Genomic DNA, 71,881 nt, shown 5'->3' with positions numbered 1-71,881 from the left:
ACAGAAGCAAATGACCATTAACATTTTATGAGCTTGTATCTTTTCCCTATGCATTCCTTTTTATGTTCAGCCCAAGCTACTGCATGCCGGTCTGTGAGGGTGCGGGGAACAGCCAGCAAAATCCTCACAGCTGGGCTGCTGCACAAGTACACAAACACATGAGAACTCTGTAATACTTTAAGACATTTAAGAAAACCCCAAATCTATGGAAAATTTTTACATGGTACTTCTTAATTGCATGCTGGCCCCACTGTGCTTGCACGTGCTTGATAGTGTTAAGGCAGAACAACATGGAAAAATTTTAGCCTGGTTTACGAAGCTCTTGGGATGGTGTATTCACTGTCCTGCAGGTAAAAGCCTCTTGACTTTGCATCTCATAGTGATAGTTGTTGAAACTGTTGGCTTTGCCTGGCTGTTAAGGTGCTGATTTTCTTACTGCATCTTCGAAGAAAAAAGAAAACAGTGTATTCCAGCGAATGAAGACCAGATGTTTGTATCCTTACTCTGCTCATTGAGTGGGAAATGTGACTGAGAAAAAAGGGAAAAATTTCAGAACTGTAACATTTTGCTAGATGGTTTGAAACTTTACACCTGCTGCTGCATCTGCTACATCTGCAGTTTTAACAGGGCAGTGTGAGGCCTAAAATTCACATTGGCGTTGAGATGAAGTCTGTATATCACAAAATAAAGAGGTAAAATAAAGAAGACAGAGATTATTCTTGTGCATACAGGGGTATCCAGATAGAATTTCAAATGTCCAGTAATGGTATGAGAAACTGCAATGAGAGAATAGTTACAAAATATCTAACTTTCAACTGCTAATTGAAGATTTTCCTCTACAGAACAATTTATTACATACAATTTTTTTGTTTGATGGCTTTTAAAAAGACAAAGTTTGCCTAGTTCCTGGCCACCTCTGGCTAGAGGCATGGCTCCCAGCCAGCACATGCTAAGTATAGGAGAAGGAGGAGCCCTTCTCCAGATCAAGTTTTCATCTGAACCCATTATCACTGGCAAAGGATGAACTCCTTGAATGCTTTTACTGGTTCCTGCTTGGAAGCTGCTCTTGAATTTAATTCAAGGCCTCCACAGATGTCAATATGCTCCACCAGCAGATGACGTAAAAACATCAATTTGGGCATAAAGCCATCAATTTTGTCCTAAAGCAGCTTTTTAAAAGTTTGGGGACCTGGGAAAAAAGTTTAAAACATCTATGGATGCTCTTGAAGCTAGTGCCGCTATCATCACCATCAGTCTCAAATTTGTTTTGTTCTTCAGTAGTTATAATGCTGAACCAGATCTGGGAACTTACTTGTGTCAAAAATATCCTGACTTAAAACCCAGAGCAAAGTCATACTACCTGAGGCTTGTTCAAACACAAGTTTCTGACCAGTAAATGTCCTGGGACCGCTCAAGGAGTGGGGAAGTAGTGGAATTGAATAGCTGTGAAGGGTACAGGGGCTGATGGAGCTTCACATGAGCGCTGCCACTAAAGGAGATGTGCAGGGGCCATGGTCTGGGTGAATTGCAGATGTAATGTACGATGCAGAGGCAAGTAAAAAAAATAAATTCTTGGATTACCATTAATTAAGAGATGCAGTGATAGGGCTCAATCTTCTGCTACAGACCTGAGCAAATTATTCTGCTGGAGATTTTTCATTCTCCAAATTCCTCAAACACTCCAGTAGTTATATATAGCCAAAGGTTTTGGAAGGCTGCCATTTATGAGGAAAAAGACAGTATTTAGCACATACTGCTACTATGACTGGTACTCAGAGAAACTAATAATACACAAAGTTGAAGAGATGTTGTATTTATAGGTAACAAAATCTTTAATAAATCATCATTACCATTGTTCACTCAAAAGGATGAATATATGTTTATTTTGTCAGCAAAATAAGAAAAGCTGAACTTGATTTTTTCTGGTTTTGTGACTTGGCTACCCTCTCCAGCTATCTCAAACAAAATGAGAGGCATTGTTTATTTACTGGTTTGAAGCCAGCTTCTTGCACTGAACTTTCCTAAACCTTGTATTGTAAGCATCAGTACTTTGCAATGTGTATTTTAGCCTATTGATATGTATTTTAGATTGTTGTTTCAAAAACAAGGGTTTTAAGTAATCACAGTAATGACTGAGAAAGATTAAGAAGGTTCATCTCTTGCAAAATGTCATTCCCACTCTTTTTAGTTAGCCTTAGCCCTCAGCCAAGATTTGTGTCCAAGTTATATACCACACCCCAAAGAAATACGAAAGTTTTCATAAGAGGAAAAGAATGTTTTGGGATCGCCAGAATAAAAGCTTCCAAAAATATCTTGCCATTGAGTCATAAACAAAGACATTCTGTAATGGAGGGATAAAAGTCATTGGCATTAGTACCAGATCTTGCATGTTTGTAACTGTTAGGACTTCTCCAGTCCTGCAGGGGAGGTGAACAAATGCTCTAGATGTGAACCATGGGCATGCTGAATCCAGAAATGTCCAGGCTTAGCCTTGGCCCTGCTCCTTGTTGCTCTCTTCTGTCTGTCCAGGCTCTATAGCCAAATATGTCAGTTCCCTGAATTGACACCAAGACCTGAAAGGCCCTGCTGGCCTGTAAAATCTTCTGCCCTAAAATAGTGTCAGGATGAAGCAATATGGAAAAGGGATTGTTTATTAATGCTACAAGTTGCCAACAGAACTCACTGTTTCTCCACAGGATTTAGCATCTGAGTTATTTAAACAGCCTCTGGGTTGTCTACTGTGACCAGAGAGCTCTCCTTTGCATTGGATGAAGAAATTTGCAGTTCTCTTGCTCATTTCTTGACAATATATTGAGCCATTTATCTTCAGGTGGAAAGTCTAAAAATGAACACTGGAAATTCTTAAATAAAACCTGGCAATTTTAAACATTTGAGTGCACTGTCCCCCTGCCCTAAATCCTTCATCACTTTGAGTTGCAGATGGATGGTAGTCAAAAGCACACTCTTCTTGTGTTCATGTTTTTTCTTTAATAGATCTTTCTCTCTGCATTTTATTCCTTGGAAACTTTCCTGATGGATATGACAGAAATCTGAAAACTGTAGGTTTTAATTTATTTATTTACCTACTTACTTTGCCATTAAGCTCCAGGAATGATTATTTGCTTTCCTCTGAGAAGTTGTTCATTGTGTAACATTAATTACCCATGGTGGTAGAGACTGCAAACCCTCTAGTGGCACAGTGGCCCCTGTGGTAAATGGTGGAGAAGCCTCATTCTAATACACATTAGCAATATTTTAGTTAAGAACTTGTCAGCCTCCATTAAACCCCCCCATTATTCAGGATTTCTGAGCAACCTATAAATATTTGCTCTGGTACAAAAGAGCTCAGCTGAAGAGCTCCTATTTTTAGCTGGAGGTTAGGTTCAGTTGTTTGTTGTTTTGGTTTTCATCTCCTTTTAAATAGATGCTGTCAAGGTTAATGGAAATATAATTTGACCTCGCTCTATAATACTGTGCCTGTTTGCCATGTGTGTGTATTTCTGTATATGTGACCATTCCCCTGACAAATGTGTCACAACGTGTCACTGCAAAAGGTGGAGACAGGACTATAAAAATAATTGGCAGCTTGGACAAGACTGAATTCAGTAGTAGTCAGGCACAGCCTATCTTGTGTCACAAGGTTTTGAACTTTTGTTAAAAAAAAAAAGGTCCTGTAATTAATCCTCAATGCCTCTCTTAGGGCTCAATCATGCGGTGGGATGTGCCTACACTGCCCTAAATGCTCAGTGAATGGAGTCATCCTCTCCTGCCCTGACCCAGCGAGGCACTTCAGTATGGTGGATGGCTCTTGTGACACATAGCTCTGATGTCTCTTAGTAAACGGTGTAGAAGTTCTCCTAATGAGCACAGTGGTGGGGTTTTCTTCCTGCCTGTTCATAGTGCAGCAAGTCTCCTAATGGAAGCAGTCAGAATTACCATCAATCATGGTGAACCTAACTGAGCTCCGCTGGCCTTATGAGGGGATTGGTGCAATTTGGAGGACTTTGGAGGGCAAATCACGTCTCATAAAAGTCCTCTGGTGAAGCATACTGCACATTTTGATTGGTTTATTGATGTTCATCTGCATAGCTGGCATTGTATAGATACATAAAAGCACAACGAGGGGAATGTCTGTTTGGGCTTTGCTCATCTGTCTCTAAATTGGGAAAGAGAGTAAGGCGCAGGCTTTTAGCTATCAAGCTTTGCATTGTCCATGTTGCATTCTACAGTATTTTACAAATACCTACTTAATCTTGTATTGAAAAAAAATATTGCTAAGTTTTGCCCTTGGGATATGAGAATACTGTGAATTAAGGTCACAGTTCATTCTGAATTTGGCTCATTTGGGCAGATAGAGTAGAATAAAATCTTTGTTGACATTTACAATTTCAGTGCACATGACACACCAGGGACATGTCTGGGGTTCTGGGTTGCCCTCGGGGGGTTCCAGTTATCCCTGGCTCCCTCAGCAGAATTCTGGCTTGTCCTCAGGGGTTTGGTGCTTCCAATTGCCCATAAATGCTCCTAGAGGTGCTCCAAGAGTTCCCAGTTACCTACAGTTTTCTCTCTGAAAGGGTCCTTGGTTGCCCTTAGGGCTTTTCAGTTGCCCCCAGCAGAGTTCTGAGTTGTCACCATGCTGCAACATGGAAAATTCTGACTTTGTGTAAGGAAATTTTTCTACTGTGAAGGTGGACAAACTCTGGAATGTGTTCTTAGAGGAGCTGTACGCTCTCTACCCTTGGGGATCTTCAGACCACAGCTGCACAAGCCCCTGAGGAACTTGCTTTAACTACATCTGATTTGAGCAGGAGATTGGACTGGAGGACTCTGGAAGTCCTTTTCCAACTGGAATCACTGCATGCTGATTTTGAAGGAAAGAAATTCTTATGTTTATTTAATAGGACACCCTAGATCTTGTGATTGGAGTTAAAAATAGAGTTTGGAGTTTTCCCAGCCTCCAGTCGATCACATCTGTGTTTCCAACTTTGCTTGCACAATAGGAGAGCAGTTGCTCTCTTGGTAATATTTTAGATGGTACCTGGCTGTGAGAGGTAATTGCAGTGACATGTAGAAAACATTCAGTGATTCCAACTTAGGTCATAGCCAAATTTGACCTTAGAAAATCTTCTTTTAAGTTCTTCTACCCTTGTTATTTCAAAGGAGCCAGTTCATCACAGATTTGCTGGAGTTCTGCAACTCCACTGTTAACTGTGAAATTGTATCAGTGTATTTAACTGGAGCACAGGATAAGTGTAGCGAGCCCAGAAAATGCCAGACACTTGCAAAATAGCATGCTATTAAAACCATATGTATAGCAGCTTTTCAGTGACAATTTGATTTGACTTTGTAATTTTGTTAAAAGGACTTAGGCTGGGTTTGTATCACTTTATTAAACGTGCCTGGGAATGGTCCCAGCCAGTGAGGCCAGCTGGCATGGAACAGCCTGCATCTCCACTGGTGGACTGGCTTGGCCTGTGCTAGATGGCTGCAAGCAAATTGCTGCTTGGGTGTGGTTCCTGGCAGAATCCCACTACCAAAACAGGTCCAGAAGCTGCTTGGGAAAGTTGGAGTAGGCTACATTCATGGCAAGGAACTCTCTCACAGTTTATTAGCATAGGTAACAGTGTTGGAGCACATAGGCTCATCGTGGGCACGCTTGAATTTGCTTTGTACTCAAAGATGAGCTTTTGTGCTGCAAACTGTTTGTATATTTCAGATAGCTCCAAAGGAAAAGACCTAGAAACAAACATTTCTTGTTGCCATTGTCATAATAACCAAACTAAGCGTGACCCACAGACCTTAGGCTGAAAAGTACAAAAGTAAAACCCATGGATGTTGCTCATCTTTGCAGTCTGTGAGTAGGGCAGTAACATATGTGTGCATAAATCTAACCTACAAACTATGTGCAATGGGAATTAATCTGGTCCAGTGAGAACATGAACTATTCTTAAGGACTGCAGAGCAATCAGAAATGCTGAAGTGAAGCAATTGCTTGAGGTAGCCATGAGGCATTTTTCTGTTCTGAACTTTATTTTTGTTACAAATAGGGAAGAATTCCCTCTGTTTCTGATGGCTTCAAAAAACAGCTCACAGAGAAGATGTGGCCAATAGTCAGAGGATGTTGCTGACACTGTAGTGTTAAGGACAAAAATCAGATGACAGTGGAAATCTCTTGGCTTTCCCCTCCTCGAGCTTGGAGAATACATCCATGCAAAACAGAATGTCATCAGGAAATGATAAGCTTTTTTTCCTGGAAGGACTCCTAATATGGCAAGTTGATAGTATCTGCTGTGGTTGCATGGCCCTACCTTCAGAACTGAAAGAATCCTTCCTGGGGCTGTGGAAACAAAGTCACTGAAATGATTGCCAAGTTGAGCCATTTTACTCTTTGTTATGAGGTTATTTTTACATCTGGACTGACAAAATATGTCCATGGTCTTTCATGAACTGTCTTTGAGAGCTTCTGTGCATATCCAAGGACGCTCCGAGGGAAGGACTGCACAAACTTTGCTCCAGGGAAACACTCTGTGGCCAAAGGCTACAGAAAATAGTTTTGGCTGCTTGCAGGGGTTGCATCAGGGCTAATGTAGGATGCATCCTGGTCAGTGGCAGACACTGGGGCTGCAAGGATGCACAGCCTGATATTTGGCTGGCCACACACCATTCTCTGCTCCTGCCTGAAGAAGGGGACATTCTATGGACTAGCAAAAGTTCATTGGTTCTGAAACATGAAAATAACTCCTCTGGAGCTGGATTTCTGCCTGCTGAATTCAGTGCATAGGATTTCACCTGAGATCTCCATCTTTGCCTCAAGCCCTTTATCAATCCCAGGTTCAGGGACAGAAGCAATGTTACCACAACACAATGGAAATCACATGAACCTCACAATTTATTTTCTCTCAACCTCTTTTTGAGACTGGTATCAGGTTATGACACAGTTATACAAGACATAACTTGGACAGAAGAGCCACATAGTGCTGTTCTGAAAGTCTTTTTCCATAGACATAAAGAGTGACTTTAGTTACCATGTATGCTATAAATCTTCTCTACAAGTTTTAAGCTGCTCCTCAGAAGTTATTCTTTTTCTTTCTGTTTTGCAGTAGTTGATTTTAATTCCAACATCACATGTAGTTGTGACCGCTGTCTCTGCAGAAAGGTGAATTGAGGCTGGCAGATGCAGAAAAGGGTAGTGAGAAAGTTCAGCAGAACAGGGATCCTGCTTTACAGTAGGAACTTGAAGGGAATGATTTGTTTAACCTTGCAAAACAAAAGCAGAAATGGGATATGTTTGCTGTCTGGAAATGCATGAGGTGGGTAAATACCAGAGAGGAGAAAAGGATCCATGGATGCCTTAGAATACAAATGACCAGGAATAAATTTAAGCTAGAAATTACCAAATGGCTTTTAGTTATTTGAACAGTAGTTCCACAAGTAGGATTCATGACTGCTTTTAAGATGGATCTTGCTGAGGTGATGAATGGAAAAGGATGGTGTGGGCATGTGTATTACCACTGGCTTGGACTGAATGTCCTGGTAGGTGCCTGCTTTTTCTGTCTTCCTGCCTTTACTGTGCTGAAAAGTTGTCTTCGAGTGGCAGTGAGGTAGATATCCAGCAGATGTCTTCCTTCTTCATCTGGAGTTTCTCTTTCTAATTTTAAATTTTCTTTTGATATGGGTTGCAACACTTCCTGGTTTGAATGTTTGCCTTAGGGAAAATATCCTAATACTTCTAGAGATGGGCCTGATATGTTTTGAGCAGGTTCCACATACCTGCTCCAGGGCAAGAAAAGCAGCAAGAACAAGCTGGGAAGGATTTATTTTTTTGGCCCTGACCCAACTCAGTCATCCCAATGAAGTCAGATCCAGGACTTGCATCCCATAAAGATTTTTGGGGGAGAGAAAGCCACAAAACTTTTCAATTCATATTGCTTGGGTTAGATTTGCAGAAGCAGAGAATCTGCTCTTCCAAGATGGTGGGTCCAATTGTAAAGGAGACCAGATTTCTTCAGAATGTGAAGAATTCATGGATATTTGAACAGATATTCCTACCTGCTCTAATGCTGATATTTCCTTGCCAGGTTTTCAGCAAGCAGAATTGCTAGAGGCAGTGGCATCTTTGTGAGTGCAGCTCTTCTGTATACCTGAAGTCTTCTACCCAAGGAAAGTCTGAGATGGCTTTTTCCCCTCCTACTAAGCCATACTGGTGAATTTTCAACCTCATATGAGGCCAAGGCAGATTATTTTGTGTTGTGGAAGTAAAACAGAGCTGAAAGAGTAGGTTGACACGGGCTGAAAGAAATGAAAATAGAAGATATATAGTGCACTGGAGACTTAGGCTGCCCTGAAAGCCAGAAGAATGGGATCCAGTAAGTGACAGTCCAATCTCACTTGGTGTTCCCAAAAGCTGTGGGAAAAGCAGAGCCCCCAGAGCAGAGTCAAGGTTCATTGAAGTGGATGAGGAAATTGGCTCAATTGCACCCAGAGGGTGTCAGTGCCACAGCTTGGCAGGAAAATCTAACTTAAAAGAAGAAAAGGGTAGTGCCTTTCTGTAGAGAATGGAGCTGGTCTAACTCACTAGTAATGGCCAAGCCATGAGCAGCTGAGGCACTAGAGACCTGTATGACCGATCCCCTGAGCTATGGGGGCTGGAAGGGAAAAAGAAATGCCTTAGAACACTCAGGGGCAAAATTAATTAAAAAAGAGCCCTCAGTGGTAAATTAATCCAAATTGTAGAGAATTTTTACTTTGTTTTTCTTTCTTCTTTTTTATTTTGATATAAATTCCTTTTTTTCTTTTTACTACTCCAGTGAGAGCTCTTTGCTAGCAGACATGTATTAGAGACACTGACATCAATCCCATTTTGTTCCAGAACCTGTAGCAGTGGGCAACACAGCTGCAATCACGGATGAGTTAACAATCTCCAGGGTGACTTGAAGGTATTCAAAAGGAAATTTGCACCTCAGGCACAGCCCTCCACATGCAGAGCTGCTTTGCACATGCTCCCACTGTGACAATTCTGCTGTACAAATAAAGGCCTGCCAGTCTGGGAATTATTTTCTTGGTTGCACATATCATAAATGTGCTATGGATCAGCCAATCTAGTTTGGCAACATAGACACTAGTAAGAGAACAGAGATTCAGAAGAGGTTATGTGAGACATCCAGAGGTGAATTCTCCAGAAGATAGAATGATCAGATGAATCTGCAGTGCCCCAAGAAACCTGCACGTAACATCCTCAGTAAAACCTTCATGCTGTAAATGAATTGGAGGTGGTTTGTGGCATGGGACAGCTCAGAGCTCCCAGCTTGCCCCAAACATGTGGTAAATTCATATCTGTGCTCGTATCCACTCTGTCGATAGAGTCAGTCATGCAGAGTTGGAAATAGTCAGGCTAAATCTCTCACTCCAAATAATTCTTGGTTTGGAGTGCAGCTTCCTATGTGGTTGGTGAGGAACTTGGCTCTGAATTCCACTTCCTTCCTTCCTTGTTTGCTTCCTTGCAATATTATTCCCACACTTTTTAATAGTGTGTCAAAAGTCCATGATGCCTCTTCCTGCCCCTGGTGCTTAGATAACACAGTTTTGTGTGCAGTTCATCCAAACAAACTTACCTTTTCAGTTGACTATACATCATATGATAGATAAGGAAATGCAGCCCTTTCATTCTTCTCATGTTTTTAGTGCACACTTCTTGGCCATGTTGGCATTAATATCTTTGCCCTTGTCTTTTTGTCTTCTTTTTTAAAATAGAGAAAAAGTAGACAAAGTTTCTAGTTCACGTGATTTGGGATTGTTTGAAGGTTAATTAATTAATATTTGTTAAGTATTAATGGAAAGATGCATGGACATTATTCTGTTCTGAGTGGGGTATTTGAATCAATACCCACAGCAGCCCAACATGAAGCAATCAGAGGAACTTTATTCCCCTGGCTTGCATTCAGTCAAACCAGCTTAGAACCCTCTCACGCCAACTTCAGTGTAAGACTTTGAAGAATATATGAAACTGGTGACATAAGCTTGGCCCACTGCGGAAGCAAAGCATGCAGCGCCAACTCCTGCTAAATTAGGCAGATGACTTTTCTTTTTTCCTTTGTAAAGAGCAGATTCCCTTACGGAAAATTAAAAAAAGGACCAACAAAACACCAAGGTAACCAATCTCATTCCAGCACTTTCAGGTTCTGTTTTTATTGCTCTTGGGTCTTTCCTGCTTCCAATTATTTATGGAAGCTGTGAGTCACATGGTGGAGCTGGAATGATTCAGGAGTTTGTTAAGTGAGGAGAAACAGGAAAAGAAGGGCCTGGTGGTTCAGGCAAATTACATCAATGCTTCGGCATCTCGTCCCAGGCCTTGGAAAATGCCGTGTCTCCATGAGAAGGACTGCAGAGTGATGCTCAGAGGCAGCAGTGCCTTGGTTTCTTGACCAGTATGCACAATAACACTAGACATAGTTTCTTAAGATTTATGGGTAACAATAAGTCAAGTGGGACATATGGGTGTGTCAATTATAGAAGGAGAACACCTTATAGTAGTGAAGAAAAATTTCATCCAGAAGGGTGATTGTGCATCTTCAGAAAGTACAGAAACTGTGAGGAGTGTCTGATTTTCTTTACATTTCTTATTTGACTGCCAGTGCAGGTTTGCTTGGCTGGATTTTCTTTTTTTCCTTCTTAAGAATAGGAATTATACCTGTGTGATAATTCCTGTGAACTCTGCAAGCACAAAGCTAGCAAAGAATTTATCTGTTTCCTGGGATAAGGAAAAGGAAGCTGCCAGGCATTTATTGCAACCTGATATGCTTTAGCCATGGGTCCTTGAAACTGTGGCTTTGGTACCTAGTGAGAGATTAGCTGAAAAATCTTGAGATGCTAAGGCAGCACGTTTGCATTGACATATTTCCCTTTCAAAGTGGGGCTTTGGTTTAAGGACCACTCAGTGCAGAGCTGATAAGAGTCTCTGAAATCCAGCACATTGCTATAGCTATGAGACAGTGCCAGTCAATGGTTGTCCCTTCAGCTACTACAATATAAGAATAAAATAAAAAGCCAGTGGCAGTGCCTGGTGAGAAGCATGTCCCAATGTAAAAGTGATGGAAGTACACCAGTGAAGAAAAAAAATCAAGTATGTGCTGATTTCAAAATTGTTTTTTAAACTTGATTTGTACTGTTTTCCCTGTCCATTGTGTCCTCTTTTAAGTAATGTACGTAATGTTAGCAATGACATTTTACTGACATAATGATCTGGAAAGTGGCAAGCTGGTTAAAAAAAGATCTACATCAACAGCCTTGAAATGTAGAAAATCATTGACAGAATCATATTGATGCTGTTTGCTGCATGCTGGCCTTCCAGCTGAAAGGACTGAAAAAGCCCATCAGCTCATCTGGAGACAGGGAAGCCAAAGCACAGACCTTGTGCCAGTGCTGGGCAGAGGGGGTGTGCGCTCCCAGGGCTGCTGACACCACGCCTGCTGTAATGCCCGTCCCTCTTCCAGCCCCTCTATAACATGCTGGAGGAATGTGGTGTAGGAAAGCTACAGAAGAAGGAGGTGTAGGCAGTGAGACTGCTCCTCTGGCGTGTGATTTCTCCCTAACTGTGCCCATTCAATAGGCACAAGCAGTGCTGGAAGCGAAGCAGCAGCAGGGCCAGGCAGGTCAGTGCGCAACGTCACCGGCAGAGCCCTGGGGCTGAGCCAGGAGAAGGGTGAGAGAGTGGAAGCAGGCAGTTACAATCATGGCACAGGTGAAAAAAGCTCAGTAGCAGGAAGGTGCCAGCACCCCAGCCTGCCTGGGAGATGCATGTTTTGGGGCGAGGCTGTCGCAGCTGGCGGATGGCACGCAGCAGCCACAGTTTGCTAATGTGAGCATCCCTGGCAGCCGTGGTGGGCAGCAGGGCTCGGGTCACTGCCTGCAAAAGCTGCTTTAAGAAGCTGGTTGGTGCTGAGCCCCTTCTGCAGGTGCTGTCACAAAAGGAAACCCCAAAGGGGAAGTCACTGTTTCCCCCCTTTGCCTCCCACACTTCCCTCACAGACCAACACTGGTTTACAGAGGAGCTTTTTGCCAGGTAGCAACCTCTGTGGTGTATCCAAAGCCACAGCCAAGGGAGCCTCTCTGCTCATGCTGTTTTTCAAGAGAAAAAGTGGCACAAAGAGGATAATGAATGCCATCTTTTTTGGAGGAGAAGTGACAATCCCCATGAATCCCTTTCCTGCTAGCCACTCCAGTGGCACTGCAGCAGGCATGGCTGGAAAAGGAATGAAAATAAACTCATGAAGCACTGGGAGGAATTCTCAGGAATGCAAGTTTTAAAGTGTTTTAAACCAGCTTAGTTAAGGCTTTATCTTCTGGTACTACAGACACATGTTCAGTTACAAGAGTACTGTTAGTGCAAGTCTGAGGCTGAGGAGGGAAATGTTGCAACAGTGGAGGGCTTTATGCAGGGGTGGGAAGTTGTGTTTTCCCTTGGGAGTCCAGGGAGTTAACGCTGGGAACTAGTGAGCACTGTTATTGCAGCAGCAGCCAGTCAGAAACCACCAGACCTTATGTGGGTTAGTCATGTCAAGTCACAAGATGTGACATTGACTGGTGACTCTGGAACACACTGCAAATTGCTTATTTTCATATGCTAAAAGCACAACTAGGAGCAATTATTTTCCCTTTTTCTTGGTAAAATAAACTGAGGGGAAAAAAACTGTTTTGATTGAATAAAATATTTTGGCAGCAAACAAGTTTTATTAAGGCATTTACATTTCTTCAAAACTCACTTAATTCCTAGTTTAAATTATATTCAGACAATTTTAAAAATACAAAAAAAAAAAGAGGGACATTTGAGGATATAAATATAATTGTTTTGGCTACCGTAGTTTTCCCCCCTGTTGGTTTTAACTTAAACTGTCCTATGATTTGTTCCAAATTTGTAGGCCACTTACCCCTCCCACAAAAGTTCATTTTTCAGTGAAGTTTTATAGTATATTATATTACATTTATTAACTTAATCTACTTTGGCTATTTGACCCCTGAAGCATGCCCAGATCCAGTGTGACCAAGCAGCATTGTTATTCCCCTACTTTAGTCACTCATTACCAAATAGGAATTCAGATTCCTATACATGCCTTTCTGCATAATTTGTCTTTACCAAAATCACCCACTCAGAAGTTCTCAGGAACACCTGTCTTGCTTATTAATTTTTAAAGTTTGACACTTTGCCTACAAGTGCCCACAGTCCCAGGCCTTTTTTTCTTCTTCATGAAGCAAAGTAAATAAAGCTATTTCTAATGAAGTTTGTGAGCTGGCACTGATGCCAAATTTGGATCTGTGTGTAAAATCTGTTTCAATGGAAGAGCCTCAAAAGCAAAGTGATGGTAATTATTGCTACTATAAAATTCATGTGAATGATTTGTTCTTACCTGAACTGAAGGTCCCCCCTGTATTTAAGACCAGGGGATGATGTAGATTCTGGACATTTTGAGTGGTGTTATTACATGTTACAGCTTTAAGGGTTTTGTCTAACAGCACTTTGTAGGGACAGCCATAACTACAGGGGAAAAAAGAAAAGCAAATAGTTATTTTGCATTTGAATCCTGATATCCAAAGGGAACTGAATTGTGCCTTGAATTGCATACATTATTGGAGGAAGCCTGCTCTGAGTTACAAAAATAAAATGTGTTATGAAAACTGAAGAATATGTAGAAGTTTCTTTTATACCAGTGTGAAAGGGAAGGATGGAAAATTAATAGTTCCTGTGTTTTCATCCAGTGTCCTAATAGCTCAGAAAATAAATGGCTGATCTAGTGAAGGTGAAGTTGGTTGCATTGGGAGAATAATTGCAATTACCAGTCAGATACAGAGTTTTCACACAAGGCTAATTAGAGATGTCTGATAGCACCACAGCTATTTTTAATTAGCCATGTATGTGGGAGAGATAAAAAAATTCTTCCATTTAGGTACACTGTCTGGCAGGAAAAATTCAAGAAGCAATAGCTACATGGCCTCTAAGCCAGATGAGTAGTTTTGATCCTTTCCCTCAGACAGCAGTAGGCTGTAATGAATTTCCTCTGGTCTGGGTTTTCATTCTGTAAAGGCATTCTTCGATTTTTTTTCTTGGTGTTAGCTATTGGTAGCTTCATTTTTATCCCACCACATCCACATCCTTAAGACATCCTCTGTGTTCTTAAAAAGCCCATATTTGCTTCTGATGGATGATGTGCAGAATCTGATTGAACCTGGAGGGTGAACAACCAGCTCAGAAGACCCCAAACACAAGATTCTTCTCTCTAATGAAAATGCCCACACAAAAACCTGGCGACATTTTGTATGGGCAATCACTCAGAGGTTTTTTTCTTTCTCATTTCATTGGCTTATGCTACTTCTCCAATCTGTTCCCAGGAATATTCAGAGGGCAATTTTACTGCTTTGTATGCCTATGCTGTAATGCTGTCAAAAGACACAATCAGGGTCATGAATTAAAATCATAGAGTAATATGGGTGCCTAAATGGCTTTGCCTGGAACAGTGGCCATTTAATGGTCTAGATGAAGATCTGTCCACAGCCTTTCATCTTTCTTGACCAGCTTGAATTTATGTATGCATTCATTTTGAACAGCTACATGCATGAATATAGAGAAACAGTCGTTAAGAGTGTTTGAAGTCTTGTTATAGGACAATCCCCAAGAAGTGAAAAGATGAATGCAATAAAATAATACTCCAACCATTCTACTCTCAAAGTATTTCATAAACACTAGCTTCTTCTCCAAACACTTTGCTCAATTAGAGAAACTTCATCCGCAGTTTACAAAAGAGGTATTTGAAAAGCAATGAGCTGGAAATTTCAATGAAGCTCCCACACACTTTCCTTGGCTCAATGCAATTTAATTTCCTTCCAGACACCAAAATGTTTGGTGTTTCCTATAAGAACTACACTGTAGGCCTTTTGAGCCCATAAAACTGGTGTCCCCAATGCAACCTTGACTATTGAAACAATACTTTTATCAGCCTGGCAGCTGCTTAAGAAATTATTCTTCCCCAGGTGGTGGTGCTTAATAGGCTCTCTGCAAAGAAGGAATCTTTGCCATGTTGAAGATTCCCCCAGAATCTTTTTGCCAGATGCAGAAATAACCTCCACATGGGCAGAGGTTTCCTAGGTTGGCCACCTCCATCCCTTCTTGCTCAGCAGTGTGTTGCTCACAATTCCCACCACAGATCTTACTTTCCCTTGCATGCACTGGTACCCTTCAGCCTGTCACCATAAGCCTCTTGTTAAGTGAAAATGCATTTGCTTCAAGTTACTGACATGGTTGGAGTTGGATTCATGCTGTGAGTCAGCTTTATCTGACCCCTAGAAATGTGTGGGTTTTGCAAATGAACCCAAGTGCATGTGGTAGGCACATATGGGAAAGTAGACACCCAGATTAATTTTGCCAGATCTGTTCAGGACCAGACAAGTTATGTGACTGCTTATTTTCGTTCATCTGGCCCATGTGCATTTGGAAAATAGCTGCTGTGGGTCTGGGAAAATACCTGGAACTTTCTAAACATTCGTTGAAAGTCCATTTTCCAGAGAAATAAAATATATTCTGGCAGCTTCAGATTTTATGGATATTGTTTGGTTTTTGTTATCAATTTCCTGATAAAATTACTCCTTTCCAAGGCATACAGGACCTTTCTCGTGTCACTGCCATTAGCAGAGTCTGCATCCTTGCCCCAGGTGGCCTTCATTCAGAGATTCAGGCATGTGCTTAAAGCAGCAGGGTGCTTTGAAAAGGACCTGAGCCTTTATACTTGAAACCAAAGCCAAATCATATTGCTTGGCTCTTGTGCTTCCCTGCAGTCCTGCACCACGTGTGTCCCCACCTACAGCTCCATCCCATTCCCTGTTGCATTCCCTAGATTGGGGTGCTCCTCTTCAGCAACAGCCTGCATATCTCTGGGACTGACCTTTTGCAAAGGATCTCTTTCTAGCAGGGGTTTCATACAAAAGACTCTCAGGGAGTCTGGCCTTGCTTCCACTGGAAAACTGTGTGCAGTTCTCCAGCATTTCATAGCATTGTTGGGAATCTTGAGGAATTTTGGGGAATCACTTCATCTTACTTCTACTGCACCTTATACATGATCCAGAGTAGAAAACTCGTGAAACTCTTTTGAAAGCAGTGCCTCTGAAAATCAGGACCAAATACTTCCACAAAAGTAGCAAGTTTTCTGTAGTCTGAGGTTTTCAATGAGATTCTTTTTCAAAACAGTTTTAAGATTCTTTTACTACATATCTCGTGTTACAGTCATATTTTGATGTTCCTATGACTATTTTTTAATCTACAATCACTTTGTTAAAAGAGTCATGCTTTATGCTGCAGAGCTCTCCTAACATTGCTGAGGAGTTCATGTTCTATTGAATAACCTTATTGCATGAGTGACTGCGTTGTTTCTCAGGCACCCCGTTTTTCCTTTGATCCAGACACATACAGGCGTGCTCTCCAAGGGACCTTGGGAGATGCCAGGGATATTTGAAGATACTTAAAGGATATAGAAAAAGAAATTGCATTTCCTCCCAAATAGTTTCAGCTCCAAGGTAAATACTTTGTATCATTACCAGCTGGCTCACTCTTTGAAAAGGCCACTCTGCCTTTGTGTATTGAAACAAACTAGACTTGGTGGATCATCGGGCAATTAGCAACAGTTTGTCTGAAGTACTGTCTGTACCCTCCTGCACTTAATCAGCTCTTTTCTCCCTCAGCTTTGGAAGATTAAAGGGGTGAATCCCTTGGAAAGAACAATAAAATCCGGATTGCTAAATTTAGTAGCGCTGACATTGAACAGGTTATATGTGTGTCCTTTCACTTTTTGCGTATCCTGTGTGTTATGGAGGTCTAAAATTCACCTCAGGCTGTGACTTAACTGAAATCCCCTTACACATCATCGACACTGCTTCACAGACCTAAGTTACTTATGGAAATTACTTTTACTGCTCTCAGTGCCATGGAAATATCATGTAACTACCTTTAAAAATTTTAGCTGTAATGCTTTTCTCTGCTTTGTGCTCAGCCCTCCCTCCTGTAACTGGATCCACTAGAACTTAATTAAGTTCTCTGTGTAAGTTATGAAGCTACCTCAAAGTTTGTATTAGGCTTACAAATAGCAGCTGGAGTAGGTAATATTTACTGATGACTCCTTTCTGCCAGAGGGAAAGATGTGTTTACTACACTCTGGGAAGGCAGCTGAAGCCCCTCCAGGAGGTAATGTCACTCAGCACTGCTCACCAAACTTGGCTCTCCTGCCTCTCCCAAGCAATTCCTGTGGTTACCTGCTCAGGCTCTCTCACTGTGTGCTTGCTTTGATGATAAAGAGACAGTGATAATTGCAGCATTATGAAACACTCAAAAGATTGGCTTGGCTGAAGGATATAAATCTGGGAGAGGAAATGCTGGGATGATGAATGAATTCACAGACCAAAGGATTCCCATGTTGACGTGGTAGCAATAGAACTTCTTAACTCCAAGCCCTGCAATCTCAAGTGAAAAGAAACCCTGGCAGTCTTCCATGAATGACGTGTTCAGACCTTGTTGTTTTCCCTTTGCTTTGTGATCAGTGCTGAGGATGGAGACGGGGACTAACTCTTTTTCACATGAGTCAAAGCAAGAGCTTGCGTGGTGGCCAAACCAGTGAGATCACAGAAGGGCACAGGAGAAGCTCGCGGTTATTATTTCACCCAGCTGGCAGAAGCCATAAAGATCACACGATAGAATTATCTCAGCCTCCAGGAAAGAAGCAGAAACTTTGACTCCCTGCTCTTGACTGTGTAGAATTAACACTAGAGACAGTCTTCTCTAATTTCTTTTTTTTTTTTATTCCTAAGAATTATGGTGTGAGTTCAGCATCCTGATGAAAATTCTGGACTAATTATTTCACACTGAGTTGCTAGAGTCAATTGAAAACAGTGGGCAGAGAAAAATACTTCGAGAACAGAAGATGTTCTTCTCAACCTGAGAGCTGCTTCCCAAAGTAGAGCAGCATGGTCATGAGGTTTTCTGCTCACCTGCAAGCCTCAACTGGGGCTTGAGGTTCTTTGAAACTTGCATGAACTGCTGATGAGAGACAAAGCAAGCCCCCCTAAAAAAATCACTGAGAAGATTTTAAGTGAGCAGGTTAAAAATGTTGGCTATGCATCATGTGGGTTTCCAGCAGCTGTTAGCAGTGTAGCTGACTTCATAGAATCATAGAATGGTTTGGAAGGGACCTCAAAGATCATCCAGTTCCATCCCCTCTGCCATGGGCAGAGACACCTTCCACTAGACCAAGTTGGTCAGGCCCCACCCAACCTGGCTTTGAACACTTCCACAGATGGGGCATCCCCAGCTTCTCTGGGCAACCTGTTCCAGTGCCTCACCACCCTCACAGTAAAGAATTTCTTTCTAATACCTAATCTAAACTCACCCCCTTTCAAGGTAAAAAATCATCACCCCTTGTCCTATCACTACACATCCGTGTAAAAAGTCTGTCTCCATCTCTCTTGTGGGCTCCCTTTAGGTATTTCTGGGTAATGTGTAGAGAAGTTAAATCCAAATACACCCCAAAATTCTTCCTGGAGTGTATTCTGAAGTCCTTATAAGGTGGAAAAGTTCAGCTTAGGTAATCCAGGAATCTGTGCTGCCAGTTTTTATTATTGTTGTCCCTGGTGACTCTTTCAATTACAGCATTGCTTTTGCTACTCTAGCATTGTATTTATCACCATCGTAGGGTGCTCTGTAGACATTGCATTAAATAATGGCAGCCAACAAACACCTTTCCCCAGAGGGTTAGTGGTTTTGAACAAACAAACAAATTAACTAAAGTGGGAAAAAACCCAGCATATATAAAGATTTATCCAAGGCAACAGTCCCAAACATAGACCTTTCTCACCCTTTGTATAGTGCAAACAAACTATTCACATGTTTTCAGAGAAGATGCAGGGTACGGGTAATCATATATTTTGTGTACGAGATAACAATTCCTATTAATAAACCATTCAAAGGAAGTGGCTGTGTACCTGATTTAGGAAGCTGTGGGTGGCAGAATGAGAGGCTTCTTTTAGGTTTCACTCAATTTGAGAAAAGTTTTGGATGCTTTTTGTTCCTGGTACCCTTAAGTAGTAGTCGAAGTATGAATATAGATGATTATCTTCCTTCCCTACAGAAATACTGACTGATCTGTGTTGGAAAAGCAATGTTCAGGCTCTTGCAAACTATTTGGGAGCAGGGAGTTGCTGTTAGTTTTCCTATGAAGGAAGTGTGGGATTTTTTGCTTGAACCTGGAGCTGCACAGGAAGGGTCCTCAGAAGTTAAAAATGTTAGAAGTGGAGAAACAATAAAAGTTGGGGGCTGCCACACCTCACTTTTCCCCTGTGCAGATCACTCACTACAGGGAGCACAGTTCAGTGTGGCTGTATGGAGCTGTGACTCTGTCAGACGTCATTGCCAGCCCTACCCTGTGGGTTCACTTTGGGCTGAGTCACTACTGAAATTACAGTGGCCTCTGGACTGCCGGAGGAAGCACCTGCCTCCCACAGCCCAGGCTGGCTCTGCAAAACAGAAAACAGGCTGGAGGGCAGGAGTCAAGGGTGAGAATAGTTCCATGAAATAAGAAAGAGTTTTGAAATCACACAAATCAGGTGAGAAAGCAGAGAATAATACAAGGGAAGAAAAAATGAAATCAAGGTTTCCCCAGAGTTTAGTTCTCAAGTATCTATTTCTTGATTTTTTTTATTTTGAAATGTCATGTGAACTTCTTTACACAAGTTGGTGTTGCCTGAATGTTAACTGTATTGATTTGAATGTGCTTATATAAATCATGAAGATATCAGCAGGCTGGTGTCTGGCTCTCATGGAGGTGTCCGCAAGAGAAGAGCCACCTCAGCAGGCTGTCACAATCTGCTAGTACAAGCAGGGATCGTGATGGTTCATTAACTGAACTCTGAGTGCAAAAAACAACACAGAGGGAACTTCAGTATTAATCAAAACTAATTCACCTTTATTGAGTGCCCACAGCAAATGCAACAGAAGGATTTAGAAAGGAGATGAAGGAGAGAGAGAGAGAGAGAGAGAGAGAGAGAGAGAGGGGAGGTATATAGCTACCAATGGAGAGATGAAATCTTCGTGGTCCAACAGGACCACGTCAGGGAGAATCTCAAAGTCTTGGTTAACTCAGGGGTCTTTTATAGTCCTCTACTGAGGGGGGAACAGGTAAAAGACAATGGATTGAAACCGCCGAGGGGGAAGCAGGTAAAGGACAATGAAGAGTAAAGGTATTGAAAATGGGTACAGACAGTCCATGTTCTCAGCACTGAGCGAGACCCATTGCTTTCTTGGTCCAGTGAACACATCTGCAGGCAACACTTGGCAGACACCTCGCTTCAGTCCAGGCAGTGCCCCTGTATCAGAATTATTAGGGTCTTAGTCCTTGGGAAGGAGCTTCAATCTCCGTCCCTCGTGCTGATCATGAGGCAGATGAGGGATTTTCCGTGAGGGATCACCAAAGTTACCCCAGAAAGTTCATTTGGCCAAGAGGTGGGGAAATTCATGGGCTATTGTGATGAGCGGGTATCAAGCCGCCTTTGCCAGGCCCTGCTGGAAGGAGTGTACCCTGCTGGAAGGAGTGTACCCTGCTGGAAGGAGTCTACTCTGCTGGAAGGAGTGTACCATGGTGGAAGCAGTCTACCCTGCTGGAAGGAGTGTACCCTGCTGGAAGCAGTGTACCATGGTGGCACTGCAAACACAGCTGCTAGCAATCACTTGGTGAGCATCCACCTCAAACAGGCCAGAACTCCAGTCAGGTCTTCAGGGTCTTGGTCTTTGCAACAGTCATGAGGCAAATGAGGCAAACTTCAGACTGCCTCACAAAGACCCAGAGCAAACAATCTGAGAAGGGTGTAATCTTGACTGCCTGATCAGAGGTTCAAGACAGAGGGTGTATGCCAAAGGCTGTTGGTGGCAAGACTGTGTGATGAATGTATTTCTTGGCTTTCCCTGTGGAACTTGATGAAGAGACACGTTGTAGCTCTTGATCCAAGAGTTGATAATAGTGAAATTATCCACTCAACTGGCTGCAAAGCAGAGGAGGAAGGGAAAGGAAAAGATCCTGTGATAATGTAAAGCCCTGTCTTGGTTTTGGCCGGAATAGAGTTAATTTTCTTCCTACTGGAGAGTACAGTGATGTGGCTTGGATTTAGCATGAGAATAGTGATAATAACACACTGATTTTTAGTTGTTGGTGAGTAGAATACTCTAAGTCAAGGACTCTTCATTCAGCTTCTCAGCTGACTCACACTGGCCAAAGAGATATTCCACATTATACTGAGTTGTGCTTGGTATATAAGAACAGAGAAAAACTGGTACAACACAGACAACAAATGCTGTTTCAGTGGCTTCAAACTAAGACTTCAAATTATTGTGGAAGTTTGTCTTTCCTTTTCTGTCTCTGTACAGGAAAGCTCCAGGAGAGCTATGCAAGAAATGTTTTTCTGATGGTGGTTTATTCAAGAGATTACATTGCCTGGGGTGGGATGAAAGACTCGTAAAATCAAGATATTTTAGACCATGGATGACCAAAGTGAAATTGACTCCAGAGACAGAGGGAAGGCTTCTTGTGGACTTTACAGGTTGTCTTGAAAGACAGGCCTTTTGGGTTGGAGATACAAAGACATAGGAAAGAAACGGGGTACCTGCTGTGGGTGAGAAGGCACAGCAGCAAAGAGAGTTTCAGAAGGGCAGTGGGACTATACCAGTGGATGCTGCTGCCTTTTCTGTAAGATTCCTTCCTGCAGTATCATGAATTAGACATAAGAGATGTTTAGAAATCAAACTTCAGCAGATACCTGAGATTTCCAGGTAATACATTGCAGCAGAAACAATCTCTGTGTGGGGCTGCCGGCACAAGCGAGACATTCACTGAGGTTATCAAGCCAAAGTTTACCCTGGTGTGCACACTGTTCCAGCAGATGCAGGGGAAGGCTGTGATTTACCCTGGCACATGCAAAGTCCTCATTGTGCCCTATTCAGTAAACTTAAAATGTCTCAGGGGAGAGGAAAGAAAGGAAATTCCACACTTTGCAGGTCAAAGAAATTACCATAGCTTGCCCTAAAGAAACTTGCAGCAAAGGCTTGGCTCCACTGAAATTAGTGGCAAAACTCACATGATTTTGTGCTGCTTCTGATGTTTTTTTCTTGGCAATTAACCTCTCTGACTTCTGTCACACCTTGAATCTTGCTCATGACTGCCTGCCTATTGCCTCCAAACTGGAAAGTGCTTTTCATGGCCCAATACATTTCTTGCAATCACCTCCTTCCTCTTTCTTACTTATTCTTCTTGCCTCCTGTTACTTGCCTTTTCCCAGAGAGAAATTATAGTTGCACATTGTGCTGTTCCCCATTTGCAAATATGCATGTATTTTCCAGATGTCAATCCTCAGGTGCACATGGTAATTCTAGGTGGGATCTGAAACTCTAAGAAGGTGATCTACCTCTTCTTGGAGTTGGGGCCTGACCTAAAAGAAGCTTTGAGACAGCTCTGGGAGCCATTGTACAGTGGCTGTTGCTGTCATGGAAGAATTTTCTGGAAGTTTTTGTGAAAGATGATCTAGAGCCATGTTCAGATTTACTCCTTAGTTTCCAGCTCTACAGCTCTGTGGCCTTTGTGAGAAGGGATGGGGAGTAAAGGCTCACCCTAAAAGCCTGCTAATCTAAACCTCATCTGAAACAAATGCATTCTTTTGAAAAGGCTTGTCATTTTATATCCAGTCACTGGTGCTGGCTCTTCCTTTGCACACAACTGTCTCATCTTGTTATGCATGCCTATGTACATTTAAGAGGTCACCTACTAAGAACTGGCATCATTTGGTTTTGCATTTGACCTGCGAGGTTACACTCTTTGTTGCTCCCATAGGCTGTATTTCCTGGGATTTGGGAGGAATTTTGCAATAAAGTACTTACTGCAACTACAAACTTTCTGTGTGTCTTGCCATCCTCCTTTCCCAAGTGCCTGTCCCGCAGCTGCCTGGCAGGTGCTGCCCTTTGCCCTGCAGCACTTTTCTCTCTGCCCTCACTCAAGGGGAATGTGTGTCTCACTGCTCCTTTTCTCCCATCCCTCTTCCATTTTCCCAGGGGGGTCTGATGTGTCCCAAACTGTCCGGTTCTCCCCTGTCCTAGTCGGCTTTTCGGGGCACTTTTAAGGCTTGCCAGGAGAGAAGCAGAACTCAGGTAAGTAGGGAGGGGAGATGTGGCACGCTGGAGTATTAAGGCTTGCAGTGTGATCTGTGCAACTGCAGAAGTGTCCCAGGCTGCCAAAAAAAGGTGCTGGCCATTCTTAATCTCACTGTCTTGTCAGGAGAGGACATCCAACCCACTCCAACTCACATCAATAGCTGCCTCTGGCTTTTCTTACTGTGTTTGAACTCATCACACTCAGCAGTGATGGAAGTTACAGAGTGCCCAAGAACATCATCTTGATCATGGGAGAATTGCTTCTGTGAGGCCTTCTGCCTCAATAGCTCTCAGTCAGTCTCCATTACTTAAGGTACCCAGGGCCTTCCCAGACACCCTTTTAGTTTTAAAGCAGCAGTAAGAACTTAATGTGTATGGATGATGGGTCTCAAAAGGGCATGCTGGATGTATTAGAATAAATGCTTTCTGTTAGCAGAGTTTTCACAGAAGGCATTCCTATGGTCTTCCTCTTGTATCCTACAACTAGACTGTCCTATGCATGTTTGCAACAGAAGTGTAGGACGTTCAGGGGCTAAGAATGCCTTTTCCTTGGCTGTGTTAACCTTCCATGTCTTGTTTCTAGGAGTCATCTTTTTTCCTACATTGTAAACTCTGATGCTTGCTGGCATTACTAAATTCATCAAGGCTGGGTTTGCACGTGATGGGTTTGCAGTTCTGCAGTTTGCAGAACTTCCCAAAAGCAGTAGGCCCATATACAGCAGTACAAAGGGATCTTTCTTAATCTTCTTCTTTGTTCCAATTCCCAAAACTACAAACCAGCAAGCCCAGTGCACATTGCCTGGTATTTCCTAATAAAAAACAGCTTAGGCTTCTAACTGCAAATGGTCTTTACGTGATGGTATAGTCATGGTGTCCCCTTACATGATGGTACACTGGTAATGTCTCCTACCATGAGACTTAGACTTTCAAAAGAGCTGACCTGTAAATAAGCTCTTTTTGGATGAAATGTTCCGAGCTGAAAGCTAAGTCTGCCACTGTTGTAAGCCCCAGAGCACCAAGTGTCTTTGGTGGCAGCAAGCTCAAGTTGAAATACTAAAAGGTTGTTCTTAAAAACTCCAAACTTTCAGCATTATTTTATTATTATGTTGTTCCACATTATTTTATTATTATATTGTATGTTATGTGATGGCTGGCTAGGAATTATCTGAGTTGTGAGTATGAGCTTGTCAAAATGCATCAATTCATCCTTTGCAAGACAAGAAGGAAGTGACATAGCAGCTATCAAAAAAAACTCCCAAACCTGTCCTTGCAGACTGTCCTTAAAAGAACCCTTTTCAAAATACAAAAATGTGGTTTCTATACATGCAAAGAATTTCCTTTTCCTTTCTTCCTCACAGAGGTGTTCATTATGCTTCAGTGTGCCCAGGCTGATCCTGTGCTGGCCTCCTCTTGTACCCAAATAAATACCTCTCTTGAACCCAGTAACAAAGATTCAAGTTGAGAATATTTTTATTGATGTACGTGGACCAAATCCCTTCACCCTACATGGGATGTTAATGCAATTACAGGGATACATGGCTTTTCTCTGGATTTGCATTCATGAAGGCTGAGCCTGACTTTGAAGGTATTCCAGACTCATTTCTGATGGCAACCATCACACTTGGCAAGAGTGAAATTACCTCCTTGTTGATGAAGGCAGATATCACTCACTAATCTTGACTGAACACACACCAACCCATGAAATGCCGGCCCTTCAGTTAATTTTCTTGAAGAAAGAAGAAATGGAAAAAGTTGAATTTTCCTTTTCTTATGGATCTGCTTCAGAAGAGGGCTACACTGTGACTGAGAATGCTATGCCTAACTCCTGTGAACAGGAACAACTTCTCATAAGGTGTTCTGCCAAACTAACTCTTTTAATTCTCTTGCTCTAATAGAGTCTGAAAATAGAATTAATTTTCTGAAAATATGAATAAAATCATGAAAGGAAATGAACAGGATAATAAAATGCTCTTGAACATCCCAGATTTCTAATGGAGAAGATAAAAGAGTCAGTACATATATGAGTGTAAAGAGACTATAAAGAGACCATTATTTCCCTTTTTTTTTTTTTGTATCTACTACAGCTCGTGCTCTTTTCTCTGGAAAATATTTTGGATACAAAATTGAGGAGAAAAACTTTTGTCTAGTTTCAGAACAGCCAGCCAAACAAACTTGTTTCTCTGCTTCTTTTTGTAACCCATCTTGAAATGAAAATGTAAGCAAATGAAAGTGAGAGGAGTTTAAACAAAAATTAATTTTTAAACATTTTCCTTTGGATCTACAAAGAGAGGGGAGGCTGCTTCTTTGTAAGGAAAATGTTGCTTTTATCCTCCTTTCAGTTTTTGAAGGGGAAGGTCTTTGTAGCATTTACCACACAGGAGGGATTTATTGCCCAGAGCTGAGCACAACTGAGAAAATAATTTTGACCTGATACACAGAAGTAATGTCTAGACAGAGAGCATTGAAGTGCTCAAGGGGAAACTCAGAGTAGGAGCCAGTTATGACAAATTGAGCTTTTCAAGTGACAAATAGAAGCAAACATGTAAAAACCTGAAGATTTCATAAAGTAAATGTGAGACTTGCTGCTGACCTAAATGAAACTGGAAGACAGGACAAGCTAAATGAGAATATATTTGTTTCTGCTGCCCTCCTCTTCCAAACAGGAGCCAGAGAGGTTGCTGGTGGGGCCATACTATGCAACCAGAAAGGTGAAACCACATTTTCATTTGGGTTGGGTTTGTTTAGAAACCCAACCCAAATGACCCAGACTTCCTTTTACCTGGTCCAGGTGGTATCTGGATTGATCTCTCAAGAATTTTCATTAGGATCACCTAGAGGTTAATGAGCTGCTTTGTGTGAGCATATTGTAATTAACTGGGCTGAGCTCTGTGGGCAGCTGAAGGGAGCTGTATTTGTGAGGTCCTAAATACATCATATTTGGGGGCAGTTTGCCTCAGCAAAGCTAAATGCTTATTTGATGGCATTATGGGTTGTAAAGACACCAAGGTATCACCTGCCTCTGTAGGAATAGAACTGAAGTATGATTTCAGATTTTCTGTGCTTCTGAAGTGTTAGTAGTGGAAATCTGATATTGGGATGAGAATTTTGATTACAGAATAGAATTATCGAAGGGAAAGACCTATTGCCAATTGTCATTCACACCCCCACAAAATATCCTGGGTTCTTGATCTGTATCAAGGCATTCAGCCTTTCTCTCTGCTAATCCACTAAAGAGCCTGTGGCATTGAAATTGACTCCAGAGTGACAAACTGAAGAAAGTTACTTAAATACTGGAGTTTTCTTGACTAGAGAACATTTAAAAAATGAGGAAAGAGCAGGGGATTGTTTAAATAAGCACAGAAAATAGGAACTTTCTTTTCTTTCTTTCTCTAAACTCTGATAGTTTTGTTGTTTGGGTTTTTTTTAACTAGGAAATCTGAATGTTTATCAAGGCAAATAATAAATCCTCACAATCTTAATTAAAATGGTAACAAGAAGCATGCAGTAGATGCTGTTCTTCTCAAATTTCTTTGAGACCACATTTTTCCTGCTGCTGTGTGGTACAAAAATGATTTAATTTTGAACAGCAATAAATTATTGAAGTTCTTGAGTTCTGATGCATTCTCAGATATCAGCTTTAAGGCTATGTGGATGTATTCTACATGGTGGAATATCTTGCAGCTAGGGTTTTTGGCCCCTTTACTTTGGAGGGAACTGGAGCATCAAAGGAAGACCATGCGTCTGGAAGTGTTAGGTGATCCAGTGCAACATCCTGTAATAACATCCTACTATGCTTGTCTGAAATGATTTGATCTCTTTTGTTTTGGGGGGCTGGGGAGATGGGGGGAGTGAAATAGATGTCAAGAAATGATCTTCCTTCATTTATTAGGCCAAATGACTCTGGAAGAGTTAGCCTAGTCCAAACCCTGGATTGATTGACACCTAAATGACTGCTTTGATGCTCACAGTCAATGACCTTGAGTTAACATCACTTAAAGCATTGCAATAGTATTAACAGAACCTGTTTCCTGCTTACACTCTCCCATGCTGACTTTCAAGAGAATGACTCCATCATGTATCAGAGGACAGGAAATGACCATAAACATGGCAGAAAAGAAGATTATGTTATTGCAGGCTTTCGCATTTCTGGTTTGTTTAATTTTCTTTGGCTATTAAAAGGACATTTTAGGTTTAATTCATGAAAATAGGTTTGTCAAAGGTAGAAAATGGAGGTAATCTATGGGACATGAGAACTATACAAGGGGAATGTCTGAGAATAAATCTAAAATGGAAATGTTTCCAATGTCTTGCTTAGGGCACAACCAACATAACCAGAACATATTGCCTGTTGCAAGAGTATGTAAATTACTTGGCAAGCGCAATGCACTGTATTGATCCTTTGGTGTTCTTGGGCTGTAGCTAGAGTCCTGTATCAGAAGTGATGAGAGATAAAAAGGAATGACCTGAGAGACTTCTAAAAAAGCTTTTCTAAAAGTGTGTTACTTTTGGACAGGTTTAGGTAACAACCCATGGCAGCTGATCTGATCCAACCAGAATTACAGGGTTACAGGCATGATAAAAACACAATTTGCAAGCAAGGTGTGAATGCCTAACAAAATATATGTGATAAGACTTGATAGCAGTAGCATTAAAGTATTCCTTGCTTCCTTTTGAACCAAGGGGTAAATGTTGATCAAGTCTGAGCTGTATCACTGATCTTTAGTGCATCACAGAGCATGCCCACACAGCCACATGATGCTGCGTAGGCACGACAATCCGTTGTCAGGAGGCATTGCTTGGGAAAGTGTTCACTTCAAGCATGATAAAAGTAAAATTGCTTCTAAATGCAGCTGTGAGCTGCTCTTACATCACTCTTTGGACTGTATGCAAGGGGTTACCAGCAAATACAGTGTAGGTTTTCTGCTTTCCACCAGGACAAGAAAAACATCTCCTTCTTTCTTGATTTCCTTTGTCTTCCTTTATATGCAATATGGGGGTGTTTTGCAGGGAAACAACATTTAACTTTTAAAATATTTATTGTTTTCCTGGTTTATTTTCTGCTGCTGATTGTTAGTAGGAACACCAATAATTCACACCAAAAACATTACAAGAAAGGAAAAAATTAAATCCTTCAAGTGCTAATAGCTCCTTCTTACATATGTGAGGATGTATATACAATGTAAAAATACAGTTTTTAACTTTTGTCTTAGACAGTTTGTGATCATTTGCCTTCTTTCCCATTATAATACTAGATTTGTTTCTGCCACATCTTTATTTCTGGCACATCTTTCCTTGTCTAGAAGGATTTGGTGGAGACACACAGCACTCTCCTGAGAAGCATGCAGTCTGTATATGTAATAAAGTCTTCATCAGCCCCATTTATAATTTTGGTTATAGTGAATAATATCACATTTTCTCTGAAGTAAAAAGTTTAATTATCCTTCTGTTTTACAAGGAAAGCTTTTTAAACCTCTTGTAATTACAGGCTGCTAAATATTATCTAGCATTGAAATTTATTCTACTTGAACATACAAAAATTATTTTCATCTTTATTGAAAATTCCTGAATTATTTACTTAACTAAAGACTTGAATGATTAAGTATGAGTGAAGCAAAGGAAGACTTTTTCACACAAAGATTTTCCTTTAAAATGTGGAAATTGTGTCTAATTTCACACCAACATTAAAACAAGGCCTACACTAGTATAAAGCGAGGTTCAAGCCCATGGAGTAGAATTCTAAGTGTGAAATCTTATAGTAGAGCCTTTGACAAATTCAGAAAAACTGGAATTTTATCCTGAGGCTTTGCCATCTCTTTCATGGTCATGACCATTTCAACTTTAAAATTCACAGAAGCTTGAGCTTTTTGTTCCCCTTTATTTTGAATGACGGAGCATAATTGCAGTCTCTGCGCTCCACATTCAATTTTTTCTATTTTGCAGAAGTGTTAAGACTTCAAAGCAGGGAAGACTCATGGGCAGGACTTTTTACCACAGAACTGCTGAAGAAAATGCCAATTTTTGAAAGGCTGGTTTCTGAAAAGGCATTATAATACTTCAATATTTTATTCTGCAGTTTGTAGTTAAAGCTCTAATCCTCCTACAAATTCCCCAAAGCATTTTTCTTGCAGGGTGGAGGGGGTTCATTCTGGAATGCTTTTTAAAATACAGATGTGTATGAAGGAGTATTTAAACTTGCATGACCCAAGCAGGAATGGGAGTTAATTTGAAAACAGAGTGTAGCATTTCAAAGCATGGAATGAGGTAAGTTTTCAGCACTGAGCTTACTCATCAACCCTCTAAGTTGCCATATAGATGATCTTTCCAGATCCAAAACCTTCCAACGAGCCCAGGATCCAGTTGAAAACTCTTCTTAATGTGGGAGCTGATCCTGCACATCTTTCACAACTTGGTCATCAGCAATCTAGGCCATTATGAAGAATAAAGCCAGGCCCATGGGTTTGGATGTTAAAGGAGCTCGTGGAGCAGAGCTGCACGTGGTTTAGGTGGGAATGTGGTACTGTGTTTGGCTCTTTGAAGGGACTCACAGGAAGCACTCTGGACATCTAATGCACAACCCCATACAGCTGAGAGGACTTTACAAGTCCTTGTGAGGTGGTGGAGAGCAGCCTTCCCTGCTCAGGTTTCACTGCCCCCTTTGGCCACCTTATGGGACATATAAATCTAGGAGCTGAGAGTGTTATGGAGCTTCCCACATATGCCAACAAAGAGCAATATACACTACTTGTTTTCTTTTGCTGCCTTTCCATTCTTCTTAAGCCATACATAAATTGATTGCTTGTTTTTCTTGTACAGTTGTTTATGCTGAGATCCAGCTATTCAACCTATAGTGAAGGTTCAGAAGAATTTCTTTCTTGGGGAGTTGTTTGACTTGGGCCAGTGTAAACAGGGTAAGAATCTCCCTGGACAACGCTAATGGATTTATTCTGGTTTTATATTTGTAGAACAGATGTTTTCTTGGAAGAAACGGGCAGAAGTTCTATTTCAAAAGCTTCAGCAGCAGTTAAGCTTTGATAACACACTCCCTTCTTTGCTTTTTTATGAATATCTGCCAGAAGAAAGGAAAGGGTTTCCTTCTTCTGAATCCCAAGTACATTAATCTCTGAAGTGACTGCTCAGGACAAAGTTGAAGTGTCAGATCATGATATCTGAAGTAGATTTTAGTGTAATTGCTCAGTATTGCACGTTGTTGAGGAAGATGGAGGAGGGTTGGTTTTGTTTTTGTACATTACATCTGAAAAATCCTGCTTCCTAAAACTTTTCAGCTCTTTTGTGGCAAGGGGTGAGTTGTTTTATTTGAAACTTTTTTGGGTGCATACCTTGCAAATATATTGCTTATTAATTTGCTGCAAAAACCATGAAGGTTACAAGGGACCTCAGGAGGTCTGTAGTTCAACCTCCTGCCCAAAGCAAGATTAGCAATGAGATCAGCCCACATTGCTCAGGGCTTTATGCAGCCAGGTCCTGAAATCCCCCAAGGACTGAGATTGCTCAAACTTGTGGAAACTGAGCCACTGCTTGACTGTCCCAATGGGGAGTTTCTCCCTTCTATCCCTGTTTTGATTTGTGATCACTGTCTCTCTGCTATGTACCTCCCTTCTTATCTCTTCTCAAAAGTGCAGGATGTCTACTCTCAGGTACCCAAAGCCACCCCTTCTCGAGCCTGAACAAGTCATGGTCCATCAATGTCTCCTCACAGACCTGTGTGACAACTTCTGGCCCTCCTGGACTTGTCCTGTCTGACTCTAGATGTTTCACCCCTGGGGCCAGAACTGGATGCCAGATTCTAGGTGTAGTCTCATGAATGCCAAGTAAAAGGAAATAATTTGAGATCTGTTGCCCACGATGCTGCTGGCCACCTTGGCTATCAGGCAGGCTGTGGCTGGTGCCCAGGTCACTATTCATCACCACCCTGAGATCCTTCTCAGCAGCACTGCTCCCCAGCCAACAAAGAAATCAGGGATTTTTACTCAGACTATTCCTCCCTGGAGCAAAAGCAAGCCCTTGAGCTTTCTGAAGACCATTTCTTAATGAGTCAAAAGCTCAGGGACCCTTTCTGAGCACAAGAAACCCGCAACCTAATAACTGTGAAGAACTCCTTCCAGTGGTCCTTCCTCTCCTTGGGAACAGAAAGTTGATAATGATGTGTCTGTTAAACACATGCACCCAGGTAATGATCTCTGTGAGACAGATATGCACAACAGGGGTTTCTACACCACACTGTGTTTCTTGAATCCTACTAGGGAAAGCAAAGCAAAGCAAAGCATTGCTTCTATTTCTAAAATCATCATTAGTTGTTAAAGCCTAATTGTTACTTTTAAAGCCTAAAGTTGTTACTTTTCAGAAATACCATGGTGCTATTAAAAAGGCAAAAAGTACAGCAAAAAATGCCCTTTAATTAGTTATGCAGAGATGAACTCTTAATTCTGTAACTGCTGTCTGTGCTTTATTTTGAAGGAGCAGGAAGGCTGCCTGAAAAGGAATAAAGAAGAATGAAAGTCTGAATTCTGAGCTCTGTTATGCCAGCTAGTATGCAGTGCAGCTTGGATCCAAATCTGTTTTAGGAAGAACTTTAGGATTTAGCTTGTTAAATCTGTACAAAATGAATTACTGCAACAAAGGAAGAAAGCAAGCCTTGTGGTAGTAGGACAAAAAGGGTTTTATTCCTGTTTTTTCACAGAATTTCCTTGGTGATCTTGACATTTTTAGGCTGTGCAACTTGGTCAATCTTGAGCGCCTGTGGGTGGCCACCAGACATGCATATGCAGGGATGCTTCCAGTAAGCAACCTGATTTTGAGAGTTTGATCATCAAACCTTCTAGTTTGATGTGCTCTGCCTGGCCTTCCAATTTATCTGATGTGCTGTGGTCTGACTGGATGTCCCCAAGTAAGCAGCTGATGCTTGCACAACCACATCTGTGCTTCATGCTTTCTTGCAGGAAAGAAGGACTGATTCGATGCATGGTTCTGCCTTAAATCCAGGCAAACAGGATTTGGCCCTCCAGTCCTGTTCACTGTTTTCCAAATGGTTTTTTTCAGTTTCTGAATCAGTGGACACAGCTGATATCTTGGATTATCTGAGTCCTGAGTGGGAGATTCAATGGAGTGTCAGCAATCTGAGAGAAAAATAAAAGATGGCATTTTATATTCTCAACGAGTTCAGCCTCAAATCTACAAAATTTTTTTTTATGTCCCTTGGCATCTGAGGAAATTGAGCATGATTTGAAGAGGAAAACCTTTATCAGGAAGGTCTCATCACATGAAAAGGAGCAATCTGCGAATCATTATGTATTTTTAATAGTTTTACACTGACAATGGTGGGAAGTAAGCAGGCTGCAATGGCAACCTTATATGTTTTATGTATTCTTATTTCCCTCAGTCATGTGCTGGTAGTGGCAACAATGTGCAGGCTCAGGCTCAGTCTTTCTTGCTGGACAACTTTTGTCATTGCTCCAGTAGGCAAAAAGTGATTGCTTTTTCTGGGAAAATTAAGCCAACCCATTTGAGTACCAAATCTGGCTTTGGAAAAATTCTATGGGATAGATAACTTCTGGGCTTACACTGGAAGAAACTGCTTATCAGTTTTGAAGGTAATCTATCATTGAGAGGGATGTTAAGAATAATTACTCTGGGGCCAGCCAGTTTTGCCCTCTTGGGTTATGGCACCAACCCTTGGAACTAAATGGAGAATAAAAAAATGCACTGTTGGAGCAAAATGAGCTCTTCTGTTTTAAAACACACTGTTCTTGAGTTGTACTGTGGTAAATTTCTCTGCAGACCTTCTATCTATCTAGTAGTTTGCTTTTTAGAGGAAGATAAATCCTGCTAGCAATTGCAAGAGAAGCTAGAAGATAAATTAGTGTGTGATTTTCAGCACTTAGCATTACTAATACTTCTCTGCTGTAACAGTTACGTGTGCTATTACATACTGGCACTTCTCAGTAGAAGACAGCAATGCAAACACATATTTTAACAAGTCTGTGCTGCAGCACCATTGATTGTAGCCAGCTATTGTTCTCCTGAATCCTGCCTATGACAGGGAGTAAGAAGCTTCCTGGGATTTTAGGCCCAGAACTTTTTGACAGGAAGCCAGGGAACAATTGAGAGGCATTGAATCTCTTCCCCCACACACATGCACTTTTTAAAATTGCAAACTGTGGAGAAGAGGAAGTCAGAAGAATTTCCCTTGCTTTACCCAGGTGCTGTGCAAGGGGCTGGCTATAGTTGTTCTGAACTGCTTTGTAGACAGGGCTTTTTCTGGCATGGGGTGGTATCAAGCCACTCTAAAGGGAGAAGTTGCCCAACTCCTCACTCAAAAAGTGACATTTGTGAGCTGTGGCAAGGCAAGAACAAAAGCTTGCTGCTGCCCCACCTGCCAGGACAGGCTTGTATCCGTCCATCACCTATTGGAAAGCGCAGGAGCGGCAGCTCCCCACAAGCAGATGGCTGATATTTATGCTGTTCCTCCTTTGTGCTCTTTGCTTCCTTTCAGGATTGGAGGATACAAGGCCCCAGTATTGATTTTTCTGTGCAGCTAAAAAGACATGAAAGCTGCTGTGCTTTTCAGGGCTTAGTCTGTCAGTTTTCTTATTCCCTGTAGGTCTTCCCAAGGTCTCTCATCTCTTTTTCATCTCTGCAGATGCCTCTGTCTTCACTAGATCCTTCCTGGTGACTCTTTTTACAGAGGAATAGAAACCTGAAATTCTGGTCCTATTGAAACATTTTGCTGTAAAGCTCCAATTCCATGCCTAATTCTGCATGGGCTTCATTGGCGTCCGTGTTTGATTGTGCTGACACATAGCTGTACATGGGAGTGATCAGAGCTCTCTGGTGCTTTGCACCAGTGAATCTGTGCTGGTGGAGCTACATCAGTACAAAATTTTCAGAAAAACTTTCAAGTTCATGGGGAATATCTTCAGGGATGAGTGAAAAGGTGTCCCTCACTGTGTTTAGCCCTAACAAAGACTGTTACCCCTCTAATACCATCCAGCCCCCAAGCTGAATTATTAGAAATGTCTTGGAACAACCAACAAATGTTGCTTCTCATTTGGGACCCTATCAACAAACAGTATCCTTACCATACTAATAGTGCCTTTAATTATAGGTCTCTTTGTTCACTGCACAAGCAGCATTATGAGGTTTTGATCACAAATGTTAAAAGAAAGCAATTTAAAAGCAAAAGAAAACTCCACAACAGCTCCTCACAGAACCATTACCTGTCCTAGTTGAGACAGAGATGGTACAAAGCAACACGCTCCATTTTTAGAAGGCTTCAAACTTGTTATATTATTTCATGCATGCTTTTATACTTCCTTACAAAACTCATAACTTTACACTTTCCTCATTGGTTACAAAAGACAAAAAAATGCTTATTGGAATAGGCAGTTGCAAGTTTCTCTTATTTATCCTTCTTTCTTTCTTGGTTCCTATGTCAATGACCTTGGTAGGAAATTCTTTCAGGGCTAAACAGGCATCCTCTTATCAAACTTCTCTCTGGCTCACAGAAGTCGCTGTAAAACCTCTTCCACAATTACCTGTTTTATTTTTTAATAAACAGAAGATACACTGCAAATATACATTGGCAAATGAGTTTCCAAAAGCAAATACAAGTCAAAGAAAATGGCACATAATAGTGGCACTTAGCTAACTGTGCATACCTCTCATTTAATCCTATTTTTAGTAGCTCTAACTGCAGTAGTCACCACAAGATGACATAGGACTGGGATTTAGGTCAGACCTTTTTGACAGTAAGAATAGGATCCTCATTACACAGGAAGTTCACCAAGGATTAGGAGGAAAAAATAGTACTAGTTTAGCAGCTACAAGTAACCATTCTAGGCAGTTTTTGTCACCTCATCTTGAGTTAGAGTAATAGGAAATAAGAAAACTGAGAAATCTAAGTGGTAGGAGTGGAAAAACAAGCCTTAATATTTGGCAGGCAACAACTGAAGAGAAGCAACTTGATCAACAGGCTAGCTCACAGCTTCATATTTTACCATATGTTTAAGATAAGATTGTATTATCCTATCTCTTTACCTTATATAATTAAATCATTGGATGTTAGTGATGGCACTGTTAGGTCTGGCATATATAAAAGCAGAGTTTGGCACCAAGATAGTGTTCCCATCCAAAGAACCCCTTCTTCATGCAGAGGTTCCCATCTGCAGAATTTGTGAAAATGTCTTTCATAATTAGACACTGAATTGAGTAAAGTAAGGTTTTGAACCCTCATGAGTAAATTCCCTACTAAACCTCTTCCGAAACCTTTTTCTTTGGTATTTAGATTAAGATTTCTTCTTTTGTTAACTTTTTGTTCCAGTCAGACAATATGCATTTTCCATCAGAAGTCTGTATTTCATCATTTGTTGCTTTCTCATTGTATTGAATCTTTATTTAGGTCAAATTGTTTTTAACTACTCCCAATAAAACCTAGTTCTCCTCCAGGAGGGCTCCTTGAACTCCCTTCATCTCCACTTGATTTCTGGGATCACTGATTGTGTGTACAGCTGTCAACTTCTACTACAATTAATTTCTATTTGCAGGAGTTTCACTGAAGCAGCAGAAGAGATGGTCTTGGACTAAGGGCTGTGTTGGTATCATATATGATGATGAGGGGTAAATTTTGGTGGGAAGGCCTAAAGCAAACATGCATTGCATTCACAGTAATCCTGTGGTAGGATATTGCAGCCATTCCTGCTGCATAGCCTTCACTTTCAGCAGAAATTGAGAATTTATACTTTTGACATCGACAGTGAAGACCCTCCCTCTCTCACAAGATGAGATGGGTTGGTGCCCCATGTTGCATTGTTTGTTGGCTCTGACCCATGGGATATGGCAGCATTGTGTGCTGAAAACTGGATGTTCCTGTAAATTTTTTAGCTGGACTAATTTGGAGCTCACTGCCCTTGAAAATTAAGTTGGTGTCCAGGGAAATTAGCACTGGAATACAATGAGCTTTTACCTGCATGGTATGGAAGCAAGAACAGGCACTGGCTTTGCATCCCATCTTCTCCCAGATAAAACAAGCAAGATATCATTAATGCTGAACCTGATAGGTTTTTGTACTTGAAGCCTCTATGCAGTCAAGTCCAGAGTGTTTTTAACACGGGTAGAAGTTGTTTTTCCAGCAATTTACACTTTGACCATTGTATGTCTTTTGCTTCATTCTTCATGCTTATCTGAGGCTTCACAGTGGGTTCAGTTGAGAGTCCTTAGTTGATGTTACAGAAGAATTAATGCTGTCCAGTGCAAATACACAAATTTTGTAGTTTTTTTATTAACTTCATTATTTGAAAGTGACAGTCACTTTCACAGATATTTCACAGTTACATCAGATACTGTCTTTATAAGAAGAAGATGCTCTGCTACCTTTCGTGATCTTTTCCAGTGTGTGCTAAGTGTACATGATCCCAAACCACATGGATGTTTAAGGTCTCTGGCCTCTATAAGGTGACAAATAATAAGCAGGACTTTAGGGAAAATATTTCTTATATGTCTGCTGGGAAGGGAAAAAAAACCATAAGGCCAACACAGTATTTGATTTAGAATGCTATAAAGGGGAATATCTTTTCTCATAGAGTTAAAAAGCCTCGATTCACACATGAGCTGCACCAAGTAGAACTGATGAATATAGCACAATAGTCCTAAGAGATTCACTACAAACCCCGTCCTGAATAACAAAAAAAAGAAACAAAGAGGAAGGGGGCAGGGAAATGGTTACCTTCTTGCTCTTGGGAAGAGTTAAAAAATAGAGTGCTAAGCAATATAAGGAAAAAGGGAAAAATGGTCACATATTATTCATGCTTCACTTGTGTTTGGTACATTCACACAGGCATATTACGCATGAAAAGAACTCTGAAATGTAAATAGAGACATTCATTGTGTGGTTTTACTTTATTTTTTAAGGAGGAAGGGAATAGAACAAATGGACTCCCCACTCTGCTCTTTCTCAGAAGAAATCTCTTCTGCAGTCATTCTGATGAAAGCATAATTAACCTTGTTTTCATTAATGGCTCTTTCCTTTGTGGCTCAGATGACAAAAAGTGGGAAAGAGCATGGGCCACCCTTGTGATCAAGGAAACATCATAAAAACTGAGTCTGAGGTTGTTGTGCACAAACTGAACTATCAAAGGTATGATGGGCTTGAATTCAATTCCCATAATTATACTAATGATGCAGAACGTAGCCAGGCCAAAATAACTCAGGTAATTACTTAGCATATTGCTCTAGTTTCTGCAGTGGCAGTTATTGTTTACATCTCTAATTATGCTGTGTAGACACATCAAATCACTCACGCTTGTTTTGACTTCAAGTATTTGAAGCAGCAAACACCAATGAGCTGTATCTTACGGATGCTGCCGTGTGAATGAATGCAGTTCAGCAATACTTGCTCGTCAGGCTCAGGGTCCAATCCTGCATGTCTGTCATACTCAGAATTCCTGTTGCTGTGACTCCCTTATGTATTTCTTTCATTGAGAACTTCTCCTTGCCTTAAGCAGATGTTGAAGGCCTCCTTATTCACATAGCTGAGCACTTTGTGTGCCCTTAATTTTAAGAGCATGAATAGCCTATTGCAGGTCAGCAGGACGGCTCAAATGTTTACAGGAGACTTATCACTGGTTAAGATAGAGAGTTTTCATCTAAAACAAGGGCAATTTCTTCTCCTGGTGTAGTGTAACAAGAGCAAAGGTAGGACTCATTTCAATTGCTAACAACAGCAGCAAAAAAATACCTCATTTGAAGTTGTTATCCACTGCCTACCGTTTTTAAACTGAGTGATTTTTCTTCACAGGAATGAGGGGAAAAAAAAAAAACAACAAAGGAAGAACATTAGAACAGTTTGTCCTTAAAAAAAAGCCAAAAAAGGATTTGTTAGTATGTGCAAATGGCTCTGTTGGACATATACACCTCTAGTGGTCATATGCAATGTGATTGGTTTCCTTCCCCTGCAAAACAGTATGTTCTCTAAGGGCTGTATACAAACTCACATGCCAAATGCTACAAATACTTCAGGCTTTAGGATGACCTCTTTCTGCAGACCTAAGCAAGCTGCTTTCTCTTTTCTGTGTCTCAGTCTCCCCTTCTGCAGACACAGAATAACGATGCTCATCTATTTTCACACTTTAGGGCTTCCTATTTCAAAATGCAATACAAATTTGCAGCGTTAAGCCATTTGAAAGATCATTACAAACCATGCTGAAGGCCAGCATTGTGGACCTTTTTATTGCCCAGATGGCTGATTGCAGTAGGCTAAGAGTCTGGAAACACAGATAAATTTTGTCTTGCATATTTTGATGCCAATGGTTTTCTTAGCAACCTGCAGGTATATTTATTTTGCTCTGCTAGAAACATAGTGAAGACATATTTTCTGTGTTGTCTCCAGGAAAAAGGCTCCTAAAGGGTAAATTGTCCCACTAGAAATATTCTCCTATTAGATGAAGTAAGTTTACCCTTTGGCAGGAATATACCTATCTTTCAACTGCAGTTACAGCTCCTTGAGCATTTATAATACACTTTTTAATGGAAGGAATTTCAGGCTGTTCTATTAAATCCAATTCAATGTCAACTCTAAGGGAGAAGAAGGGGTCTTTCAAGAGTTTTTTTTTTTTTACCCAGAAAGCATGTTACAGATTCTAAAAATAGGCTGTACATACATTAATGCCTATATTATGAGGCAGCCAAAAGTGGAAAGATGTTGAGGACTTTCTAAACTCCCCTTGGCTCCAGGAGGGCTCAGTACTTCACAGAATCCGCCTGAGGGAGAGGGAAGGAGAACAAAGTGAGAATACACAGTCCCAGCAGTGCCCTGGCTATGCATGCAAACATTTTGCAGTCAAAACTCCCCACAGGAGCATGAAAGGATGTTTCAGTCTGTAGCTCATTTAATCAAGGGCTCCCCCTCAACAGATGTGTTCAGAAGGAATGGATCTTGTCCTGTGAACTAGAGGCTAAAACAGGAGAGGCTGCTTTGACTTTGGCTTGTACATAAAAAAAAAAAAAACCTTTTAGCAGAATAGTGCATATTGGGGGAGAACAGAAAAAACCCCATGCCTACCCCATATTGTTTGCAGATATTACAGATGAGAGAGCTGCTTTTTTAAGCCCATCATTTTCTTCCAGTGCTTGAGTAAGTGTATAAAATTTCAATCCCTCTTGCTTTATGAATTATTTTGTTGAGCAATTGATGAAGATTTTTCTTACTCCAGCACTGGCAACAGAGGCAAATGAGCTAACTGAGCTTCTTTGCAAAGACTCCAGTCTCCTGTTTTACCCAATCTGATAGCTGAGGATGAAAATGTTACCCTATTCTTCACTGCGGTGTTCAGGCCATCCACGTTCTCTGACAGAAAGATTTTAAAAAGGCACCAGACAAAAGCTGACAGATGACTCCAGACCTGGGAGTTGTGGTGGCCTTTTGCCTTAAGTGACTTCAGGTATTGAATAGTAAGGGACAATCATTAATGGAGCCAGGCAGCTTGGATATAATTTTTGCTTCCTTGTGCAAAGGAGACCTTGAACAACCAGAGAGCCTCTTAGCCCACGGCAGGCATTGTCACTCTCCGGCCCCTCCTGGACTCTTTCCAGGATGATGCACCAAAGCTATTTAGACTGATTTTTTTAGATCAGCATTTTCCAGTCCTTGAGTTTTGGTGACAGTATCTGCTAAGGGAAATACTCCCTTGTCTGCCCCTGTCTGGTTGTTCCTGCTCTGTACCTCAGTAATGTGGTTTTAAGCATGATCACCTGGCAGAGGTAATCACTGTGGTGCAGAAAACACAACTCTGACAGTGCTGCCAAAGCCAGGCTGCCTGCAGTTCACAGCCTGCCTCCATCATTGAGCTTCAACTCAGCTTTTCCATGAGAAACTTCACCTTTAGGTGTCCCTGTTCCAGAGACACTCACCTTGGTTTCAGGGGGAAATACATGTTGGCTGGTTGGTGGCTGCCACTGTTACAGTAATCTGTTTCCTTTAAAGAGGTTAATGATCTAAACTGAAGTTGTGAAACTTGCCAGTTTCACTGGTCAGATCATGTTCACAAAAGATATGGCTCATTTATTCCTTATGGTGAAAATGTTCTTTATCCCTTGTTTGCAGTTCTTGACACTCCTTATTACTTAATATAAAGCCTGCCAAAATGCCAAAAATGAGGACTTTAATTATGAAAATAGTAGAAAAGCCTCTTCCTCTACTGAGAAGTATATAGTTCATGGATGTGGACAGAAAGAGGATGAATCTCAGCCTCTGTGCTGAGGGTGTTGAAGCCACAATGGTAAAAAGAAGTTCTAAAATGACTTTGAAATAATGACAGGGAGAGATCTTCTTAGATATTTAGATGAAGTTCCTCCTAAATGTAGATGCAGTCTGGAAGACAGTAATTTTTGGGGACTATAGTGAGGGCAGAAGAAAGTGCTGCAGTGGACTGTAGGCTGCAGGACAAGCAAAGAAAAATGTAGATAGTACAGAAATAGCCTTTATAAGCCTTCATAGCCTACTTTTATATGACAGAAGGTGAGTGTCCCTATAATTTCCACTGCACTGATGAAGAAAACTGAAAAAGCAGGGCTGACATGTCACAGCACAAGGTTGGAGCTACAAGCTCATTTGACTTCATTTGTGTTTCTAGCCCCAGTTCATAACCCAATATAAGAGCCAAGACTTACCTGCCCTTGAGCTTCTTAAGCACCATGATTTGGCCCTGGCCTGTTTTCAAATCCAGGCAGTTTTGCTGTATCACTTCGATTGTATTTGCATTGGTTTGGACAGAGCAACCTTTACAGGGCCTGAGTCCTTTCAGCAAGGTTATTAACAGTATGTGGAAGGTACCCTGCATGTATTTTAAAAGAACAAAATCCTTTACAAGTTTGTGAAAGTAAAAGGCAAGACCATAAAATTGATAGGTTAAAATCAATCTAATAAATGGCCAAGCAAATGCGTGCATTCCCATAACATTTTATGACCCCAGTGAGACAGTAAGATCACAAAAATGCAAGTGGATAAAACATAGGCTGTTGGCTCTTTATTCTCTAAAGTGCAATTGCCAGTAATGGCTTTTGTCTCAAAACTTAAATATGGAAAATAGTAAAACTGCATGTCACATAAGAAGGAATAAAATGTATTTTATTAAAGCACATATTTCTACTTTAGATAAAGTCAAATACATTTTCCCATTTTCTGCTGAGGAGCAACCATGGCACACTGCCTCTGTCCATGCTGCATACGTGTAAAAAACTTGTCTAATGTAAAGGCCCAGCCTCTCAGTATTTTTAAAAGCTCACAGGAGATACAAGTTGTACTCTGACAATAAAAAGAGCTAATAATAAAAGATAATTTCATCTGGAAGATGTCTATGTCCTTTGGGACTATCTGGCCTTCTTGAACATCCATTTTACATTCCATGAAGCAGATAATTCCACCATCCTCCTCGGCACACTGCTAGTCTAAAGCAAACTTTTCTTTTCCGTGTGTAAGCATGCAAGGAAAAAAAGGAAAACCTTTCTGGAGCCACAGAGTAATAGATGTTTATTACTAATCCAACTTTCATGAATATCCCTAGTGCTCATGTTTAATGTGTGGTCAACATTACACTGCTGTAATGGGGGCTCTCCTGACCCAGGGGGAGACAGGACATATATATGTGCATGTCCTGCCACCTGAGCTGAGAATGAGATTAGATTGTAGTGGGCTAACAACTTGGTCCCAGGCAACAAGTGCCAGAAGTGCTCAGTGGCAGGATTAAAGCTGTGCACAGTTCTATTTTTCACTCCAAAAGGGGATGTTGTACTTCTGGACTTACTGGATTAAAGTTTTTCTGAAACAGGATCGTACTCTTGGGGGAATAACAAACTGACCCCGCATGTTCAGCATTAGCATAGGAGTACTTCTGCCTTTCATACTTGTAAAATTCAGTAGGATCTGGCATCAGGATGACAGTTTCAAGCCCTTTAGGTATAGAATTTTTAGCTTAGGCTCATTTTCCATGAGCATGCAGTGACAGGTACACAGGGATTTGCGTGACTTGAATATTTTCGGTAAGTTGGAAGCACGGCACCAGTCAGACTAAAAGAGAAAAACAGAACCAATTCCATAATGCTTAAGCCTACAGAATGGCACATGCCAACTTTGGCCCAAATTGAGAACCCCCAGCCAAGACTTTGCAGAGTCCAGCTCACACCAGAGCTCCTACTTGGTGCTGAGAGCCTCAGAAGTTTATTGAGTGACACACAGGTCATGGGAAGGCCAACAACAGCAAAAATCATTCTATTGCAAATGCAGAAAATATCAGAATGAGCAGAAGTCAAGAGCTTTCATTACTTAAACAGAAGCAGTGCAAGGCTGACATCTTTAAAAAAGGGGGGGTTACTTTCGTGGTTCTCTTCCTAGAAGTTTCACTTCCTTTGGGTGTGTGGTTATTTCAGGTTAGCACAGCAAATGCCAGAAGAGAAGGCATTTTATTTGCTTGGGGTTTTTTTATATTGAAGAACAGGCAAGACCACCATGTACTGGAACAAGAGGAGGGATTACAAAAGCCTGACCTGAACAAAAGGAGCTATGTGGAGTGCTTTCTACCATACAAAGGTTCACAATAATTCCTTTCCTGTAAAGCCACACTGAACTCTCTGAACAGCTAATATGTGGGCCTTGGGACATATCTAGCCCGACAGTCATGTGAAAACTCTTTTTGTGGTGATCCAAGGTGGTTCTCTAACACGTTTTGCTCTGTGAAAGGCTACACACCTCTTTAGGGGAAGCGAGTGCCTTCAGGTTGTTTGCTTTTTCTGGTTTTGTACCACAGCTCTGAGTCTGGCACTGTGCTCTGTGAAGTCGGTTTAGCAGGAATAGGATCTGCTCTGTCCTCTTAAGTATCACCCACCTGTTCTCAAAACCACGGATTTCTCTAAAGAGTTGTCTGCAGGTGCAATAGAGCAAGGCTGCAGCAAACAGTCACGTGCCTTTCTGTTTGGAGAGATGAGGCTCAGTTGCTTGTTTGCATATATGACTGTGCTTCAGAGAGAGCTAAACCCAGTTTTATTATGTAGAAGCAAAACAGAGAAAACATGCAACTGGGACATCTTTGCAATTATTGGAGTTGCTTTAACGTAGAGGCATGTGGAACCTGAATGATGTAGGCAGCTACTTGCAATGCTATCTATTGAAAAGAGTATGGCTTAGTTATTTTGTTATGCATTTTACAAAAAAACTATTATCTTTCACCTTTGTGCCATCCCATCATGCTTATTTGTGCTACCCCAAGCTGAACCAGCCGTGACGCTCTCCAAGCACTACTTTTTGGCTGATCCTTGTATCAGTGGTTTTTCCTGTGGGCTCTGCTGACTTTTCTGAGAGGTTAAACAGCGCCTGAATTTTTACCATGTGAATTCTTGGCCTCCTGAGCCACAGATGTCACGCTGGCAGAAACTGGCTTAAATGTTATAGTAGCATGAGTGTATAGACCTCTGACCTCCCCAGATTATACAAACAGGAAGGGTCTCGCCTGCCCTGGGCCATGGCATGACCCAGGGAAGTTCCTCCCGCCTCCCTTGGCCCTGCCGAGCCCCTCTGCCTCATAAAGCCTGATGCCGAAGGCCACTGCCTTCCAGCAGAATCCCGTTTTGGATGATGCATCCTACATCACTGCACTGTCATTTGCTTCACCTTCAGTATGTATATCTTAACCCCGCAGCTCCAAGGCATTTGCAGGCATCCAGGCATCTCCCACACACTTCCTTGCTCTGCAGTGCTGCTCCGGTTTTGCCAGATGCTTACTGCCGACTGCTGCGGTCCCCGCCAGCTCTCCCCGCGCTCCGCTCTCTGGGCGTTCGGGCACCGCATGGCATGTGGTCCCGGTGGGAAGGAGAGACTGTATTTGCAGCACAAACCTCCCCATCTCCCTGCTGTACGCGATGCTGCTGGGGGCTCCTTCAGGGATGCCGTCCCGCCAGACTATTATTAAAAGGCCGAAGGAGTCCCAGGCACCAGCTGCGTACTCCCTTCCTCCTGTTTTTCCTCTCTGTGCTGGCGCCCCTTCCCGCCGGAGGTGCAGGCTCGGCTGCCGGGGGCTCCACCGAGGTTTCCCAGGGCACAGCGGGGGCGCTGGTCCACCCTGGCGGCTGACAGCCTGGCAGTCTCACTCTTCCTCCCTCAGCTGGCCGGGACGGAGGCTTAAGGAAAAAAAGTAAAAACCGAAAAAACCTCTTCTGGGGTCACTGCGAGGGAAAAAAAAAAAAAAAATCTTCGTTATGTCTGCGGCGTCTACTAAGACGTCCCGAGAAGGAAGAGGAGGATCCCGCCCCTCGGGGACCGCAGGGTTCGGCGAAGGGGGTGGGCGCTGCCTGCGGGGCCGGGACCGGGGCGTCCCCCCGCCTTTGGACGGGAGGGGCTCTGCCTTCCTGCGGAGCCGAGATGAAGGGGCCGAGCCACCCTGCTCCCCGCCCCGGAGGGGGTGAGAGCCGTCCCGCTCGGCGCCGGGGACTCGGCAGGGCGGGGTGCCCGGGCCGTCCCCTCGCTGCGGCCGCCGTCTATGAGGCACTAGCGAGCCTCCTTCCAGCGCCGGGAGGCGACACAGCCCCGGCGGGCAGGGCCAGGCGGGGGGGGCCGTGCGGCGGGTGGCACCCCCCTTCTCTCTTCCTCCTCCTCCTCCTCCTCCTCTTAACTTGGCCACGGCGGCGCGGGGCGGTGCGCTTCGCTCTGCGCCGCCGGCGGGGGATGTGCGGGCGGCGGCGGGATGGCTTCGGCCGTGTTTGAGGGCACCTCGCTGGTGAACATGTACGTGCGGGGCTGCTGGGTGAACGGCATCCGGCGGCTCATCATCAGCCGGCGGGGCGACGAGGAGGAGTTCTACGAGATCCGCACCGAGTGGTCGGACCGCAACATCCTCTACCTGCACCGCAGCTACTCCGACCTCGGCCGCCTCTTCAAGCGGCTTCTCGACTCCTTCCCCGAGGACCGGCCCGAGCTGTCCCGCTCCCCCTTGCTCCAAGGTTTGAGCAGCTTCCGCGGCCCTGGCGCTCTGTGCTCGGCGGGCGGGCGGGTTTCGGCCGCCGCTTCCCCGGGGGTGGCGGTGGCCGGGGAGGACGGGCGGGCGAGCGGTCCCTCTCGGCGGAAGGGAGGCGGTGAGGAGCTGGAGCCGCTGAGAACCGGACGGGGCGGGGGGGCAGAAAAACTGCGGGGGCGTTTTGCGGTCGGAAACTCCTCCCGGGATGTTGATTTGCGTTTCTCCTTTTTTTTTTTTTTTTTTTTTTTTTTTTTTTTTTTTTTTTTGACTATACGTTTGGAGCCGAGGGTTCCATGCAGGACGGTGATCCCAGTATCGCGGCTGCTGTCTCCAGCTGCGCGGCTCCGGGCTAGGCTGTGCCGGGGAACAGAGGGATCCCCGTTGGCGCTGCCCCTCTCCGGTGCCTCCGGGCTCCCCGAGGAAGGGCTGGGGGTGGTTGGGAAGAAAAAGGGTGTAGCTGAAAAGTCTCCGCATGTTGCTATGTTGTTTGCCGCAAGGAGAGGGCAAAAAAAAGGTCTGCGGCGCTTGCCAGGAGACGGACCAACTCGGGGAGCTGGCATAATTCTTCGCATAACTTCTGTGAAACGGCAATTGCAACCGCGGTTAGTGGAGACGTCTGTTCTCTTCCAGTTTCTGAAGTGGATTAACCAAACTCGAGGGATGTTGTCCATGCTCAGGCATTGCTGTGCAGAAGCAGGACGTACCCTAGATGTCTTGCGGGTTGGGTTTAGTGTGTTTAATTGTTGGGGTATTTTTTAGATGGAGTTACGTGTTCTACTCTGACGTATTTCAAGTGTGTAGAGCGGTGAGGAGCATCCAGTCATCTGAAAATGGGTGTACGCCTAGCCCTTCCAGTCTCCCCACTTGTTTGAGTTACGACGTAAATGATTTGATTGAACAGGAACGGATAAAAGCCGATATTCTGTGCCTGATTTTCTCTGTGAGAGGGTGGGAAAGTTTTCCCAAGCTCCCACCTTGCTAGTGGGACCCCTTGCAGAGGGTCTGTGTTTTGCTGTTCTCTGAACTGCGTGTCCACTGCTCGTAGAGGTGTAAACCCACCGGACTTCATTCCTGGGCCGTCCCTGTGTGACAGCGAGCTCTGTTCCCTGCCAGTGGCGAGCTCTCCCTGGCTGCCTCCCCAAGGATGTTTTCTGACAGGTGTTTTTAGTGACACAGGTCTGCTTCCATGCTCCTGCCAGATCCCTAACCTCTGTTGGTGGGCTTGGTTTGAGTTTTTTTACGTGCCTCGCATTAAAACGCTGGTACCTTTCTCCGTCCAAGCTTCCTTGCGTGGCGGGAGCCGCAGCCCTCTCCCCGGCCTGTGTCCCCTGGCTCTGGGCTTTCCCGTCCCCGCTGCCGGGAGGTGGCAGCCCGGCCCCGCCGGCCCCGGGCGCTCCGCAGCCACTGGCGGGCCCCGAGTGCCCTCTGCAGACGGCGGGGATGGGCGCAAGGCAGCCGGGGCGGCCGCGGCCCCGCAGCCCCTGCTCGCTCCGGGCTGCGAGTGGGAGATGCTGGCTGGGTGCCGGAGGCTTGGGAGCAGGCTGGGAATGGGGCTGTTCCTGCGGAAGGCAGACCCCACCTCTTAGCCCGGCTGCGATTTTTACTAGTGCTTAGTGGCAGTAAATTCTCAGTAACATCTCAAGTGTATGTGGCACCTGGGCCACGGCTTTTGAGGATTCTGGGTAGGTTTGGAGCGAGCCGGCCTGTGGGCTGCAGGGCACAGCACCTACCGGAGTCACTGTGACTAAAAATTGACGTCCCAGGGTGCCGGTAGTCCTCTTTGCTGGCTTTATAGGGCTCTGAAGAGTAGCTTGGCAGCTGGACCGGGGTGTGTGCTGTGTCTGGCTGCAAATGGACTCGATCCTTGGCCTGCTGCCCCTCCCAGGGCTCCTTCCCCATTGGTTACTCACAGGAGCTGCTGCATATCCTAAAGCTCTTCTCATTCCTCAGCGCCTCTCTCAAGCGAGCCTGGTTCCTCTCCTGTCTCAAGGCCTGCCAGAGCTTTTGCAAAGTATTCAACTCGTTTCACTTCTCTCCAAAGCATTATTTGTGCGGTTTGAGCCAGATGGGATTATGGTCCCTTGCACTGGCTTTACTTGACAGTCCCAGGTAGATACACCATTCATGCATGAACAGCTGGGAAGGATTAACCATCTTCAGCCTGTGTTGCTCAATCTCTGCCTAAAACCTAGAGCCTTGGCTTACCTTTATCTCAGGAACAGGCACGCTGCCTTCAGTAGAATGGGGAATGAGCAAAACATCAGTTCAGGATTTGAAAAATTGAAACGTAATATAAGTAGATTATTATCTGTTTAGCTTGTTGAAAGGGTGGGGGTTAACTTTGCAACAGAGGCAGAATAAAAATCAGGAGTAGTTTCTAAGCAATTACCGCGTGCGTCACAATTTCAGCAATTCTCTGTTTAAAATTGTGCTGCTCCTGCTCTAAAGAAAATTGCTTTGCAGAGTATGCTTCTCTGCCTAAAGAACACTTCATCATACCAACATTTTAAATTGGCTGGCCACAGCCTCTGATAACTTGACAAAGTTGAAACATAAAAGTCTCGTTTAACTAAGTGACAGTGATGCAAAGCTTTGCATGTAAAAAGAGATTGCATGGGGCATGTTCAGTCCTTACAAAATTCATAGGGTAAGCATGGTTTCTTAATGCCATGTTTAAAAGCAGATGTCCTGCTGTCTACAGTGAAGCTCAGTGTACTTAACCCAACAAAAGCACCTGACAAAAGCTCATTCTTGTGTGTGTAAGCATTTAGTCATATACATTTGTGTGTATTTTTATATATATATATATATATATATATATACAAATGTATTTGCATATGTATGTGAGTTTGTATGTGTGTGTTTATCTTGGGCTTCCTGAAAGAAGGTGAATATCAGCTGTGCCTTTTATCTGGAGGAAGTGATAAAGTGTTGCAAGCCAAATTTGCATCGCATTGAAGGACTCCAAAGTCCCTACAGATTTGCCTAAGGAGCGTTAAAAGGACTAGCATTATCCTAGAGTTCAGTCAAGCTGCAGTGTGTCACATTTAAGGGATATGACTGAGAGTGGAAGCTTGAGCTATTTGATGTTATTAACTTTTTAAACGAAGGTTGTGGTTATTTTAAAAACGTCAGCAATTTTAGAAAGAGTTGGTTGTTACCTTTATTGCTGGCTTCAGCAGACAGTTCATGCTGTGCAGGAGTGTGCTCCTTTTCTTGCTCAGCATGAGGAAACCATTCTCTCCATTCCTTTCTTGACCCCTCATCCTCCCGAACAGACTTCCACAATGCTCTCCCCTTCCTTATTTGCTGGAGCTGCTGATTGCTTTGAGATTGCAGAGGTGCAGATGGGAGGTGTAGCTGTCTGCAGTGGCTGCTCATCTTACCCTTTCTTAGATATGAGAGGAGGGGAAGTCCCAGGGGGGAGTAGGGCATTCCCACAGTTTTGTCTTGGCTTTGGTAACTAGTAAGAATGCCTGGCAGAGTGCACTCTCTGCATGTGGAGTGTACACTGATGCTAAAGGCCAAGGACGTTCAGCAACACAAGGCATCTCACTGGGAAGCTGGTAAACAAGGTTAGATATGTGCATACCTGCAGGGTGACTAAGTATGATTCACTGTGATGTTGCCAGTAACTTGCTAGTATTTTATTTGTCTTTGAAATCTGCCTGTCCCTTGCTCTAGGCAAATGTACAAAAGAGGATCACAGGAGAACATGAGTTTGTTCGCTCCTGCAATGAACACAGCATAATGTTTCTAAACTGCCTGTTTCTCTATGCAAAGTCTGCTTTTGAATTTAATCAGTTTTCTTGAGAAAGGCAGAGCTACGGACTTAGAAGCTGACTTAAAATTGATGGAAATAGAAATAGTTGCAGCAGACCAAACAGACACCAAAACTGAGGTATACATCTGGAAAAGGACTCTTCCTTTCCCTGCCCCCCTCCTTTCCTTTTTTCTCTAAATACCATTTGTGAGAAGGTCTCATCTAAGGCTTATCCTTGAACTTGAGCCAGATGCAGTACAGTCAGCAGTCACACACCTCCCTCGCCTCTGACTTCAGTGCAGGCAGAATCAACCCCTTAAGGAAGCCAAAAGAGCACATTAGCAGCCTTTCAAAACTGGGATTTGTTTTGCCTCTGGAGTGCCAGGGTGGTTTCTGGCAATCCTCCTGTGCACTTGTTTGTTGCCTTTGTTACCAGGACAGAGGCTTAGATGCTCTTCCAGTGTAACTGTTCATATTGTACCTACCTGTGGTGCCTGGTCCTGCTTTGATACTCTCAGCTGCCAAATCAGAAGCCCTCTGACAGATTTCTTTTATTACTAGATGGACCTCTCTCCCCAAAGTTCTCATTTTCCTCCTTTCTGTGCCTCCTCTGACTCATTCTGCTTTGTCGTGTTTTTTTTTTTTTCCCTCGCTCTTCTTTCTGTTATTTCCTCTCTTTTCCTTTTCTTTGCCTCCAGGTTTCCCTCCTCCCATGGTGTGCTGCCATCCATGGTTATTTATGGCTCTGCATAACTTCTCTGTTCCCTTCCACCTTGCAGGTGCTCAACCTCTGTCCATCCACAGTTTTCTAGTAGTGATGGAGATTTCCTAGAGAAACCTTGCACCTTTATTTTGCCTCCTAGTGTAGAAGCAGTCACTTTACCTGCAGCAGAGCTGAGCGGTCCCTCACAGAGACTAGGCTGAGCTGCAGCTCCAAGCCTTGTGCCTGCCTCTGGGGTGACACCCTTCTGCAGGAAGCAGGTGATCAGCTGTTTTCCATGTCCCAGTGCCTGTGCAGTGGGAAGCTCCTTCGGGGCTGCCATTGGAGGGATGTGCACAGCACAGAGGGCAGTTCCCGAGGAGCCAGCCCAGGAACATTGTTTGCTTGCAAATGCTGTGTTCATAACTTAGTTTTCTATACGCTGCATTATAGCATTTTCTGTTGTTGTTGTTTACAAGACCATCTGGGAGTGTGATTTATGAGAAGAGGGAGCTCTACAGAAGCAGCATAGTGGTTTCCACAGACAGCAGCTGTTTCTCGGTGCTGTGACAATACAGATAAATACACTGCATCTATTGTGCTCTTTTCATTGTTGACATTGTCAACAGTTCATTAGTGGAGCTTGCTCAGAGCTTCTGTCTGGCAGACAAAAGATGCAGCTCTTGGTTATCAGGCTCTAGCAGAACTGTATAACCAAAATTAAGTTTGTGGCTTCTGGGTTTGTTTTTTTTTTATCAGCTGAATTTCATGGTTCATTTGTATTAATGGAGATAAATGGAGCTGACTGTGTTGTTATAAAGCTAGACACAAGTTGCCTTTTTGTGGTGAACCAAGGCAATGTGTCAGGGAAGGTTTTGGTGGAAAGGAATTGAAATGAGGTGTGTTTTTCATGACAGCTCTCACCTGATAAGAAACCAGCACTAAAAAGGGTTGTACGAGCTTGCATTTTTCATCAGATTTTGACTGCTTTGTTCACTCCTATTTCATGTTTCTTTGACATCTTTTTATTTCTTGCAGCTCATCAGGCATCAAGACAGGGAATTCTGTGGGTAAAGCCTGTCTGTTGTGTTCTGCCACCAAAACATGCCTTCTCCATTCCAGAGATCCTAGGAGATCCCATAACTAATAATACAATGTGTGGAGAACCCATCACCTTGATGGTCTGGGTTTCTCATCTTTTAACCCCCCTCCTTTCTTTGCATGGGTATTTGAGTGTGCCAGTGTCCTCAGGTCACGGTCACTTTTGCTGGAGGGGATTTCAGTCAGACAGTTGTTTGGACAGGACTTCTCCCCATCCTGCATCTGCTTCTTATGAACTGCAAAAGAAGAAAGGTTTGGGCAGGCTTTTGAAAGATCTCTCTCTTTCTCCATCAAACAGATTTACCTCAGTATCTTCAATATGTTTGCTACTACCTAGCAGAACTTTTGAAAATATGGAGTAACTCACACACATTTTGAGTACTGATACCGCTTTAAAAATTTTGGTCCTCGTGAGCAAGCTTAAGAAGGGCAGTACAATGTGATAAATGTCAAAAGTCCACCTCCCACACCCACCCTTCTTTTCAGCTCTGCTGTGTCCTTTTAGTTGCTCCCTCAGTAATGCCACCGAGAGGGATCTTGTCAGCGATATTGCACTAATAGCAAATCCTGTAGGGACTCCTGTCACGTGAGGTGGATGAACTCCCCCACAAGGAGAAGGGGCAAGTGTGTCTGCACCAAAAGAGAGGGGTTGAAGAATTAGGCGAGAGGCATCGAAGAGTGTAGGGAGATACAGTATGAGTAAATGAAGGTGGTATAGAAGGTAATCTTATCCCCCAATGAGTTGCAGCTGGACTAATTACTGAAGATTAGAAGCAGGCCTGATCTTAACAGGCCACACCTGTAACCAATAAGAGCAAGTGGTGTAAAGGAGTGGATTGGTGGGATCTGGGAGGAGTCAGATGACTGCTGCAAGGACCAGGGACAGTCACTGCATAGAGGAGCTGCATTGCCAGAAACTTCAAGGAGGTATGAAGCTCTGGAGATATGAAATCCCTTGCACTATAATGCTGATAGAACTCATGATATCTAGGACTACAGAAGAGGAATTGCTAGAGCTGCCAGACTTAAGTCAGACCAATGCTGTAGCTAGCTCTAGGATCCTGTCCCTGGTGATGAGACCCAGATGCTGCAGAAGACAGCATAAATAAAAGGCAGAGAACAAAAAATGACAGTCCTGGTCTCTTGTAATTGAAGATCTGACATCCCTGATTGCCTGTAATTATCTTCTCTGGATCTTATCAAGTCTTTGGACTTAAGGGATCCCTGTGGTGTTATTTCTGTAGTTATTGAAGAAAAGTTGTGTGAGACAAGCTTTCCCATCTGCTGGGTTTTTTTTCATTTCCTGCCTTTACATACCCCTGAGTATTCCTTTGCCCTTCTAGCAATCTTTTATCTCTCTTTCCTTCATCAGAGAGGAGGCAGCTGTTAATGGGAGCTGGTTTGGCCTTTTCAGAATCCAGCCTGAGGTGGCTAATGCCTTAGCTCCCAGGTGGCAAGGTTGAGGGAACACATGCTTGGGGTGAGGAGGTATCCTACCTGTGCAGCTGCTAGGAGGAGTGAGGTATGGTGGCCGTGAGGCAGGGGAAAATGACAGCTGAAATGGTATTGAGAAGACCAGGTAAGCAGATGGAGGAGTTACAAAGCGGTGCAAAGGAGCAAAACAGCAGAAAAAATGGGGCTGGGTTGTCTGTTGTCTTTCAGCCCTGATCCATGTGCCAGCTGAGTAGCTTCAGTTTCTGCATGTTTCTGTGGAATATGTGTCCGTGGGTCTGTTCAGAAGTTGACTAGATGTGGTCCCTAACAGCCTGACCTGACTTTGGACCTGGCCCTTCTTTGGATGAATCAAATAAGACTCTTTAATTTAACATTATTCTCTAATGACTGGGACCTTCCTTCTATTGCTCCATCTACATCCTGGATTGTGCATGTGCACAAGTTTTAGCACTGCAGTGGTAATGAATGCTGTAACTGGGGAAAAGGGGCATAGCTCCCTTTGAAGTCTGGTCAGGAGAGACAGCAAAGTAGCCGTCTCCCATGCAAGGCAGCTTGTATGTTTTCCCTAAAGATTTGAAATCCCTAACGGCTGCTTGGAGTCTTGTGCAAAGAGAGAAGAATGGACTCATGATTTAAATCTATAAGCCTCAAATCTTTCTTGCAGTGTAGATTAGCACAACACAGTAGGATTTCTCTCTGGATTTATTTATTACTTATTTTTTTTCCCTTTGATACCTACTCTGCAGTCTCCCTATAGGGAATGGAAAGACAGATAAGAGGGGTTCAATGCAACTTTAATCTTCATGTGCATACTGAAACACACAGCATTTAGGACTATTGGCATTCCATCTTGCATGTATCTTCAGAAAGTACACCTTGGCTTCTGCTCTTGCTCAGCTTCCTGTATGTATAGAACTGATTTTGAGAAAATAGGGTATCTCTTGGACATTCTTTACTCCTGTCCTGACCTCAAACATGAGGTGTAGTCCTTCAGACTGGAGGGATGGGGTTTGCCTACAGTTTGCTGTCATGTATACATAGTGACTTGTACATCTTCAGGAAAACAGACTTCTGTGTGTCATCATTGACATGACATTACAGATACATACTTGACTTGGGCATGAACTTACTCTTCCTTGGAAGGCACAAGAGGATTTTTGAGACAATGGTCATTGTGTATGCTGACTGTCAGGACTGCTCTGTGATTTCATTACAAGCCATGAAGCACATGCTGCAATTCCTGCCCTGCTTCCTGTGGTAGAAACATGGGGTGCATTATCTGCGGTTTTCAGGATGTCATTAGTTGCAGATTTGGTGGCTCACAGCAGTAGTAGGACAGCCCTACCAAGGCTTGTGTGTTTACATCAGGAGTTGGCTCTCTGTTCATTCTCCTCTGCTGCTGAGCTCGTTTCCTGCCTGTGTGCAGCTCTGGGCCCCTCTCCCACGCTGTGAGCCAGCGTGCCAGGTACACAGCTGCTGGCCTGCTCTCCCAGCCTCCTGCAGCTGCCCCAGCACCAGGGAGCCAGGGAAGGGAGAAAGCTGCAGGCTTCTGGGGCTGCTTGTGCCATACTTTTCCAGACACATGTTGCTCTGTGCAGAGCTGTTACTTACGCTTGGTCTCAAACTGAAAGCAAATCCGTTTCAGTCTTAAAGACTCTGCCCGGGGCTCTTGGTCTGGAAAGGGGCAGAGAAAATGTCAAAAGGATTGAATGAGGTCACTGCTTATGTAATAAAAACAAAGCAGTCTCCCAGGCACAGGTGAGTGCCACACTGGGTTAGGCAGTGTCATCCCTCTTGTCACCCAGCCTGTTGGCTCCTCTCTGTGCAGGGTGAAGGAATCTTAGAAGTTTGTGGTATTTGGCAGCAGGGTTTGTGGCAAAAAAGGAGCCAGCAGGACCCCAGTTTACATTAAATCCTATAAACGTATGTGTTTATAGCATTTAAATCACTTGAAATGACAGCTAATTGTCCAAGTACAGTATAGGTAACAAGACAGAGAGCAAAGTTTTCCTGGGAGGAGTTTGTGCATGTTTTCCATTAGCAGTCCAGACAAGGGCCAGAGCTGAGAAAAAGGCATGAGAACAGCCTTTCACCATGACCTCACTAACAAATTTCCCAGCTCTGAGTTCAGCTCTGTTGCATGACTGAACAAGTGAAGAAAGCACAACTGGTTCCAAGATACTGGCTGCTTTACTGGTATCTTATTTTTATTTTATATCAAATGGAGTAAGGGTTCTTGGATAGTAAATTCTGTTTCCCAGATGGAAATACAGGGTAGACATGTATTTATGGCCCATGGGCAGAGACAACAGCCTCAGGACATGTAGCTGCTGTATGGATGCTTTATATGTGGCCAGGGGGTCCCTCACGCTTCAGATGCATCTGCATTTTGGTGCATTTGTGTCAGGGTTAATGAATGGGGGGGGTGCTGGGCTCTGTCTGCAGTGTCAGCTGGCATGTCTGTGTGTCTGTTTGTTCAGGCATTTCCAGCGTCTGGAGATCCTACATCAGTCTCTGGCATTTTTTTTCCTCTTTCTTTCTGCCTCGACAAATCTTCCAAACAGGAGAAAGAACAGAGGCAAAGGAGAAACCCCCACAAAGTGAAGGATAGGCCTGGAAACTTGGGTGCTGTTCTGTGACCCTTCTTTACACAAATTCTGGCTCCTGCTCAAACTGAGTATAGTGCCTGGGTGAGAAAGGAGCTTGGATGGGGAGTCCTCGCCTGCAGTCTCTTGCCTCTTCTGTGGAGTCTGGGGTTTCCTGAGGTGAAGCCTTTGACAGGAGTGGTTTAAGGTATTCCCTGCTGCTCACCTAATTGTGCTGGCAAAGCAGAAGTATCTCTGTGTTGTGGTGTGGGAGAGGAAATGAGGTGCAGGGGAGGGGTGGGGTTACCTTAAGCCAGTGTTGACACCAGAGACTTTACCTTGTGAAACCCCAGTGTTCCTCCTGCACGTGGGTGCTGTGGATGATGACAGCAGCCAGTTAGAGAGTGTTGAAAGGAATGGGAAGGAAGGACCAGGACCTCCACGCCTCCTGGCTCCTTGGGCAGGCAGTGCCTCGCTCTGGTCAGTGCGGCTGTGTGATTGGGAGCAGTCTGTCAGGTTGTGGGATCATGGTCTATGACTAACTGAAAACCACAAGAGCATCTGTTAACTTTTAAAAACAGAGACTTGTAGAATTAAGTTAAATGAGGGCCTTACAAACTTCATGACAATGGCAGAAGAAATTACAGGTTTAGATATATGTGTATATAAGGCCAGTCAAGTGGTTTCTGTTTGTTTGGGTTGCAGATGTATGAAAGGAAAGGCTTTAGCCTGGCCAAATTGAACTCCCTGTATGGGGAATTCATTTAAGGTCAGCAGCCTTCCATCCCAAAGCTGCACATCTGCAATCATTGAGCACATATATAGGAAGCTGTCCAGGCAGATGTGTCACTCTCCTTCCTACGCTGTCTGCTTTTTGGTTTTGATATTACTGGAAGCTTCAGTAAGAAACACTTTTATAGTGTCAGATGTTACAAGTTTTCTGTGCCAGTTTCCAGGTTGGAGTGTGGATTTGCATGGCTGGTGTCTTTCCAAGAGGTGGAAGGAGATAATATACTAGGGCTGGAAATTCCTTGTGAATGCAAGAAGCTGTAAAACCTCCCACGGGGCGATCTGTGACAGTGCAACAGGCTGACAGCCTTGTCTGACTTCTTGGTGAAGCATAAAAAGACCATGTGGAGCTGCAGATGCTTTCCCTGATTACTAATGAGAGAAGTCCTGACCGCTCGGCTGGTTTTCCTCATGGGATGAATGCTCAGGGTTGTGGCCAAGGTGCTTTTGGTGTTTTGTTTTTTTTTCTTTCTCTCCCCCTCTCAGTCTGAATATCTTCATTTGTTTGAAAGTATCCCTCTTCCTGGTAAAATACTAGTTCCAACAGTGCATGCTTATCTGGGACATGGTCCGAGATCTAGGGCAGATTTGAGAGGGAGCAGCTGAATGCTGAATCCCTGGTGGATCGGCAGTGGGGTGGGAGCCACAGCTGGGCAGTCTCTGCTCTGACTCTATCAGTGTTTGTGCAGAGTGGATCAAGACCAGCAGGAGAAGTGGAGCAGCACCCCATGGCAGCTGGCACCAGGGTGGCTGGCTCTGTTCTCTCTGGTTTTTTGATGTGGACTGCAGCATGGCCAGCAGTGTTTCTGACATCATGGATGGTTGTCTGAGCTGTGGGGCCATTGGCAGCTTCTTCTTTGTTTTAGGGAAAATGACAGCCCTTTCATTGAAAAAATTGAACTCGATCCACATGTGGGATGGGAGTGTATTTGTGGAGGGGCCAAGCAGATCCACCCAGCCTGCACCTCATAGTTAGGATGATGAAAGGTGCTGGAATGCAATTCAGGTCTGTAATGCTAAGCACAGCCCAGCTAGTATGCAGTCTGTGGACCCATGAAGATGAGTTTATTCATATTTACAGCCTTTCAGAGAATTTCCAAGCAAAGCTATCTGACTGTAGTGTACACCAGCCAAGGCAAGACACACAGCACCTCCCTTATATGCCTGCTGGTGTGCATTGCTCTGCTGTCAGGAGAGGGGGTGAGTTGTACCTGGGTGAGGGGATAGCCACACTGAAAAAACAGGCAAAATGAAGGACTGTTAAGCAAGAGAAAGTTCCCTGTTTGTATAAGCCTTTTGTGGGACAACAGTCAAGTAAACCCGGTTGCTTTGGAGACAATCTCTGTTTTATTTAGAGCTGTAACTGGAGGAGAGCTGACAGCTTCCAAGTCACACTTTTGTCTGGAAAGTTTCTGTTGGATTGTATCTTGTTGATAGCAAACAACAAGGACTGGTGCGGACTGAAACTGTTTGTGGATGCTGTTACCACACTCTGCATGTTTGATGAATCTGCCTTTGTCTTTTGAATAGGAAGATGCAGAAACACTAACACAATGTAGTATATTGAAGTGCTTTCTCACAGACTGCTTTGCAAATTTTTAATTTTGATGGTTCTAATTGATTGTGTCTTTTCCTGTTCCAGCTTTTTGTTCGGTTTTTTGTTTGTTTGTTTATTGTGGCTTCTTATATTTAATGATTTCTCTTACGTTTTTCATTTTCATGGGTGTATCCTGCTCCTTGGAAAAGATGCACAAATGTAGAAGTTAAATGGTGATTTGATTAGAAAAAGTAGGTTGCAAATATCAGCAATAAAAGGCTCACTAGAGGGATGTGAGATTTTGGGATTTACTTCTCCTCATATGCCCCATACATGCATCTAGCCTGTGCTGTATTTCCTTCAGTTTGCTGGAGGAGGGCAAAGTTAGAGATGTCCTGCAGGTTATACATACAAAATATGGTATCAGTGTTTGATATCACCATACCTAGCAATTCCATATTGCACTGAAATGCATCATTCAGGACATTAGGCAGTGAAATTTCAGTCTTAATCCCTCCTGCAGCGCTGTGATAATTCAGTGACTGAATAGATGAAAAAAATCCTAACAGTTATCTTGCACTTGAAAAACATGATATTGACAAATTTTTCCTTGGACCACTCACTGGGGCTTACAGTCAGAGAAACACAAAACTGCTCTCAAAGCCTTTTGTTTAGCTTGTGTTTATTTTTTCCCCCTCTTATCTGTAGGAAGTGTCTTTTGGTTTTCTTGGGTTTTCTATTGCTTTTTATTTTCAGGGAAAAAAAGGATGAATAATGGTTCTTGAAAGCAGAAAGTGGGCTGTTTAACTATCCCTGCTGGGAATGCTGTGTAGTGAAACTGTGGGTGAGGGAGTAGGTGGTTCTACTTCTGCTTGTCTTGCAATTCCTACATATGGTCATAAACAGCTGAGTTTGTGTCAGGCTTGCAACTCTGCTTGTAAACTACACCTACCTCAATTTGGGGTGCATGCTTTGTCATCAGTTGGTTTAAAAGACATTTCTGGAAGCTATATTTGAGGTTGTGCCACATCTTCCTGAGGGGCTGCTTCTGGCTGTTAAAGTGTGCCCAAGTGAGATTTTGTTTATGCTTATGATCTGTTTGCTTTGTTTCTAGGGCTCATCACAATCAAAGAAGCCCATGATATAGAAGCCAGACTTAATGAAGTGGAAAAGCTTCTGAAGACTATTATAAACATGCCCTGGAAGGTGAGTAAGCCAAGTTCCAATTTAGCCCAGCTTGACTCCTCCTCCATGGTGACATGCCCCCTCATGCAGATTAGAATGTGATGGGCTTTGCCAAACTCTGAAAGAAGTAGCAATTTACTGAGTAACTTGGAGAAATGCTGAGTGCCAGAACTGTGTAATGATGCCTCCAAGCTGTCACTTATTATAATGTCTTTTTGTCATACTATGAAGGGGTGGAAATGGAGAAAAGGGACAAAACAAATCACTGGTTAAAAATGGATGTCTGTTTTTATTTCTCTCTTTTTAAGTATTCAAGGTCTGAAGTTGTCCTCACGTTCTTTGAGAGATCTCCTTTGGACCAAGTTCTAAAAAATGACAATGTCCATAAAATTCAGCCAAGCTTTCAAAGTCCAGTTAAAATATCAGGTAAGAATTGTTATCTACCTGCAGTTGATACAAGAATTGAATAATGAAAATTACTTTATTTGCTGTTCCCATTGTTATTTCTCTATCAACAATTCAAAATGTAGTTCTCAATAGTGCTTTGTGATACAGAGTATATAATTTTCCTTGTAATTCTGTGCAAGGTGCATTCAGGCAATAAAGTGGGGAAATGGGAGGCTGACAAATGCCAGGCAGTCAATGTGAGGAAAATGCAGTCCTTAGTGCACATCATCACATATGATAGTGCTGTTAGCACTTAGAAAGGAAATTTTGAAGCTGTTGATACAGTTCTGTGAAAGTGTAAGCTTGGTGCCAAGCAATGGGCAATATCAGCAGTGAGAATGTTAGGTATTGTTAGGAAAGGAGAAGGAAACAGAGGAGAGGAGCATATCCCCCTCTTGAATACAATATGCACAATTTTGGTTTCTTTATCTCAGGATGGAATAGAATTTAAATATAGGGTGAGGATTCAAGTTGTTGAACAGGTTGTCTAAGAAAGGGGTTAATTAAAGAAGGTCACCTTCACCTGTGAGATGAGATGACAGACTGGTATGATGGAAGTCCACAAAGCTGTGGATAGAAGGGGGTCAAATACCCTGTACTTCTTATGAAACAAGAGCTATAGGTTATCCAATATCATTGACAGACAACAGGCTTTAAACAAAAGAAAGGTTGTAATATTGTTTTGTTTCCATACAAAGCATAGTTAAGGAGTGGAACTCCCTGTCATAGGATATGGTGGAACTGAAAGCAGAAGTGACTTCAAAGGGGAGTTAGACAGGGAAGTGGAGGACAAGTGCATTGAAACCTGTCACAGGTGGAGCCATAGGAAGTTCTAAACCACAGATTAGTAGTGGGTGAAGTGGAGAGCCTATCCTTGCCTATTCTTTTAGCCCTTCTCCTCTTCATCTGCTACTGGCTGTGGTCAAAAGGTCTGTGAGCTTCTGGTGTGCCTGGTTTTGTATTTCTGTACTGAAGCACTTTGTTTAAACCTAGTGCCAACTCCTGGTTTTGTGACACCAGAAGAGCTTATTTACAGTCAATTGAAGTGAAATACTACATAGTCCTCCAAGGTTTATAATTTTGCAAGGAGCTGGTATCAATTTTCTTTGGTACTAACAAAACAATCTCAGCTGAATAATAGCATGTTTTAATTCTAAATTATTGTTGGTAGTGGTGAGTCATACCTAATTAACTGGAGGGAGATTCTCCTGTCTATGCAGCTATCTGGAAGCTATCTTGTGGTAATTAATTTCATAATTCAAGTGATTGCTGCAATTAATGCTTAGAACATAGGTGGAAATTTGATGTTAATTGATATTTGCCTCATCTGGATGTTGCTCAATGGAAATATTCAGTGTCTGGCAGCGCTGTCAGTAGATGGCAGTAAATGATAATGGGTAAAGCAGTTCATGCAGCAGTGAAATGCTGTAACTCTTAGGTCAAGTCAAGGACACTAGGAAAATACTGACATTCCTGTTACTCATGGTGCAGCTCTCTACCTGGCTTGCAGTCTTGGAAAAGCAGTTTTGTATTCTCTGAGAAAACAAACTGTTCCCCAAAAGGTCCTGCTCAGAGTGGTAGGTGGTGGAGAAGAAAGGGCTGCCCTCTAAGATGAAAGCTGAATTTGAATTTATGGTGTAAATCTTATTTTACAATCGTACAATCATGGCTCATGGTGAGTCAGGTGGAATGTGATTCTGCTGGGGTTCAATGTTTTCACAACCCCCAAATGTATTCAGCTAAAGTGAGCTGCAGTAAAATATGGAATGAAAGTCAAAGATGAGTCTCAAAGTGAGTATTGGCTTTACCTTAATGCAGGAGCATGTAATGTTAAAAAAAGTTACCTCCTCTCTCATGCCTCATATCCTGTTCATTGCTTCAACTGTATGTATAGATGAAATTTGTTGGTGTCTTTTCTGCCTGCTATATTTTGTGCCACAGGCTAAATTTTTTTTGTTGTGCTGAAAATGCAAGGCTGTAAGGCAGGGTCACAGTGTCTTGAGGTAGATCAAGAGTTATCCTTCTTAAGTCAGTGCTGATTTTTTTTGAAAAGCGCATTTATTTTGTGTTGGTCCTAGCTACATCTAAAATTTTGTGACAAAAACATCCTTGTGACTTGCCTTTTTGATATTCCATAGAGCACAGATGTGGATTACTTTCTCATTCACATCAGATGCTGCTCTTTAGTTATCCCCATGGTAGTAAGTCAGTGGAATTAGGTGTAAATTTTAGATATTCTGTATTGGAGGCTAACACAGAAACAAATAAGCAGTATCAAGGGCAGTGTAAAACATGGTATTTCTTTATGCATCATAGAGGTTGAATTAGCTTGTAAGGTCACTTTTCATTTCCCTTGTTATGTCTTTTTTGTTTTTGCTTAAGCCTAGGACTGTCTAAGAAAAATACAATTATGATTTGGTAGTGGTAGTTGCTTCAGATACTGTGTCATTAATTGGTTAGGTGAATAAAATTACTTGAGCACTGTCAGTTTGCAGATTTAAGAAGCTGTGAAACCACCTTTTCATTCCTACTTTCCTGTGCAGATTTGCAATGTCATGTGCACATATCAGTTTATAGCCATGTCAATTACATATGATACACAGTTGTTTTCCAGCTTTTTTTTTTTCATTCTCGTTTTCTTTCTTCTCCCAACAGAAATCATGCGATCAAATGGATTCTGTTTAGCCAACACTGAAACAATAGTCATTGACCACAGTATACCTAATGGAAAAGAGAAGCACCTGGATGTAGATTCTGCAGAACACTTGTAAGTGGAGTTTGAGCAAGAGCAATGCTGACGCCTTCACTGCAGCTTTCCCACCCCCCTAGCAAAATGTTATTGTCTGCCTAAGAGCAAAATTACTACAGCTGTCATCCTGACTGGTTAAAGGTTACTGGGCCTGGTTGCTAACACTTCACAATTTCCTGGTAAAGTGGGAGAATGATTGACCCCAGAGTGATCAGTCCTCTCTATATGAAAAAAGAACAGAGGTTGCCATAGGGGTGCTGTGAAGGGAGAACTGAATTATTTCTTTCTCTCATGACTGTGATGAGATCTGGTTTGAGCCCAAACTTGGAAACTCAGACAGCCTAACAAATGTCATATCCTGCTACAAAGGATAGTAGAATGTTTGGGAAGCAAAACACTGTCCTCAGAGGGGAGCACACCCCTGAAAGTAACTGACCAAAGGTCAACAGCTGCATAGATGGGGCTTGGTGTAGCACTTGTATATCCTTAGGGAAAAAGCAAGTTAGACTGGTTTCATTGGAAAGTTCTGCTTCCTAAAGCATATAGGTATTCTGGGATCAGAAACCTGTAACCAGGAGGGCTTCTATAGCCATGAACTAAAGCACAAGGAGTTCCATCTCAACATGAGGAAGAACTTAGTTACATTGAGGATGGCAGAGCACCGGAACAGACAGCTCAGGGAGGTCATGAAGTCTTCCTCTCTGGAGGCATTCCAAACCCACCTAGATGTGTTCTGTGTCACAGGCTCTGGGTGACCCTGCCTTGTCAGAGGGCGGGAGTGAATGATCTCCAGAGGTCCATTCTAACCCCATCCATTCTGTGATTCATCTAAGTCTAAAGCCAGTGACTGCATTCACGGATGGGTATTGATGGAAATATGCTCCTACAGATTTCTGTTTTATCAGGTGATTGATATTTCAATGAGCTTCAGGTAGTGAAACATTTTAATATTTTTGATGAGAAATGTTGACCTACTTTTTCATTAGGCCAGTTGAATGAAGGAAAGAGAATACTGAAAGACTTATGGAGCATTTATCTTTGAATGCAATGATCTGTCTTGTCATGTTTGAAATGCCAGTCTGTAACGAGGTTTAGAGCTTGGCAACATTTTGTCAGAGGCTGAAGAGTATGTCTGGCTTCAGTGTAATTTCTTGAAGTCTTTTTATTAACTTATCACTTAGTGGTTGGAACCTTGACCTTGCTAACAGCACTTAAACTTATAAGATTGTAATAATGAGGCTGAAATGGCACACTAGAGGTAATTCTGTAGGGCCAATACCTGGAAATTAAAATGTTATAGTTCGCAGTGGATCACTCTTTGTACTGAGAGTGACAATTATAGGAGAAAATTACCAAAGAAAGCCTTTTTCTGCCTTACTTTGGTAATTTTTAAAAAATTCTTTAAAAAATATTTATAGCTAGTTTTGATTTTAAAAACATGCTCCAGCCCAAGCAAAACTTACTGGCTTAGGATCAGAAACTACAATCATCTGTCATCCCATTGAAGTCAGACACTATTAAGGTCAGAAAATAATAATGTGACAAAAACTGAATGGTAGGCATAGTTTCCCATAAACTGTGGTGGAAGAAATGCATCTAGGGTAACAGCCTGACTTTGTGCAGCCTGACTTAGTTTAACTTTCCAAAGGATGTGAAGTCAAGAGTCAAGAAGTTAATAAATTTCCAATGTGTGTTTTATATGGGGCCCTAAATTTTCCCATCCTGCAGCTGTATTTTATAGCCTAGACATAATAGCCAGGAGATAGTGGAACCAGTGTGGCGCAGCTGTTTTGTAAAAATTTGAACCTTTTTCAAAAGCAGAGATTTTCTATACCATTGGTTTAAATGTATGTTATTAGCCCAGAAAGGAAACTTTAAAATCCTATGCTGCTCCCTTTTGGTTTCAGTAAAATTTGATTTATGGTGTGTTCTACCCTGACATCAGAGTTAATTCCTTGTGGACTTGATATCCTCAGATGGGAATTTTTTCCTTTCAGCTGCATTAAACTCTTTATGACTTCTGGGGTTTGGCTGTTGATGGACTTGAATGAGATGTTTTGCAAAGCAAACCTGTATTTTTTGGGAAGAAGTGCTTGAAGCTTCAGCAGGAAGTGCTCATTCCCTATACTGGCTAGCTGTGTACCCTGCAGAACTACCTGCCCAGTGATCCACCAGCTGAGCAGTCTTATTTTTGTTGCAAAAGAATCCACAGCACTTTCCAAATTGCAGTTGCTTACTCTGTTGTTCTGAAGTAGGTCTTTTCTGCTTCCTTCATTTTCTCTCTGATTTTAGTTGGCAGTACTCCATACTGTTGCCAACTATAGTGAAGCCAGCGTGCTCAGCATCCATGTGGCATAACTAGTCCTTTTGAACTAGTCCTTTTATGTATGATTCTTGGAGTGTAGTCTGAAGTCCTTTTGCAGGTAAAAGGTGATAAGTAAATGCATTTGAACTCATGGTTTGGTTTTGTTACAGAGGTACACTTCTCTGCAAAGACTGTTTCGACTTCTGTCTTCTAGGCCAGCAGCAGAGTCTGTGGCGTTGGATAAACTGCATTTTTTGCAAATTCACTGCAGTGCCTGAAGGAGGCCTGCAAGAGAGGTGTAGAGGGAATTTTCATGGGGGCATGTGATAGGATAAGGAGGGTGGCCTTAAGCTGAAGGAGAGTAGGTTTAGATTAGCTATTAGGAAGAAAATCTGTAGATAAGCATTGTGAGATACTGAAAGAAGTTCCCCAGGTTGTGGATTCCTCATCCCTGGAGGCATTCAGAATCAGGCTGGAAGCGGGTCTGAGTAAGCTGACCTGGTGGAAGGTGTCCCTGCCCATGGCAGGGGCATTGGAACTAGATGATCTTCAAGGTCCCTTCCAAAAAAACCATTCTATGATTCCATGATATGTGCATCTGTTAAATACTTCCTGTGGCAGTGACTCCACCGCTTTCTTGGGCAGCTTGTTCCAATGCTTGATAATCTTTTCAGTCAAGAAATTTTTCCTAATATCTAATCTAAACTTTCCCCAGTAGAACTTGAGGCCCTTATTTCTTGCCTTGTCACTTGTCACCTGGAGAAGAGTCCAACCCCACACCTGGCCACCCTCCTTTCAGGCAGCTGTAGAGAGCAATAAGGTCTCCCCTGAGCCTCCTCTTCTCCAGGCTAAACAGCCCCAGCTCCCTCAGGCACTTCTCCTCAGACTTGTGCTGCAGACCTTTCCCCAGCTCTGTTGTCCTTCTCTGGACCTGCTCCAGCCCCTCAATGTCCTTCTTGCTGTGTGGGGCCCAGAACTGGACACAGCATTCAAGGTGCAGCTTCAGCAGTGCTGAGTACAGGGGACAATCCCTGCCCTGCTCCTGCTGGTCACTATTTCTGATCCAGGCCAGGATGCCATTGGCCTTCTTGGCCACCTGGACATGCTGGCTCCTGCTCAGCCACTGCTGACCAGCACACCCAGGTTGTTTTTTGCCAGGCAGTTTTACAGCCAGTCTGCCCCAAATCTGTAGCTCCCCATGGAGTCATTGGTTGTGACACAAGTGCAGGACCTGGCATTTGGTCTTGTTGGAGCTCATACAAGTGGCTTCAGCTGATCAATCCAGCCTGTCCAGATCCCTCTGGGAAAGCCTTCCTATCCTCCAGCACATTGGCACTCCCACTCACCTTGGTGTCACCTGCAAACTGACAGAGGGTGCACTTGATCTTCTGCCCATTACTAAAGGTACTCAACAGGACTGGCCCCAAAACTGAGCCCAGGAACACACTACTTATGAAATAGATTTAACTCCATTTGCCATCCCTCACTCTTTGAGCCCAGCCACCAGTTTTTTACCTAGCAAGCCTGTCCAAACCATAAGCTTCTATGTTGTTCCCTCTTCTTCCTGGTGAATCTGAGTAGCAAATCTAATGCATTAACAGAGGTTAAAATGATAAAGAATTTTGTCTTACAACACAAGTAGTAGGCTCTTGCAAAAGACACTCTGTCTGTCAAGGTACTTAGAGGAAAAAAAATTAAGGGCAGCAGTTCAGGCGTTGAGGAATCTGAAGGTCCATAGTAGAGTTGCAGAATTTATTTTGAAAGACCTGTTGGTAACAGCACAAAAGCATTTTGACTGTTGTGGACTGTGGTAAATAGTCCTGGTTTCTTGAGTTTGGTTTTGTGTGAGCACTCTACAGCAGTGCTTTGCAGACTGCTGTGCACACACTTCATTTTTGGTGGCAAGAAAAGCTTTCTGCTTAACCACTGCATCTGACATCCACTGCTTTGCTCCTCACATTCTGCTTGTAGTAACCTGTCAGTGAGGCTGGAGAACCACAAAATCTGTGGGACCTTTCAGATGTAATAATGTAGCTTTATGCTGATGAGAGAAAAAGAGCAGAATCTGAATAGCCTTCTTGACTCCACTTCTGCCTTCTTCACTCTATCTGCCCTGCTGGTATTTCATAATCTGTTGTTTCTGGATCACTTGCAGTCCATAAGACAGCACAACGTGATCTGTGAAGTATTTTCAAGATACCAAGTCAACTCCCTTGTGCGCTCGTTCCCACACATGCAGGCAAGTAAACAGCCTGGAGGGACTAGAGGAATGAGGGCAATAAACATTCAAAGTTCAGTCTCATTGCTGTTTCATTTAAAGTGAAGAGCAAAGCCACAGCACTGCGGGAGAAAATCCATGAGTTTCTGCTCAAAAAAAAAATCTTCTCTATTTTGGCTCTCATAGTTGAAAAAAAAAAAAAGAGAGGAGAAGGGCCAGGAAGGAGTATGGGAAAGACAGAACTTGTGGCCATATATTGAAGGATGTATAGACCAGGCTATTCTATAACCCATGATAGTTCTAAATAAAATTTTGGGAAGAGATGGGAGTGTGAGACTTATCTGTTTGTTTGCCCTTCCACCCTTCTTCACGTCCTCGAGGGTGAGGTTAGAGGGATGTCCACAGTTTTTCACATATCTAAAGAGTCTAATTAGTTCAAGTGTAAATGAGATACAGTTTTAAATATTAATCATTTTAAAGCTCATCTCTTTATCTGCCATTCAGAGAGCTGCAGTAGGCCAGCTAGGCTGATAAAGGTGTTAGAGACTCATGCGAAAAGTGAGAGCTGGGTTAGAATTTCTTTTTCCATCTTGTACAATTTTTCAGTTTCTACTTCCTCTTATTTCTCACTCTGTCATAATGAATGAAATTTCTTTCAAAATATTAAAGAGAGAATTTGAGAGAAAGAAATTTCACAGTTCTTCAAACCCCTTTTAGAACTGAGGTGAAATTTAGTCCTTGGCTTGCAGTGACTACCTTTAACTGCTAGGCTATCTGGGAAGAAGATAATGTTTCTTACTGCAGAAATTCAGGCCTTCTTGAAATGGGATTGTGCGTAACTGTGAGAAGTGAAGGTTCCAACAGCTTGATGCCTTCTGGTTGAGAGTTGGTTTAAGATAGTAGGTAATTCTTGCAAAAGTGCAGGTTATGAAACAGGTGTTGGAAAGTGGGGAGGAAAATACCAAAACAAGTGAAACTAAATTTGGGGATCTTTTTGTATTTGTAGATTCTTTGATTGTCAAAAACTAAACCTTCTACCATAGGAAGTATAGCTAGACTCTGGAAGAAGGACACTAGTCATTTTTTCCTGCCTATGTTAGACATTTGGCCTCTTAGAAAAGCCAAACCCAGAGAAGGTGCCTGTGAAGTGAAAGAGTGAGAGTCCAAATTCAGATGTGAAACAAAGGCAGTTTCTTTTTCATTTTTATGTGAGAACTGAGGCATCATGTGTTGTTGACATGTGCTGTGGGAACAAAATAGAAGGATGTGGACTTCAACTGCATGATTCACTCTTAGAAGACTCACTTGCTCCTTCCTTCCTAGTAGCTTTGAAAGTCAGGGGTGACAAGATTAATTGCTTGCATTCACCATGGTTCTCACTGTCCCATGGTTTAGTCATAAACACATGAGTATAGGAGATGAAGGAGGTGTGGATGAAATCAGCTCCAAGTGGTTCTCCCACTCCCTTAGTACTTTTTTCCCCAATTCCTTTGATTTTCTAAATGACTTAATGCTCTTTGGTGTTTTTTTTTTTTCATCTCTCCTTAGGTTTGAAAGTGTTAGTGACTTTACCTCAGAGCTGGAAGACAGTGATGATCCAACAGCTTATGTCACCAATTTGACATACTACCACCTGGTCCCATTTGAGACTGACATTCTGGACTGAGGCTGCTCAGGGGTGCAGCCAGCCAGCATCCAGCCAACCTCTTTGTCCATAGGTTCTGCTATCTCTGGCATTGCATCTCTGGGAATAAGGCTGTGCAGACAACACCAACAGCAGGGAAGCTGCAGCAAGAGTGCCACAAAGCTGGTTTTATAAGTGTGGTCCTCTGTTGTGTGTTATGGAGACATCTTGTGAGGAGGGATCTGCTTTGCTGCTGACAACAAACTCACTTCCTGTGAAAGCAAGGCAGCAGAGGCTTCCTGGGGATCAATGAAATCTCTGCTATGTCAGTGAGAATTGCCACCCTGACACAGCTGTCAGAAACCTGTGCTGAAGCAGGCACAAGTCGTCCGTGATGCTTGTGGTGCAAGTTGAGTTCCCCTTTTAGGATACCACCAGAAACTTCCTGGGATGGCGTGACCACACTTTTTATGCTTTGTAAGCAAGAAGACAAGCAAACCAGCTGAACTTTGTCAGTTCCCTCTGCAGTTGCTTAATGGAGGTCTCGTGGGTCGCTTTTTGCTCAGCTGCCGGATGATTGGTGCCTTACATGAGATGTCAGAAATACCACTGAGTGCCTCCAGGACACAGAACACATGAGCTGACAGCTTTACTTCTTTTAATCATGGGCTTTTGTGTAATCACTGGAAGGGCGACTGCTCTTTCCTGGAATAGTAAAGCAGACAGCAACTGGCATTGCAATGAGCTGTGCATGATGTTTGGGTACCCGGATGATTTCGGAAGTCTGGAAAGACAATGGGAAAGCTGAGCTGCTCCGCTAAGAAGGGTCAAGGCTATGGCAGGCACTTTGATAATATTTTTTCTTTTCATGTGGACCAGCATATGTGAATGGTGCTTACAGATGTTTACATCAGAGAGATAATTCCCTATGCATATTTCTTCCCAGAGGATGGGAAGGAAGACACTGAGATTTATGTTGTGTTTGGACTGAAAAAGAATGATAAGCTGCAGTGTGCCTACAGTGGTAGGAAAAACAGTCTCTCCACTGCCACCCTGTCTCAAGGAGTTTGTCCAGCTTTCTGAGATCTGCCTGGAAGGGTCACGTGCAGGCCTCCTTCTTGTGTGATGCCATGGATTTCAGCAGAGATAGGACAGTGGGAGCAAGAGTGGGATTGGACCCTGCAGCCTCTTGACTGTTGAGCAGTGCAATGTTAATGTCTCCCTGGGGTCCCTCCTTTGCAGAGCACCCTGAATTCCCGGCTCTCACTGTGAGTGCTCAACACTCACCAGCATGACCTTTCATTGAGCTTTTTGCCATCTGTTTGCAAATATTATTTTGAAGGGACTGAAATGGAAAGAAATGCATTTTTGGACATGTTTCTTGGACAAGAGGCTTGCTTGGTCCTGAAGAAGCTGATACAACTCCCTTCTGCAGACTTTTCATTTCTATCTATAGAATAACAGTCAAACAGAATTTGTTAATGTAAATAATAAATTATTGAGAATCCTAATTCTTTTACACAGTATGTTTTAAAAATATATTTTAATGAAATAAAATAAAATATAACTCACCTTCAGTACACTTCTGCAGCTTCAAACAGTGCCTTCTTTTTTTTTTTGGGGGGGTCTTGTTTTAAGTATGCTTTCTGATCTGTCAAGTCTTCTTTCTTTTCCCCATAGTTTCTGAAACATGCTGAGTAATAGGAATTTCTGTGATCCACATGTTATTTATACTGTAGACATGGTGTGTATCCACATGGAACCTCTTCCTAGCTGTTGATCTTAGATCTAGGTGTATGTGGTTTAATGCCACTCAGCTTAGTGGAAGATTTTGGTATTTTCACTATCATCAGTGAAATCAAATCTGGACATTAGTGGTTTTGAAGATGAAGCTGATTATTATAAGGTAAATTTCTATAGTAGAAAGGAATATGCCATTGCTCAATTAGAATTATTAGAATTCAATTAGAATTGGGAAGATTTTTTATTTTGTTTATTTTATTCTCATTAGTTTTAATTCTTCTGGTACTGTTCTTAGGTAACCATGATGAAGTAGAAATAACATCTGGTTGACATGTGTATTGGACTGGATACTGGAATATTTTATTTCAATTCCTGATCTTGCTGTCAGCCTACCACATTGCTTGGGTAATTCTAGTTCATCTCCCTTTCACTGAGTTTTCCTTGACTGATATTTTGGAAAGCAGAGTCATTACCTTTTGATGCAATGTTGTCCCTTAATTCATTTGAATTTTCCTATGAATTATTGACGACATGGTAACTACTTATTTTTTAAAGCACTTTAAATTATAGGCATTAAAAAATAAATAGATAGGTATTGCTAATTTTTAAAACAGACAGACACATTCCTCAAATGAAAGGCAGCTAAGCTGTGTGCATTTCCAGCTTGTCAAGCTGAATGTCAGGGTTCTGTGAGGGTCAGTGGAGCAGGGGCTCCTGTGGGTCTGCCAGGGCAGAGCTGGGCAGCACCACCCTGCCAGGAACAGGACACCAGGCACCAGGGCGGCATCAAGCACCTCCCTGAGGATGAGGGTGTGCCAAGGACAGGCCAGGATGTGGCTCTGCTCTGGGGAACAGGAGAGCAGCCCAGCTGGGGCAGGGGCTGATGGGACTGACATGGGATCCTGAGCCATGAGTAAGTGGTGGAAACCCAAGGGTCAGTAGGGACAGCCAGACCTGTGGGTGTCCTTGGGCTCAGATGCTGCATGGTCAGGATTTTTGTTGTGCATATTTTGGAAGCACATCTATTTTTGCCAGGTACCCTGGTGTTCTGGGGACATGAAATAGTGCAGAATTCAGTTCATGCTGCATCATTGCACGATTAAAAAACCCAAACAAATGAACATCAGTCTTTCATCATTTAAGTAAAATATTCCAACATTTAAGGAAATAACTTACCTGGACCTCTGCCCTGTGCAGCCATTGTAGATGGTAAAATCCCCCACGCCCAGGTCTGCTGATCGCTGTGAGAAGTATCTCAGGGACTGCAGATGGGTGCTGTGTGTGGTCCACCAGAAATGTAAAAAATTAGCATCATTATTCATTAGTTAGCCTATTGATGATTCTAAGGGAAGCGATTGGCGCAAGGATTTTGTCCCCAAGCCCTTTCCAAGCCATGCCAAGACACTTCCTGTGTAAGGCTTGTCCTTGAAAAGCTGGTCTGTGTTTTCTCTGCAGCTTTGGCTTCTGCCCTTGGCACGCATCGTGGGGATCATGTGTACCAGCGCTTGCTCTGAGCTGCCTGAGCAGAGCAGAGCTGGAGTGTGCTGGTATCTAGGGAAGGAGCAGGAGGTATCTGTCTCTTGGCAGGAGCAGCAATGACAAAATCACTTGGTTTTTATTTCTCAAGTCATGAAATATGCTGACATTATAGTGTTGCCAAATCATAGGAGAGTTAGGGAAGACAAAGTGTATCACACTATGCTATGTTTTGTCCACCAGTCTCTTTTTTTTGGTTGCATCAACTGCTATTTAAAAACTCAGTCTTGGATTCCATGTCCATTCTTCATAGCAGCATTAATCTGTAGCTCAGTGTCAAACTCTAAAATAAAAAAGGGGGATAAAAAAGAACTTTTTCTAATTGCTTCCTGTAATATGCATTCCTGCTCCAGTCAGCTATCTCTGAACTCCCTTCCTCACACATACACATATTATTCAGACTGTTTTACTGATCAGCTTTCATCAATGTAATTGCTTTCTTGTGGAAATATTCACACCCTGAAGTGCAGTTCTCAAGTTTTATAGCACACAAACCATTCCCATTTTCAGTGCTGTCAGATAATTTCTTCTTGCTCTAAACCCATTCTCATTCTAATTAACTCTGTTAGTAATACATACATTGGGGGATTTAGGTAAGGGCAAAATACCAAGGTAATAAACATATTATATCTAGATGTAAGAAATGGAGAATTCCTATTTACCTAAAAGCAGCAGTGAAGATTGGTGGGATGCATTTACAATTGAGCTGTATGAAATCAGACTTTCCTGGGCTTTCTCAAACCCTGTTATCATGCCTCTGTTTCTTACAGGTAATGTATATAACCCCACTGTGCTCTGTTGTGAGAAAGAACAGCTTGAACTTTGGTATCGCAGAAGGGAAGATGGAACACCAAGAGTTAGTTGAGACAGAATTTTGGAGTGCTTAGTTTTTGTCCTAGCAGGACATCTAGCATGCAGA

The 71,881-nt window shown here is 42.8% G+C and overlaps 1 protein-coding gene across 1 annotated transcript; it reads left to right on the top strand.

The window, feature by feature from the left end:
• The first annotated feature begins 41,835 nt into the window (after positions 1 to 41,835).
• Positions 41,836 to 69,454, top strand: PXDC1 (PX domain containing 1). Its single transcript, XM_084216634.1, has 5 exons — positions 41,836 to 45,211; positions 58,270 to 58,361; positions 58,649 to 58,766; positions 61,443 to 61,554; positions 67,608 to 69,454. The coding sequence occupies exons 1-5, from the start codon at positions 44,956 to 44,958 to the stop codon at positions 67,723 to 67,725; spliced, it is 696 nt and encodes a 231-aa protein (XP_084072760.1). The 5' UTR covers positions 41,836 to 44,955; the 3' UTR covers positions 67,726 to 69,454.
• The last annotated feature ends 2,427 nt before the right edge of the window (positions 69,455 to 71,881 follow it).

Source organism: Fringilla coelebs (assembly GCF_963513975.1).
Source record: "Fringilla coelebs genome assembly, chromosome: 1".
In the NCBI taxonomy this organism is placed as follows: Eukaryota; Metazoa; Chordata; class Aves; order Passeriformes; family Fringillidae; genus Fringilla; species Fringilla coelebs.
The sequence above is the reverse complement of the archived record's forward strand: the minus strand, read 5'-3'. Positions and strand labels throughout refer to the sequence as shown.

Coding starts and splice junctions, on each gene's coding strand:
- PXDC1 (XM_084216634.1), top strand. CDS start 44,956: ATGGCTTCGGCCGTGTTTGAGGGCACCTCGCTGGTGAACATGTACGTG. Junction 45,212..58,269: donor CCGCTCCCCCTTGCTCCAAG/GTTTGAGCAGCT, acceptor CTTTGTTTCTAG/GGCTCATCACAATCAAAGAA. Junction 58,767..61,442: donor AAGTCCAGTTAAAATATCAG/GTAAGAATTGTT, acceptor TTCTCCCAACAG/AAATCATGCGATCAAATGGA.